Source organism: Gymnodraco acuticeps, unplaced genomic scaffold, assembly GCF_902827175.1.
Source record: "Gymnodraco acuticeps unplaced genomic scaffold, fGymAcu1.1, whole genome shotgun sequence".
Classification (NCBI taxonomy): Eukaryota; Metazoa; Chordata; class Actinopteri; order Perciformes; family Bathydraconidae; genus Gymnodraco; species Gymnodraco acuticeps.
In genome coordinates this window covers 2107855-2179943 of record NW_022990940.1, presented here as the reverse complement: position 1 = coordinate 2179943, position 72089 = coordinate 2107855, and the positions used below count along the sequence as shown (strand labels likewise).

General features: G+C 41.5%; 1 protein-coding gene across 1 annotated transcript; it reads left to right on the top strand.

Moving 5' to 3' along the window:
* Positions 1-11540: 11540 nt before the first annotated feature.
* cdh2 (cadherin 2, type 1, N-cadherin (neuronal)) lies at positions 11541-71691 on the top strand. The gene is made up of 16 exons (XM_034234499.1): positions 11541-11845; positions 13428-13536; positions 49179-49399; positions 52595-52762; positions 53590-53745; positions 55105-55249; positions 55589-55761; positions 58176-58313; positions 58790-58975; positions 59581-59834; positions 60529-60671; positions 61729-61962; positions 62713-62946; positions 63175-63314; positions 67638-67802; positions 70367-71691. The coding sequence occupies exons 1-16, from the start codon at positions 11786-11788 to the stop codon at positions 70571-70573; spliced, it is 2733 nt and encodes a 910-aa protein (XP_034090390.1). The 5' UTR covers positions 11541-11785; the 3' UTR covers positions 70574-71691.
* Positions 71692-72089: the final 398 nt, after the last annotated feature.

Sequence of the window (72089 nt, the reverse complement as noted above, 5' to 3'; positions counted from 1 at the left end):
TTGTTTGTTACTGGAAAAGGGAAATCAGTCCTCATAGCTTCAGCCCAAATGCTCTACATCAATAACTCAAGACAACAAATTAGTTTTGATATGATTGAGGAGCTCCGTGCCAATACACAGGCAGCAAGATGTTTCCACTCTGTTGGCAGGATTAATGGTAATCATAAACACGAGTATGGCCCATGAAGGACAGGAGAAGCCTGTTTTTAACATGTCAGTATTCACATAAGAAATCTAATTAGCTATTATAAGATAACGCGTTTTCCCCCTACTTTGCATTCGGGGAGATGTCACATTGTCCTTTCAAATTGTAAAGTGGGAATACAAATTAAATTAACATCATAATATTGCAAGGACAATTTACAGCATCCTATTCATAGCATCGTTATTTTTACCCAGCAAGCTGAATGCATCTTAGATGTCTGATGCATTTGAAACGTCGAAGAGACACAGTATGTGGATTTTGTTGCGATTCATTTAGCAAATTTCCAGCCACAATTGTTTCCTTCTGAAAGGAAAACGTATCGGTTAATCAGGAAGACACAAGTTTCTTTCCCTGTTTGACTAAGATGCATGAACTCATCTATGCCAACAGTAAATCATAAAAATAGGGGATTAAGCATCAAAAATAACAGGCCTTTCAAATAAATCATTTAAATCCGATATTCAACTATACAGGTAGTATAAGGTGATTCACGAGACATGAAAGAGCACTTTGCAATCGAAAAGCAATAGAAAAGCATAAAAAACAAGCTAACATACATTTATATTAACTGCAGTTAATTACATTTGCTTTCACAAAGAAACCACGAGTCAAGGACTACAACAGTCAGGGATCCTACAAGAAAGACACAGAATGAGAGGATAAGAGAAGAAAGCAAGGTTACATACAAGTTGTCTTTTAAGGTTTTTAAAAGCTGGCACTGTATATAAGAAGGAATGAATATAAAAGCAAACTTTTAGCTATTTTCTAGCTCAAGAGTTGCTCAAATAACTTTTAAACTAAACTGCAGGTAATGGGAAGAGGTACATCTCAGCTGGGTTCCTCCTCTTTATAGCACCATTTTTTTGTGATTCCAACATGATGCCGTGGGGAGACTGAATTTGAGACTTGTTCCAAGTATACACTGTGGATGAGGTGGTTTGATAAGCACATGAGCTTTAAGCTTGTACGTTCCTCTTTATTTTAGACATAGAAGCGCTCTGAGTTGGTATAAAACCATTTTTTTTAGATTTAAAAATGGCACTTATATCTGTGTCTACTCCAAAAGGATGAAAAAAGAGCTAAAAATGGCACTGGGGAAAAGGGAAATCAGGCGGTTCACAGTCAGCAAAACGAAGCCCAAGCACTTAAAAATCGCTACACCGGCTCTTCCTCTCAGTTCTTGAAGAGCGTTCAGCAAGCTTGTCAGGAGTGAACAGTCTCATGTGCTGACTACCTCACTGCCACCTTGTTGAGCCGGATCCGCCAATCTCCAGCCAGCTAATGCAAGATGACACTTTGTCACCAGAATCCTAAACTCTCCGAACAATACAATTTGTCATCGCACTCAGGAGCCCATGACATTCATAAGAGCTTCTCTGTCAGTATCAATTTCAATCTTATTTTTAGGGGTCTGAGCCCTGGCACTCACACCAACAGATGCTCGATCAGCCTCCCCAAGGTTCAATGCCGTTGAGTAAGCCAAGAGTGCCCACGGCCCTGACTAACAGCTGGTTATACTTATATCCATAGCATAATATATACATTTCCTCTGCATCTTTAGGTCCTCCCTAATAGCCATTTAAACACACAAACTTGTTAAAATACCCTTGTGTGTTTCTTTTGCATTACATTAAAAGAGGTGCTTATGGGATGAGGATAATATATTCACATCAACGCATGCAAATGTAATTGTGCATTAATTTCTGCTCCATGTACTACTGACCTACAAAACTGAAACTATGTAACAGCAACGTCCAATTAAGGAGACGTCTATCTATCTGCTATGAGAACTCATTTCTAACCCTAGAGGAAACAAAGTAAATTAGGCACTGGGTCATTAACATTTCAGCTCTTGACCCAGACCCCGTTATACTAACATTGACATGACTGTATAGCATGAGAAATGTGAAGAAGGCTTTAATTGAAGGTTGATGTAACCTTTTCATGTATAAGGTTGGGCAATCAGTCTTGATTTAGTGTGTAATGCTCGGTTAACCTACTCAGGTTACATCACATCTAATATATCTAGTGTTTGCAATCTGGCTGCATTAGAAAAGCAAAGCAATGAAGGGAACAGGAAACCTAATTAAAAGTTGACTATGAATCTGTGCGCCAAAAGGTCAGCAGACTGTTGAACTGTACACTGGACCCCGCGATATTAACCCTGTCAAGTTAGATTAGGTTAGAAATACATGTGGCAAATACAGAAAGTAGAAACCTCACGTCTGTAAAATCAATGTGACTCAAAAGGTGAAGCCACAACCCGCTGTAAGTTAATGCTTCCCACAGTGAGGCCTGGCAAAGTGATTAATGTTTCTATTTTTAGATCAGTTTCCTATGTATTTATTTCTTTAATGTAGAGGGGAGACGACAGCTCTGCCAACAGTAATACTTTGTCAGCAACTTGATTGCATTTACATGGTAGACTGAAGCCAAAGCTGGAGCAAATTAGAGCTTTAAGCCATGGGCTCTGCTCTGCACTTTAAGAAATGCCATGTGAGGAGACACCTCAGGAATCTTATCTTTTTTCTTAACATGCCCTGAAATTATTTTTTGCCCACCATTTTGTTTTACAAGGCAACTCCTCACCAACTTTTCACTGAATCTTTTTTTTAATACAAAAGCCAATTTGTTTTCTAAAAATACTGCAACAGGAGAATATCAAAGGATAATGAGAATTGTACACAGCAGCACACATTCAGTATTGTCACCTATCTCTAAGGGGGAATTAGTCCATGTAAAAACTTTAATACAATAGATATTCATATGTTTAGGACAATAATTGTTTTATGGTGTAAGTTGGAGATACTGTAAATACAGGTTTAGAACGGCAACGAGTGAGGCTATGACAACGTCTTCACTTTCTGATTTGGAAGAGCAGAAGATAAAATGTTTAGCATTGATTTTTCTAATGAACAATTTTCCACTGTGATGCCTATCCATTATTTAAAAATCGCCTCATATTTTAAGAAGTTCCCCAGAATGAGATCAATTCACCACTAAGTAACAGGCTCAGAAATGCTTAACGCATTATACATTTTGCCACTTTAGGGCAGGACAATAAATGACGAACGTAACATTGACGAATATGTACCTTATAAAGTTGTAGTGGCTAACATGTTAGCAAACAGTTGCTTATTTACGCATTCAGCAGAGACCAATATTCACTCACCCTTTAGCTCAGTGTTGTCAGGGTAGTGAGGGTTGTCTAGCTCTTTAGCTGCTAAATGCTACATTATCTTCACCAGCCAGTCAGTAACGGTTTCTGTCACCATTCTACGATACAATACGCTCCGATATTACTTTATTTGTCAGATCAAGTCTGACATTTGACTGGCGTCACAGCAGCTCCATGTCCAACATCAACAGACAAATATCCTGTAGTTTCTTTAAAATATTCAACCCTTTTTCTGTTGAAAATAGACATGTCACTAAAACAGTAAAGCTGCGGGCCATAAAACCCAAACAATGAGCTAATAGATGCTTAAAGTCTCCAAGGGGAACTGTTGAGTAAGGTGATAATTGTCTGTGGGTTGAATCATTCCACATCACTCATAATCATAATGATTAATTATGAATACAAGAATATTGATTAGTGCTGCTCATATGCTTTATCATGTGAGGCATTCAATATTTCGTACCATATACTATAGTAGAGCTAACATTCACAAATGATTTCAGAAGTATAATATACAAATTTTTGGGTAGTGTTTAGGTTGCCTAAAGTTTTAGGCTGCCTTTGCAATGGGCTCCAGAAATGCAAATCTGGCCATCTTGTCCAATAAAATGTAACAATATCTCCAAAATTAAACAAATCCTCATTCACGAAACCACCAGTGGTCCATGAAAGACTAAATCAATCAATGAAAGTCCAATTTATATTGTGAGTTTGGATCATAGCACTATGAATACAACAGTTGTGTGAGGCTGATTCATGTAATATCCTCTTCTCTCTGGCTCCAGAGTCCCGCTGACACAGCAGCTGTGAGCAATACGTACGTGCGTGGGTGTGTGTGTGTTTGTGCGCACTCTTACTTGTGTGTGTCGCTATGTGTATGTGTGCCTGTGCAGGTGGTAAGAGGGAGGGACAGCAATGCCTGTGAGCTGAATAACAAATCTAGCATACTGCACACCTGAGGAGCTGTCACTGTCATAATCAGCCGTTTATAATCCATGGTAGAAGGGGGACATGAGTCTAGAGGAGGAAACGAGGACACAGTTGGTATCAAAGCCTTGTCTGTGTCTTATATCCTTTTCTTCTTAAGAAAGAAAGAAACACCTCTCTATTGGTGTTTGCAGAATTGAAAAAGGGAGTGTATTTCCTTTTTTGACATTTTCACTCTGACTGAAATCCTTTAAGTTATTGCTGCACTCTCTCTACCTAAGTGACAGATGTCCCATATGGAAAGCTGGATAGCTCTACTTCCTCCTTCTTTACACCCCGCCTGGCCCAGCAGGTCTGCGTCCGGACACCTCCTCCAGAGAGCTCAAGGTGACACATGGTTGTTCAGGCACAGATGAGTGGCTGTCCCTGGGCCGCCAGTTGGCCAACTGACTTTTGTTCCCCCTCTACAGCTGAACCAGAGTCCCAGAGCAGTTGGTTCAAACACCTCCCTTCGAGCCTTTTGTTGTTTCAGTGCGACGCAAATCTATGGTTCTGCTGCGAGGGCCACAGGAGCGGCAGGTTGACTCACTTCCAACTCACTGACACAATCATTCATTACTTGTAGTGGGGGTGCAGTGTGTGTGGTGTGTGTGTGTGTGTGTGTGTGTGTGTGTGTGTGTGTGTGTGTGTGTGTGTGTGTGTGTGTGTGTGTGTGTGTGTGTGTGTGTGTGTGTGTGTGTGTGTGTGTGTGTGTGTGTGTGTGTGTGTGTGTGTGTGTGTGTGTGTGTGTGTGTGTGTGCGTGCATGTGTGTGTAGCCGGAACAGCCCGGCTGATATTTTTCTGCAGGGTCAGCAGAGACTTGGCCAAGCCAGCATCATGGAGGAGTAAATCAATGAAACCCAATTAGACACCAAGAAAGGTGAGAGAGGACTTGAGCAGCAAGAAAAAGCACAGAATGAGACAAAAAGTGATCCTTGAGAATTGTTGTAAAAATACCTCTCAAAATCAAACATCTTTGTCATGCTGAAACATCCTTCTTGTGTTTAAGAGAGCGAAAGCTGATATTAAAAAGGAACAAATCTGAGAACAGCTTCACTCATGATTCGTGGAAGTTTCAAAAGAACTGTGTGGGACATGCTTTGTGTTTTGTGGGAATTGTGTGAGTCACACTGATGCATCATTGTGCTTCCCTTTAACCAAATAAAGCTCTGTTTTGACTATGAAGAGCTTTTGATCTTACAGTTTTCATGAACAAACATTGTGAGGCACCTGAAATACTTTGACTGGTTCACTTCAGACGTTTTGCTTCGTCCTACTGACCCTTTGATGTGTGTCTTGCTGAAGTCCCCAGCGGGTGAAGGGAGCAGTCATGTGTCTGTGGAGGGCGAGAGTAAAGGCAATATGTCTCATGATCACCTCCTGAGCGAGCCAAATGAGGCACCCTTCGCTCTGAGCAACCTGCCACTAACATCTGCTGCTTTGGCCGTAAATACCCTTCTAAGTTATATAAATCCTTCTGATTATTGGTGTGAGGCACCGTCTAAGCTATAATGACGAAAACCTTTAATCTATGCTACTTCCAAATAATGTATCTTCTCTTTAGTTGAGTTATTCATTTTATGGCTGGCAGGCCTTCTCTTTACTGAAAGTGAAAGCAAGTCAACAGTGGAATTGATATCACCGGGTGCCGAATGGACCTGTACAATTGTCAACAATGCACTTTAAAACGTTTTATTTTCGAGCAATTATCAGATTCAGATGAAAAAGGCAGCATTATTTTCTGAATGAATGAAAGAAAAACAGCATCTTAAGCATTTAATATCCTGCTGACTGCTAATGAGCTGTGAAAAGCATTATGCACCAGATAATAATCCTGTTCACATTGACAGGGGGAAAAAAGATACTTAATACCCACAGGCATGTGTGCTGGAATAGGTACCATGGCAATTATCGTGAATTACGATCATTTTTAATCTCATTAAAACACACTATATTGTTTCAAATGAGCGATAATATCTCCTGTAAAAGAAGAAAAACCATTATGTTCGAAATTTATTTTCTGTTTATTAATATTTGTTTCATCTGCAATGTTTAACTGTGACACATGTTAATGATAATATATGCCAATATGAAAAGGGAAACTGCAATAACCATAACAATGCATCATCATATTCCCTGGTTCATTTATTATATTGTCATATTAACTATCTTGCCTTTTATCATACTTTTCATCATGATTTTTACTCTTTTAATGAACACACTATACCTCTTTATTCAATCTGTCAAATTCAGGGAGCAAGCTAGCCCTTTGCCACCTTCTTGCGCCCACGGTAATTATTAATGCATTTTTCTAATCGGGCTTCTGTGCCTTTTTCAGGAAGGAAATCTAATACATGTGAAAACTAAACTCTCCCAGGTGAACACATTAGGGTAACCAAAAGACATCAAGCATTTATTGAAGTAACCTATAATCTCATTACCTCTGTGATTGCAAAATAACAGTGGCATTCCTCGACTGCCTCCAAAATTAGGCTCTCGATAAGAAAACCCAGTGTGAGACAGAAGAATGTAGAGGGGGGGGGGATCGGCGGCAGAATCAGCCTTCATATAAATCCATCCCGCCTCCTGCCTCAGACAGGCTGTTGGTCCAGCCCTAAATCAGGCAGGCCAGGCTGTCTGGACCAGAGACCTTGTCTTCTCACAGATCAATAGTGATAAGGGGGAATACATTTCGAGCTGCAAATACTGAAAACACCAAAGATGCACTGAGGCTGCAAGAAGACATGTGTACTGCATTTTGGAAGTTGATGTTGGGAATGTTGCACACTGGGAGCTGAGATGATGGTTTGGTCGATTTTGCTCTTGTGGATAACAGCACACATTATGTTTCTGTGTTCAGTTGATACATTGACGTACATGGCTCTGCACAAAAAATGTGTTTACTTGTAGGCATTGTCAGTTCATGAGTGTGAGTGTGTGTGTGTGTGTGTGTGTGTGTGTGAGCACTTAACAGACTCACCACGGCATTTCATGTATGGATGATGAAACTATTTAATAAAGCGTCTCGGAGCAACTCAACCAGCGTTAATACAGACATATTTTCACGTTGTAATACATAATGTAATTGACTTTGTAGACTGCCATATTATTTCTGTATTCTCACATGTACAATACATACTTCAAATCTGAATAAAACATACTGTTCTGTTTCTGTTCTTAATGTTTCAGTTTAATATTCTTTTGTACAGGTCTGAATTGAAGTGATTAGCACATAACCCCAAAAATAATTTACATGTGAAATGTTGTATATGGGTTACACTTGAATTGGAAGGAAAAGAAGATAACAAGTGAACAATGAATAATTGAGACAACTGCCTTTTTGCCGACATGTGCCATTAAAAATCAATAGCCACACTGTTATTGCATCACTAACCAAAGAAGCTCGATTCTCTCCTTGGGTTGCTCTGAAGTTCAATACAATTTGCCTTAATCAGGCAATCAATCACTATTAGATATGCGTGCCACACAAGCACACAGCAGGCACATGTGGCCCCTAGCAAAAAACTGCAATCTCTAAATTGGGGGAGACACAGACTTGTATGAGCCTTTATTTGTCGACAAGAGGGTGGCACCAAGCTGCTTTACTGACATGTCTTTTCACAAGAAATTACAGAGAGAACACTCAGCGGAAATGTTCTTGCGTGTGTCTGTCACTGTTTGTCACTTTGCATACAATACAAAATAATGAGATCCTTTTTATCGTTACGATTTTTTTCCTAGATAATTACCTAATATTCTTGTCTAAAACATGTCATGCATTACATTTGTGGTCGATCACATGCTGGGACTTTGCAATAAAATACTTGCGAAAGCCAGAGACAACTCAAAGTAGCCAGATTCACATTCACACACATATATGTGCACCCGAATACATGCATGGCTCTGTTTGGCTCCATTGTTCGAGTGGCATAAAAGATTGAATGAGCCGATTTTGCAGAAGAGAGGAATAATTAGAGCATTACTGTGCTCCTTGGAGATCTTTTATTGAATGCATAACAATGAAGCTTGATTGGAATTGATAATAGCTTTGAGGACTAGGTTTCTCCTTCCCAGTGTCTAATTTGTTACAGCAACCTTTGACATGCTTCGAATTGCCAATGACCAGATAATAAGCCAAAAGTTGAGAGTGGTCCAAATATGTGTGTTTATGCCAAGAGAATACATTCTTGCCCACTGATCGAATACTGAGTGTCATTTGAAATACTGGATCTGTTCCTCTGTACATTTGCATAAGCAGCGCATGAATTCAAAGGAAAGAGGCTATGTGCATGTGTGTCACTGAATATTGTCATCTATATTTGGCTTTCAGCAGAAAGGACTGAATTCTGAATTACAGTATGTGTGAGCGGAGTGTGAACTGTGTGATATTCCTGTATCAACACAAAGTCAGCATGAAGAAGTGCAGCGGATGTGAAAGTGCTGCTGACCTCGTCCATATTTCTTCCAGTGCCATCAAGGCCACCAGGCTGCAGTGCTTCACGCTGCATCCAATTGTGCAGAGTAAAAGGTGTGGAATCAAAGGCACCCCCAGGCCACTAGCCCCCGGACACCTGCGCTTATGAGAGTCAACAGCAGTGTCAGCAGCAACACCAACATGCATCATATAGAGCTGTCTCACACATGCCTGCAAAACAAGGTTATCTGTCTACAAACAGCACTAACAGAGAATGTATGACTGCACAGCGACGTAAATGTTACATGTATCCTTTTATTGCACATTTAAGACCATGCCAAATGCAGGTAGATGGACACAGAGTTCTCGCAGAGTCTCAGATTGGTTTTATGAATCATGCAACATGATAGTGTTTGATTGAATGCACCAAGTCCAAATTGGATTCCCACTAACACCTCCTCCCCTCCCTGCCCAGACAAGTGCTGATTAAAGATAACCGCCTCTGCATTAATCAAAGAGATGAAGCATTTTGATCCTACTTTCAATTAGATTAGATTACATACATGTGTACAAAACGCGATATCAATTATCAACAGGTTATTCAGCTTGATCTTTTGCCCAATTCTGCCAAAGTGCACATTGAATCTGACTGCCTTCGAAACATGATTTTGTAATGTTTCTTATCAGCTGTGAGGAAAACTGGCTGTTGGAAACCCTGACGACAACAATCTCTCTATAATCTTATCTTAATGTTGTTGCACTTTCTTTCTTCTTTTGATTGCATTCATTTACAGCAATGAGACAGTGTAATTATTTAAAAACATGGATGATCAGGCATGCTAATCAATGACAAGACTGTGAAGTGACCTGTGTCTCATTATGACACGCAAGCACTTTTAAAAACTATTCAGCACTCTCTTGCTGTGTGTATGTTTGTGTGTGTGTATGTGTGTACTGACTATAAGTGGGAAATGTTAGTGCTTACTGTTTGTTTAGGATTACAAGACACTCTCAGGAGCAAATGGTTTGATATGTGGGAGGAGGGGAGCAGCATCGCTCCCATCACAAACTCGATGCAGCACAAAACGCCAATAACTTGGAAAACAACAAATTGCCCAGAAGGAGGTGAATGAAAAGTCAGCCCTTGTTTATTATTTGGAGAGAGACTAAGTATTTTCTCGCCAACCATACTAAAATATTTCTGTGTCACAGATTAAATATATTCCATAGAGCCCTGTCTTGATAGTTAATTAGATGTCAGCAGCACAACCAAGGTAATTTAACCTTCATCAGCCTGTATCACATGACAAGATAATGTGAGGGAATTATTCATTGCATATTTTAGTGGAACATGAAAAAAGCTTTACTTACTGATTCTAGGCTTAAGTGAAGATGAATTGATAGAATGCAACATTCAGAATTCCACAGTGATAGTAATTTGTGAAAAAGCAAGCTTATTTGGCAGCAATGAGGCAGACTGTATAGAAAACTCTCACACACACACACACACACACACACACACACACACACACACACACACACACACACACACACACACACACACACACACACACACACATAGATCCCTAAAACATTGACAAGTAATAATCCTTAAGATCAAACGTGCAGTAAACAGCAATTACCTATGGGCTTTGTGATCAAAATCTCCCACCTTGTGCTCAATAGAGTATGGCCTAGGCTACTCTTTATGCAGACTGAAAGACAACGGATTGAATTCTGCATTACTGATGAGCATGACATTTAAAAAGCATTCATCTCAAAGTAGTCTGTAGCTAAAAACAATAGAACTCTAATGAAAACAACATACAAACCAGTGCATTATGATAGCAAATAACACAACACCATTTGTTAACTTCCAACTTGACTTCAAAATGAAACACTGGAAACAAAGACAACCATTAGTACACATGATAAGATCATTCACATACAGCAACGTCCTTTCTGATTTGTCTTTCTTTGCATTTCTATCTCAGTCTCATTTAAATATAATGTGCAAGAGTAGTGAATGAGATAATAGGTAAATAAATACTGACCTAAAACTAACCTTTAAATGTTGAAAACTATTGATGTTGTAATCTGAAATAGAGAGACGTGGTCTTTCCATTTAATTTGGACTGGAAGGGCAAGAGCCGTATTTTTGTTTGGTTGGTTATGATTGTATGCAGTTTAAGTAAGGATATTAAAGCTTTATCAGCAGTTTAGCATAAATCTACCAATTTAGGCCAACAGTAATACATTAAATACCTATAACATACCCTATAAACATTAAAAAAAATACTCATAGACATTACCTGATTACCTTAAAAAACTACATTACAAATACAAAATGCCAGGCTGGAAAATAAATATAAAAAACATAGAAAAACATAGAAGATTATCATAATGTAAGATAAGACCACCATGAAACTTGAACATGCTCATATACAATACTTTATTACCTAGATTGACTACTTTACAAATCCAAAATAATAGGCTAGAAAATAAATAATAAAAGAAAAAACGAAATGCATAAATGATATACGCCGTAATGTAAGATAAGACCACCATACACTCGAAACTCTACCACACACATGAATGAACATAACTATTTTGTGCAAACGTTTTATAATACTCTGTCATTTGGGATGATGGACCTTAACATAGGGGACCCGGCTCAGTCCCAGCAGTGAAATTGGCTGTGTGACCGGTAGGGAGAGACAGTGAGATGGGCGGTGTGTAGTCTAGTGGCTGGGGCTCTTTTTGTGTTTGTGTCGGACTGGATGGGAGGGAGCAGCAGCCTCAGTACCAGGCACCGCTCTCCCTCAGTGCTGACTGGATAGATAGAGGAGGAGGCTGCTACATGCTGCCGCCACCGCTCCTGCCTTTGTCGTAGAGGGACCTTTTTTTCAACGCGGCTACACTTGATCCAGACGGATATTCCTTTATTTTTCCCTTATTTCTTTTGTATTTGTGGCCACACGGATTTCCGAAGGGGGAGATTAAACAGTCGCGGACGCACCAATGTACTCACTACACGAGGGCAGCGGTCTGTTTCTGCTCGCGGTCTTGGCAGGACTGCAGGTAATATAATTACAGAGCGGAGTTACACCGGACAGTTTAGCTGCTTCTTGTTCGGTGCCCATGCTATTTGTTGAGTTACGAGTTCAGTCGAGCTGCTAGCTTTCCAACATGCACTTTACATGGCGTGCAGTTATAAAACATTGCATTAATGTACCATAACATTCACGATAAAGTAGGTCTAGCACGTGCCCCGTAATCTCTGGTTATTTATTCGCTCGCGATATGCTGTGCTATCTGCCTAGCTAGTACGCATATTTGAATTAATTCTTCTAGCTAAAATAGTTCAAATTTGCAATGACGTAGCCTCATATGAGAGTTCACAATAGCTCAACCGTTTATTGTCTGAAAGTTGGGCGATACAGACGCAGACTAACCGAGCTCTTACTCGGTTAAATTTAGTTTAGAATATTTATGTAGATTGCTGCAGCGTGTCTCTGTCCCCCGGAGAGTTAATTGCCTCTCTGTTAAAATACGTTATAAGCAATTATGAAAAGTAGCCTCCTGTCAAGAAGAAAGGTGGTTATAGCTTATCTACATACTAGTGATTGTTGTTGAACCTCAAATGAAACCTGACAGTGCAATGTAGTGTTTTTGCGGATATAATTGTATTTCTTGACAATGTGGCTACTTTGTTAAAATGTATCCCGTGAGCAAAGGAAAAGGAGCAGCCTCAGAATTAAGTAATGCACTTTGGCAGCTGAAATAGTTGTTTTATAAGGGATTGGCGTCTGTATTCATATCCAGAAATGTACATCCCGGAGCCGTTGGTGTAACGTGCTAGAATTCCAGCTCTGCTCCCCCTCCCCTCTCTTCAAGCATTTCCCATTTCAATTCCTCTGATTTAAAATGGCAAGTGGCACGGATACCCACAATGCTCTTTTTCAGCAGGACTCCTCTTTTTTACATACTTTTGAGTGCATGCAAAGAAATAGAGCCATGCCTTCGTTCCTAGGACCTGAATCAATGCTGAGGTTGTCTGATGGAGTATATTTGGACATTTGTGCTAAAATCATGTTTTACCGAAACACCATCCCCAGTGATTCACTGACTGCTTTTGCTTTACAACATCCCCATTACTCCCTGAATATTTTGTGTTGACAACCTAAAAAGAGTTTTCCGCTTCAAAATGAGGCAAGCAAAAAGCAGTGATTGCCTTGCAGTTTCTTTAAACATCAGCAGTTGGTATTTCTTGTGTGTTCAGACTTTGACATACATGTTTATTCCCATAACAGTGGGTCGTTAGCATTTACCTTTGTATTGCTTTGTTCCTGTACTTCAAAGTGGAGTGTTTGTCCAGAGCAGTGTGTTGATCACCGGGACAGAGTTGGTCATAACCCTACCCTGTGCCTGGGCCCCTCCAGGGGTACAAATGGAGCCTGTTCTTGCCTGGCCATGCTTTTCGGCTAATGCTTAACCCTTTTGGCCTCATTATCCTAATTGCAGTCTCTGCTATAAAAACAACAGATGCTTTTGTACAACTGTGGGGACTTCAGAACGTGACCAAGAGGTTTTATAGGCAACAGAGTGCATTTCTTAAGGTTGGTTTATGACTCATTGTTAACCCCCCCCCCCTCCATTACAGATAGCAGCAGAGGGCAGGGTCACCCCACCATGCAGACCAGGCTTTTCTGAAGATGTATACAAGGTTGTGATGCCAGATATCGTGGAGAAAGGACATCCCCTTTTTAACGGTAAGTGATCAAATATTCCCAGGATGCGTGTTGTGTCTACGTTTGTTTGAGTGTGTGTGCGCTTGCCTCCATGTTTTACATATCAGGGAGGATCAGAACAAGCCTGACATATTTAAACAATTAGCCTCTGTGTTGCTGTGCTGTATTGCAAGTCGTGTAGTTTGCCTTGTAAACCAGCACAAATGTGGTTGAACTTAACTATATAGCTCCTGTCAATTCAGCCACCATGCTGTTTTAGCTTTCTAAAGCAGACATACACATGAGCGTATTGTTACTTTAATACTTGATCATACAGGCAGGCTAAACTGCTGGCTTTGTGATTTTAAGTACGGAAACTTCTTTGATTGCACTGACTAGAAAGTCAATTACACACGGATTTGAGTATTTGCAACACTTTAATCAAGCAAATAACCTAGCTATTAAACATTCCATGCCTTGTGCTGATGCATTCAATCACTACCTTCACCACATGCCTTTCTTTTGCATTTGTCTTCTCTTTTATTTATCATTTCTTCAGTACGGATTCAAACCATATGCAGGAAGTATTTCTCTGTTACCTTAAACACTTTTATGCCTAAGAATACACGCTTGAATCACATCGTTATGTATACGTTTGCAGTGTTGCACCGGTAAGCCCAGTAATAACAGCAATTTAAATAACTTTCAAAATGTTTGTTACAGCGATAGTCTTTCTGTGTGGAAATGTAATAGGTGTATACATAACATCCAAACAACAAAGTGAAAAATAATGATTTTCTTAGCCCATTAAATTGCAGCAAGCATGACCAATACTGCCTCTTTGGCGTTTAATATTGACAACATGAGTACGCAGCTACCATGAAAGAGTATGCAGGCCCACAGACGATAATAAAAACTGGAATATATCACCAGTGTGCTATCAGAGAGGTTAGAGCCTTGAGGTCATTTGGACCAGAAAACATTCTCACTTGTGTTGGATTTCACAGTGTGTGCCTAAAACTTGCACGCTGCCGTCGTAGTGAGTCAGATAGGTGGTGGGGGAGGTAGCAGTGACGAGAGAAGAAAGGAGAGAGGGAAGAGAGTGTTTAGATGGGTGGGTACAGCTTTCACTGAGCTTTACCTTGTGCACAAGTTTCCGTTTGATCCTGCAGGTGATGGATTTCCCTGTGTTGGCTTGTGGATGAGCCGTGACCAGGGGTAATCAGGTTCCCTTTTGTTTGCCCCCCCTCACGCAACCCCCTCTTTTCTTTTCTCTCCCCTCCCCTCCCCCAGCGAGTTGTTGCTCTGTGGAGGTTTCCTTGACAGAGAGGGGCACTCCTGTGTCATTGTAATGAAGCAGGGCTCAGCAGCGTGGGATGATGTTAATGAAACTGCATTCTCTAATGAAAAGCTCCTGTGGCATGTTTTGAAAGACAAAGCCCCCACAGTGGGGAGAGTATGCCCAAAGTTTTTCAACTTTCTTTCACCATGCTGGGTGAGGAAATTGTTTTGGACCAGGAGCTGAGGGTTTTTTCATTCTGTAGCTACATGTAGAGGGCTTAATCTTTAAGTTTCCTCGCATTTCATTAACTTTGTCAATTAAGCCCTGAAAGGATTACATAATGAATACAAACGCATAAATTAAACTTGTTATTTTCTTAAACAATACTTGAAAGTCTCAACACGTTCCAACAGAATGCATAGGGTTTGTCATGTGATAAATAACCCAGTCAGCTAATTCCAGTATGCAACAACTCCTTGTGTTATTGGTTTGTAGTTTAGCTCAGTTGAAATAAGACCTGCTTATCCGTGTAATAGTATCCGTACATTGTGTTAGGTGTCAGTGATATGAGTCCTTTGTTCGTATTGTATTGCTTTTGACCCTGGTGTACTGTATGCATGAGACACAGCAAGAGTGAGCTGTTAGATATCTTTGTCCCATCTAATTGCAGTCTCCCCTATTGTTATTGATCAAGAGAATACACATCCTGCGGTCTGTAACACCTGGAAATGGGGGGCAGTTCACATGTAAACGGCTGACATTCTATGTGCTAAATTAAAAACATCCTGTGGATATGATGATATCTATTATGGCCAACCATTTATAATAGTTATTAGATTTTACGATTTAATCACATTAGCAGCGGCATAAAGTACACTTTAACTGTTAGTTGGCCAAGTGAAGCCCCATTGATTTTCAATAGATTTGTTCAAATGTGTTTCTTTAAAGTTCCTTGGCAGAGCAGCAAAGAGAAAAGCCAGGAAGGACAATTATTCTTCTACGAGAACTCATCTCCAATGATCCATTAAAGGGAGGTTACACTCATTGTTGCAGATCACAAAACCAACTCAGTATTAGGGGGTTACCCACTGTTTACCCTCTGGGGACGATTTGACCTTGCTTTTAACATTTGAATATTTTCTCTGGCCTGATACTGAGAGGAGAGAAACGGCCAAACATAGTTATTTATTATCAGACCATCATACGGAAGAAAGGAGCCTTTAAACGTGCGTTTAGTGTTTTCGCTTATCTTGTTTAGTCACTTAATAAAGTGACTTGTTTTACAAAATTGCATTTAATTTCAGGGAGCCTGCAGCTGCGGGGGGGTTTGCCGCTGGGTGTCTAATGGAATTCTGGTGGCTTTGGAGAGCTGACACACATTGTTCTGTTTTTTTTAACGATGAGGCCTTTTATAGTAGTGTTGCAAAGTGAGTCCGTCAGAGCATTATTCAGCAGAGGTTTCCCTCCCTAAAAACTGGGTTAATGAAAAGCCCAAAAGTCTAATTGGGCCTAATACAGTCTCTCATTCTGCTGTTCTGCCACCCCTACCCCCAACATGTATCCTGCTTTCATATTTCCTCCCTCCACCTCACACCTCTGTTTCTTCTGTTTCCTCACAATTAAGGGGAGTACGTCTTTACTCTGCTTTAGCCTTGGTTCAAGTGCTTTAAATGTGAGCATGCCAAGAGAGTCAGGGGAGAAGGCTCCACCAGAGGGGGGGGGGGGGGGTTACAGTTGACCAGTTTAATAATGTGATTGGAACAATTAGTGTCAACGTCGGCAATGAGAACATGAACTGGAAAGCGTGTTGGGGTTATATATATATATATCTCTGAGTTTTCAGTTAATCTATCATTAGCTGTAATTACCTCTCTTTGCCGTGTTTGTTCAAGGCGAACCTTTTAAACAAACCAAATTTCACCCTTTTGACAAGAAAAACATGGTATTCATGAAATCCTGAGTTTTATGTTGTTCTGGTTCTCTGCGCTCTGTTGAGATCCTGATGGCCCTGGGTACAGCTGGGGCCACTCAGATGTGTTTAAGGGGCCCCGGTGTTTGGCCAGACATGACCCTGCTCGACCCTCTCCTGTAAACTGGGCCAAGTGCTCAGCAACGTACTCAACCCTTTCCCCTGCTCTCAGACTGGTGATGAGGCTGGTGGGGGTTTCCTGGTGGAGTGTAGATGAATGAAAGACCAGCCCAAGGGGTCCTGACCCGTCACTAGGGGGGCTACCTTACCTCATGTTGTTCTGACCTAGCAAGTTGGTCATCCATCACTCGGAGAAACGGAAAAGGAACATTTGAAAAGTCCAGGTTTTCAGGTTTGTATAGCAAGTTGGATAGTATCACATGCCCCTTGTCCTATGTGCCAGAAACGATATGGGACTGTTTGTGGAACATTGCCTACTTGAAATGCTATATAGCGCTGTTGTTTATTTAAACATTCATTATAAGTTACAGAATAGCCTGGAATAGGGTATCTGCTGAAGCCTCGTGTCATAAAAAGACTATCTGCCATCAATATTCCTGTGTTTGAGCTGTGTGAGGTCTGCATTGATGTCTGTGCTAATGCTGAATAATTCAGTAGTCAAACACGACTTTCTTAATATTCAGATCCCTGTTCAAGATGACTTCCATGAGCACAGAGGAGCCATCACACAGCAGATGAGAAAAATCAAGAGCATCATGAGACACTGTGAAGCTTTTTAATTGTATAGCAGCTGCGGCATGTTTCACATATTCTCTTTGTCATAGTGCGACATCAATAGCAACCCCACCATCCTTCTCTTTTTAGTGGGGTTCAAACTCCAGCTCTCTTTTATTTGTACTAGCAGCAGCTTCAGCGCAAGTGTGTTAGTAAGAGCAGACCGTTGATCCCCACCCCCCTCCTTTTTTTCAGGAAGTCAATCAATGAATCCAGGGTCTTTGTTTTCAGTGATCGATATGTTGTAATGAAGGCCACGCTTCAATTCCCAGCTGAAGCATCACTGGCGAGTTAGAGTTGAATTTGCTTTATTCTTCATCGTTGTCAGCCTGCATACATTTCTTTTCATCCCGTCACTGTCTTATTTTTCTTCCTGGGAGCGCCATGGCCTAGATAACCACCACATATTGTGACAACAGATTGAATTTTGGCACTGCATGGTTTTGGAAAGTTAACTCTGGCGCAGTTGGCCTCCGGTCTTACAAGAAAAAGTAGAGCTGGTTGAGTGCTAGCGTCAGAGCTACCACAACTCTTTGTCAGAGGATCACAGTTGTACTCCTTAGGCCATATCGTAAAAAAATAATGAATAGTGTTAGCATATTAAAACAAGTGCACCCATCTGTGGCTAATTTGTGTGTGTGCTTTCTGAGCCTGCTGGGTGGCATGACAGAATATCGCATATTTTATTTATGTCTGACCTTTTTAGGCTCTATCTTCTTAACTAAACCAAACGGTTGTCGGAAAATAACCCCTCCATATTAGGAGGCAGACGGATTCTTGAGAAACGCCTTGATGCAGTTAAAGTATTTTGTAGGACTGACATTATCCTGATGGCTTTTCATCACCTCCCTTCATATCGCTGTTATCAGCCACAGGCCCTGCCCTCTGCCATTGGCGCCTAACAGTGTGTGGCTCTGACATTGGACAGGAGTTAAGGTGTCCCTCTCGTGCCTGTGTGAATGTGCGGGGGGGGGGGGTTGTCCTTGGCATATAATTAGCTCGTTCAACTCAGACAGACGGCTTTCGGTGGTGGTGTTGAAGGGCAGCTCCTGGTAACAGAGAATTCTATAACTAGCTGTTGGTAAAGGTTAATTCACCTAGACTGCATTTAACAACAACATTTGACTGAAAACCCGCAGCCAGACAATGCTCTAAAATCGAACTGCGACTCGTTAAATGCAAACTGTCATTTATTTTTCACAAGGTTTCATGTAACTAGGTTTGCCAAATCAAAGTGTCAGTGCCTATCATGATCTACAGACACTGGACACAGATGTGGAAAGCACACCTCTCACTGCATTGCTGCCTCACAGTCATGTGAAGGTTAGAGGGATTTGATAGGTTATTTGGTTTTAGATCCCACCTGCGCCCCTCCATCCTTAATGCTGTATTGCTAAGGTTTTAAAAATGGATCTGTGAGCTCCCATCTAATAGACTGTCAAAAGAGGACATTTATTTATTCTTCTAAAACAATCCCTTCCTGTTTGCAGTTGGTCCTGACATGAGAGGGAGCTGCAATCATTCTTAGTGATTGTGGTGTCACACTGATTCTGATGTGTTTTATTTAACGTGAAGAACACCCAGGAAAGTGCATAAGATGACCCCACTATGTAATGAGGCCGTGTATAAATAGCCGTATTGACCTGCATATATGCCTTCTTATAACTAGGCTAGCAGTTATTTTTCACAAGGGAAATGCCAGAACAAGTGTGGAACAGAAAATGCCAGCTTGCATAAGGAAGACAATACATCAGCACTATGGAGTGAATTGTTGACTTTTCCCGGGACTGATTTGTGGATTTCAGTGCCATTTTTCTTCTGAAGGACAATCTTTTTTGGCTGGTTGAGCATACAGCTCCATATCTCTTTCTCAGATCCTGTCTCTACAAAGAGGGTTCTGTTTGCAGTGTTGCCCCAGCTGTTTATTGTGCAATACCCCCACTTGATTTGTCCAGTTTATCGTCCTCTCCTGTTTGTTTTTTCGGATTATGTTTAGACAGATTCGAGTAAAGAGCCTTGGCTTCACATTTGAAATCGGCAGACCTATCCACAACTTTCTGTTTCTAGTGAAATCTTTTGTTCTAAAGGCAAAACGTTAAGCTTCAGCTCTGTTTCTTTTAGACAGGAATGCATTCACTTGCTGCCCAGATATAAATCAAACAGCATTGACTGACAACAGGCATACACAACGTCTTTGTGTGCAGGGTCAAACCGGGAAGCTTATACTCAAATGAATATATTAATGAGAGTTGGAGCAAATGAAAAAAATAGACAGAGCCTTGTGTTTAGCCTTTTTTTGTATGCAAGTGACACACATAGCTCACATTTTCAAACCTCATGCTGTGTTCAAGAGACTACATGAATTGGCACGCTATTATTCCTCTGCCAACAAAAGAGACATTTGAAGCAGGGACACGTTAATTGACCCAGATACTGTAGCCATGTTCACAAAAGCCAATATCCTGCTTGGGAAGAGACGTCTACCTCCTGCGGGTCACGCCAACTATTGTGTTCCGGCGGGGGCTTCAATTTCAACGCACCAGCGCCTCTTTTGGACACTAGCCTCTGATGAGCCGCTAGGTCATATAAAAGGGACATCCTCCATGCATCCTCCTTTTATCTCGCTTTCTATCACCTCCACCACTCCCTTCCCTTCCCTCCGCTCCCCCCTACCTCACGTGAGGCTTAAGATGGAGGACTCCCCTGGCTCTTTACAATGATTGATGTGACTTAATTGAGTAATGCAAGGACAGTTCTGCTGCATTTAGTCCCTTATTCTATAACTGAGTTTGCTTCTGGAAGTGACCTTGGTTGCTTCGTGGCTCCAGTCATGAGTGTGATGTGCGATTTTAGTGCTGTTGGTAATATTTTTTGATAGATGGCTATCTTGAGGTTTTGTGGAGCTTGTGCTTTTTTGATAGTTCCTTTTGCTGTGTGTGTGCATCTGTCGAGGCAGGATTTAAAGTCTCATTGTGTATGAATCAAATAGGTCTGGGAGCAGTTTTTGCTTGCCCTCCGCCCCCAAACTGTGTGCTCATCAGATAAGCATATGTAGCACGCCATATTACTTGTCTCAAGTGATCTACTGTTACCAAGCCTTGCTGACACCAGTGTCTGCCACCGCCACACGGGTATTATGATTGACCTGCAGCAATTTTTAGTCTCCATTGAGTGCACACTATGGCAGTAAGCAACATATCGCTCTGCGGCCTGCGATGTCTGAGTTTATATTATCTCTGCCTCTGTCGATATTTACTGAGGCATTAAAGAGCGTGCAGCATGTCGCCACTTTATTTCCTGTAGCATTGCCTGCTCAGCAGGACAGAGGCTAGGGGGGTACATTCTTACTGAGGGGTATAAGTGCTGCTACAAGATGAAGGTCTGCTAATTTCTCCGAACACGTTGAGTCTGACTGAGTCTGCACAAACCATGTGGATAAGACAAAGGCATATGGCGTAACAGTTTGATTGTGGTTTTGATTTGATTTCCTTTTGTTGTAAATTACTTCCTGCCTCAAGTTGTGAGCACGAAGAACAGAATTGTGGAGACAATGGTTGCATTACCACTTGCTAGAGTTGGCAGTGTTCATTCATTAAGTTGCTCTAAATCAAGAGATTTCCTAACAGCAAGACTCCATAAGAAACGTCACAACAATTTCCATTTCTTCACTAGTTTCTTGCTTTCTTTGGCCCTCTGCCACTTCAGTCATTGCAGGTTGATGTGCTTGTGTGAGGTTTAGAGGCGAGAGAAGCTGTCCATTAGAGCTGCATGATTAATTGTAATGAAATCAATAACAACATTCATAACTCTGAAATCTCATTCGTACATGACAATGATTTAGCAGCGTTTGGATAAGCAGGAGATCAGTGCATTAAGCCAAACTCTCCTAATTGCTCCCTAGATTGCTAACAGAGATCAGAAGGATTCAGACAAAGGAAAACACGATGGTGAGGAAGAGGAACAAAATGTATCCAATCCTAATTTGACACAAACATGTATTTTAAAATAAGGGTATCACTTTCGATGATATGATGATGCCATGACCAGAGCACATTGCTAGGTTGCTCATGTACTAAGGCTGTGCAATTAATCGTATTTTAATCGCAATCACGATTTTGCCCTGCGTCAATTACGAAAACAACATAATAGAAAAAAACGATTATTTTGCTTTGCTAGGTTGTGACAGTGCACTGCAATATGTTTGATCTCATTTATTTTAGTCTAATTTATTTTTATTTATCATATTTGTATATGTTTAGTAGCTTGTTGAAGTGCGCTCCAAAATATTTGTTGATCTTGTTTATTGGTATTTATTATTTTGATATTATTTATTTAAATGTAAATATAAATGTATCGTTTATTTTAGTATTGGTTTTTCAGTTGAATTATACGTTCAGGGTAATCAACAGTTAAAAAGATGCTGTTCAAATTATTATTTGTATTTATTTTAAAGTTCAATTAATGGATGTTTTCAAAGTCAATGAATAATCGTATTTAATAATCGTGATATCAATTATTGACCCAAATAATCGTGATTATGATTTTTGCCATAATTGAGCAGCCCTATAATGTACCAAGGCAGAGTCCTTCCTGCATCGGGTCTGAACCTAGGGCTGTGCGATTATGGCAAAAATCATAATCACGATTATTTGGTCAATAATTGATATCACGATTATTTTGACGATTATTCATTGACCATTTATTGAACTTTAAAACAAATAATATTTTACCAATAAACAAGATCAATAAATATGTTGGAGCGCACTTCCAAAACCATACTAAACATATATTAATATGATAAATAAAAATAAATAAAAATAAATTAAATGAAATCAAATATGTTGCAGTGCACTGTCACAACCTACTGAAAACTCCTTAACATATAGCCAACATTTTGGTAAAACATATTCAACATATTCCACTTAGTTAAACGTTGAAGGCTGGCCAACCGTCATGGTCCAGAAGTAACAGGAAATAAATGTTGAACTACAATTTAAGACCAAATAAAAATGTTTAGGCCACCATGGCAAATGCTGGTAGGGCTGCTCGTGTCATCTCTTAAAGATGTTTTGCAAGAAATACCAGCCTGTTTACATGGTCTGGTTTCAGAGATGAGCGCAGGCAGGGGACGATATTGCCACCTGTACTGAAGACCCTCTCTGAAGAGGAACTTGTGGCAGTGCTGCCACATATGACACAGGAAAAAAAGAAAAGACTCTGAAGAACCCTTTCTTTGCCATTATATAAAAATAGTGTTGCTACAAAAGTATAAATTAGGCTTACTAATAAGACAACTCAGATCTGAAGCTACACAGTAATCTGCTGCAGCAACAGTGCAATAAAAAAGACAACATTATAGAATCAAACCCATTTTTTGTTGCATTTTATTAGAGTATAAAAAGAAATGCCTTTAAAATAGGATGCAAGCAACACTAGTTTCTGAACTGATAATAGACTATAATCAATTTAAACAGAACAGATCTTAATGTTTGCATTCTTATACCATTTTGTACAATAATTATCATGAATAAATTCAAACAAACTAAAACTTACAGCAGATTAATAACAGTATCTAAATTGAGTTTTTATTATATCAAAAACCTGTTGAAATGCTGCTGTTATTTTTACTGTCCCACAAAAGCGCGTCGCAGCCTCCAGGAAAGCTTCTTTCATAACTTCGCCGTCTTCGAAAGACTTCATGTGTTTCTCAAGAACGTGACTGACACGATACGATGCTCTGGTAGCAGCCTTGCTCTTGTTGTTGGGCCTGGTGAAAATGGATTGCTGTGCATTTAGCTGTGCTCTCAGGCCCCTCCCCTTTTGGAGCGTAGGGCAGAATTAGGAGGGAATTCCGTCTCGTAGCGTTTGTGCACTGTTTTGAAATGCCGCTCCTAAATTACCCTTCTCCGATAAAGTCACGCTCGCATTGCAGATGAGACAGATGGACTTTGAATTGGAATAGATACAAAAATAATGATCCTCCCACTTGGAGTGAAACTTATATATTTTGGGCTTTTTTGCTTCTGCCATAATTGCGGTCTTGTGTGTGTGCGGACTGTCACTCCTGTTGACCATCCATGCTGTTGACACGGACAACGTCAGCGAACTAGTGCACTGCTCACCAGCCACGCCCGGACACATGGGGTGAGGCCGGCCAATCACAAAGCTTTGATGCGTTCAAGTGCATTATTCTGGCACGGGAACATTATGTTACAGGACATTAACGATAAAACAGAATATTGTTGTTCTATTTTTAGACACATCTCACGATCGACTGGGAATCTCCCCGCGACCCTTCTTTTTAACTAGTTGCTGCTCTTGTTCTGACATCTTCGCTTGCGCTGAACACTCACAACACATGTCACTCCCACGTGGCCGAGTGGGCTTTTAGGGAGGGGCGAAAGCGCACCCAGCAAAATAATCGTATTTTGTCAATTATGCTGTTTTCCTAATCGTCGCAAACCATAATCGTAATCGCGATTAAAATACGATTAATTGCACAGCCCTATCTGAACCCTTTACTGTAATTCTTCCTCGCTCTATCTCCCTTCCCTTCCCGTCTTCAGCTGTACTGAATGCTACAGCCCCAAAAAAAAGTATACAAACAAAGCACAGTGCAAGCAAATCTTAGTTGCATCATTTGAAGCTAACACCGCACCAATTTGTTCAATGTGATGAAGCGATCAGGACCATGAAAAGTAGCAGAAAATCTGCTGCCTGGACGATCTAATCTCTTGGTGTTTGGTGGATAATAGCAGTCTCAACAAAAACTTTGTGTTGCTACCTTCAATTCGGATACATTTGAATGTGTCTTTTAACCATAAGAAATAGTATAGTGTCGTTTTTCCCCATTCCATTATCACATCAGAACAGTGCTTGCTTTAATGGCTTTTTTGTTTTATGCCCTAACACAATGCACACGGAATGCTTAGCAACAGTAACAAAGGTTTTCAAATGTTTACCAGCATCCCACCTACCTTCTATCTGATTCGACCCAATTGCGAGACGCTCAATCGTATACAGGTCCAGTGTCAGCCCTTCACTCTCACACTAAGTGTTCTAAGCACTGTGACCTTTGTAGAAGATAAGCTTCCCTCGGCTGACTTGAAGAGTTTGGAATAACGGCCTCAACCATTAATTTATGGCATTGCTAACCATATGAGGGCTATGAGCCAAGGTTATTGACCTTTCACGCCTGTCACTAGTGATAGAGGGAGCCAGGCCCAGGAGGAAAATGAATTGAGCTTATTAAGAAGCTTGGCTTGGAATCAAACTGAGGGGCAACTTAATTCTCCAGGGTTCTATTTCATTCAAACCGTTTTTTTTTTACACTATTTGACCAATTGTCTTCTGCCGAAGTAGAAATGAAGAGCGCATACAGCGGCAGTTACACTGAATCATAATGCTGCCGTGAATACGTCTTACAGAGATCAGGGGGCATTGTGTGAAATGCCTGAAGGATTCATACTTAGAGCACAAAACACATTACAGCAGTACATCTTCAAATGAGGTCATCATTATCAGATGAAGGATTTTGTAGACTCAAGAGTCACTCGCGATTTGTACTTAGCCAACTTTGCTGTTTTTATTTTAATCCCAAATCTTTTAGTCTCCGTGGGTCTTCGCTTCTACATTTCTAGCTGTGAGACAAAAGAAGGCAGCTGAATGGGTAGAAACCTATATGAATCAAATGTAGCATGTAAAGAATGCTGTGTGGACTGCAGGGAAGCACGGAGAGAGAAGATTGAGCGCATGTTATTTCAGCCCTGTCCTCCCTCAGAGCTCCTAGTCTGTACAAACCTGGTGGGAGGAAAGGGAGGCATGCATTTATATTGGATCAACATGGTATGATGTTATTTTTCCAGCTCCACTACTTGTGTTTATAATCATACCCGGTCCCTTATGGGGTTCAACCAAAAGCATTTGTATTGACTCTGGAGAAGCTTATCTCCGTCTGATACATTGTTTGTACATAGGACCACAATCCCATCCCAGTGGAAATAAGCAATAGAGAGAAACAGCAAACCACTACTATAAATGCGTTTTTGTTATTAGAAGACGACCCTGGTGAGGTCCAACTTACAGGACATTTTTAATATCATACATTTGTTCCATTCATACATATACCACATATATTTAAAGCGGGCTTATAACCTCATTTAGAGGAACAAGAACACAGGCAGGATCACTGATGCTGCCTCAGCCATTCTCTGTAGTATTCATTTAGAGGAGCCGGTTGAATCTTTCAAGTGTTTGTTTATTTGCAGCAAGATAGCCAGAGGACGAGGTAAAAGGACTAATGCATGAGAATTGTGTGCGCTTGAGAGTAGGGACTGATTTGCATGCTGGGGTGGACGACTTATTCAAATGTACTGTATAAAATGGAAACAAGTATTATCTTTGCCTGTCAGTACCAGGGGTATGTAAGAGTGGGAGGGCTATTTTGGACCTGAAAATCTCCATATCGCAAAAGCTTATACCTCGAGCGAGGACTGTGGGTGCCAGATGATGGGGGGGGGGACATGCACCCAGCATATGATTGCACTGCAGCCAAATATGGCTGTCACTCTAAAGCTGAAATTCAAACACAGTTCAATCACTAAAGAGTATGACCAACAAATACTGAACAAGCAAAAATAATAGTTTACTTTCGAACTTGACTTTACTTGTCAAACTCTGCCTTATGTTCTGAAAACACATCAGCCAACTAGAAGTCAGCCACATCGCAGTCATAGTCAGCCTTTTGTACACTATACCCCTTCCTCTTTGAGGTGTGAGTGGCTTTTTTCCGTGCCAGATGCCAGTTACTCATAGAGATGAGACGTTACATCCTCATATTTACTCCAGACGATTCCTCTCCACAGCTTTTGCTCCCATTGCTCTCCACTTTATGGTCTTGGACCAAATGTTGCACTTCACACTGTGCGCTTTTCTTAAAGGTAGTACATTTGTCAGGAGGAAAAGCACATAAAGTAACTGTTGGTTTATCACAAGCTGATGGAGAAATTTACACCTTTGCTGGTTTCAGCAATCAAGCCATGCTGGGAAAAACAAGTCTGATAGCTAGTGTAGGCACCATTTTACAGTCGGAACAGATGTTGCTGTAGTTACAGGTGTTAGTTATGGTACAATATTACAATTTTCTCGTTTACTCATCGTGCCCTGCTGAAGTAAGTCATTTAAATTGCCTGTACGTTTTAAATAGAGCTGTCAATCACAAACTACCACTGAGTCATTAGGAATTCACTCGACCTAAGACATTTGTAGTCACTTATCTGTTCTTTTTTTGCTAAATCTAGTGATATATTAACTTCTTACTATTGAATTTAGAACAGTTCTTACCAAAGTTTGCTGTGGATGACTTGCTAAGAACATATGGTTGACATGGAGTGACTACTTTTACACTACAGTTTGTCGTGTTTGCTTAAAGCAGCACCCACCAAGTGTCAACACACACACATATTTTCTTTTAAAGGGTATCTTATTGGACAAATAGTAGAAAACACAACTATGGTGAACCCATTTAGATGTTTCAACCCTGTCCTCCGAAGAATGTGTTGTCTAGGAGAGCTTTGGTTTCAAGTCACAAACAAGGCTTTGTTCTGCATTTGCCCGGCTTATACTGCACCGGACGTCTGTCGTGGACAACAGAGGCACACATTGTTTTTTTATACACATGTTGAAAGATTGGTTAGTTGATCGAAAGGGAATAATTATTCATGAGTTACAAGGCTGTATATTAATTATATTTTTTCTTTTCCACTGACAAGATAGTCACAAAAGATTGTTTTCCAAATTGGATTAAGAGGAAGTTTTTGAGGTTTTTCATGGACATAAAAACAATCCAAACTGGAATTATTCATGGCCCACAGCAGCTACATTTGACTGTGTGGAAGATATCTGTGGGTTTTCCGTAATAGATTGATAAAAAAAGATGGAGTACCATACAATCCACAATTCAAATTTTAAATATGAACAATTATTCATTGTGATGAATCAGGCAAATTCTAAATAACTGTGTAAAGGAATATCCTACCAAGTAACGCGTCCCTAAATTCAGCCCTTTTACAAGATAATTGTTCCACATCTGTATGGCACTTAGAATAATCATTAGTACAATCTCACAGGGAAACAGTGTGGCCGTTGTTGCTTTTATAGGTAGACAACAACCAGAGGCCTCTCACGTTAAGCATCTTCTGAAAAGGACTGTTGCAGGCATTAGTGTGTGTGTGTGTGTGTGTGTGTGTGTGTGTGTGTGTGTGTGTGTGTGTGTGTGTGTGTGTGTGTGTGTGTGTGTGTGTGTGTGTGTGTGTGTGTGTGTGTGTGTGTGTGTGTGTGTGTGTGTGTGTGTGTGTGTGTGTGTGTGTGTGTGTGGCAGTAGGTGTTGGAGCCTGCTGACAGCTGGAACAGCATTCTATGAAACTTGGCCACAGCCAATGCAGTGTCTAGCCTCGCTATCCTCTGATCCCCGGCCTTCATTTATGGGTCCGTCTGCAGTGCGCCTGGAAAATGCAATTGCACCAGCATTGATTTGTGCCTGTTTAAAATAAGGCAGCTCAGACACTGGGCACATGCATAAGTGGGAGAATTTTATTTTTTACCCTTTTCTCTCTCATTCTATCTCCATTTCCATCCCTATCTCTCTTTCTCCTCCACTTCCTGCAAATCCATTCTCAGTGTGCCACACAAACGAAGCGATGGTTCCTCAGCCGCTTATCGTGCCTTCCACCAGACGGCCGAGGGGTCTAAGCATGTGTACACAGGCAGCTGTGCACCACTGTTAAACTCCTTTCTGTGTGGGATAAGTGGGGATTGGCATGTACTCTGCCCGTCAGGGGCGGTTTCATCTGCTCAAAAATGCGACAGCTGGGCAGAGCCTTTTCACTCCTGCTCTATGTGAGAGACAGACAGACATGAGACACAGAGAGACAGAATGAGAGGTGGGACATGGGGAGTGTGGTTGCTAGAGCTTCCCGGCTGTGGCTTGGGGCAAAGCAAATGTTGATACATGTGTTATGAGTTAGCGCTGACATAACTGTTTTTAAGAGTGGTCTAACATATTAAAGCCGTGCGGCCGGCTCCTTTACTTTCTTCCTTTACACTTCACGCTGTAAACACTGAGCAGTAATGGGAGGAAGGGCATAAGAAGAGTAATTTATGTGCGGAGGAGAAGCCTGAGATGAGTCCTCCCTCCGGGATTAATGGGAGTCTCTGTTCACAGGAAATATGAAAGGCCCTTTGTTGGTAAAGGGCTTGCTGCTGCCAACAAATAACTACCCCCGTCATATCGAAAGTCCCCCAACCTCTGAATTCATTGCCTCCTCTGCCGCTCATCCTTCACCCCTTTTTTTTCTCCAAGCCTATGTGTTTTCTGTCAAAGTCGCTCATTTATGATTCTAGGCTGTGCCTGCTGTACAGAAGCCCAAGAGACACTAGCTCACATTGTTAGTATTCACTGTCACTTCTAGAGTTCCGGCCATTGGGCGAGCCGAAGGAAATAGTGCCGTACAGGTGGTGATTCATACTTCCTGGTTCCATCTCTGCCCTCTCCTGTTTCCTGTCTGATGTGTTTGATTCCGAGCCTCACTATCATATCAGTTTGCTGTGGTTAATGTGTGACCAGGGGGCCGTGCTGGTGGTAACAGTTTATTGTTAGTGTTTTCGCCGGTGTCTGTTGGTCTGGGGGGTAGCTAAGCACACCGCCTTAGGCTACGCTAAATAAAGAATAGCCTATCAGTGAGGGGAAATGACTGTTTGGCACTACACTGGCAGTGTGTCTTTCATCAGGTCGCACGTTGGTCGTCTCACACCTGCGGCGCAGGACAGGGGGGTGAAAGGCTGTTGGCAGGTGTTAATTGCTAAAAAATACAGTGGAGACCCCGGCATGGACATAATATCATTTCGCACCATCTTCTTGTTCTCTCCTGAGCTGATGTTTCACACAACTAAGAATGAATTCCCAACACTCGTTTTATTTTTGCATCCAATTCTAAATGGGAGGAATGAAGTATTACACAATCAATTGTTCTGATTTTCATTTTCATTTAATTCAAATTTCATCTTTGCTCAAGCACTTCAATAAAGTACAGAGATGAATGTGTTTGTAAATCCTCTTTTCATTGGCTCTGAGCACAGAAGAGTTTCATATCTTTCTCTCACATGTCCAGCTTTTCATTTCAGCAGGGGGGCTTTCACATTTCTTATTTACTTGAACATTGCAAGGAAGATAAACAGTTTATTGGAACATCACTGTCACTTCTGAATACATCTGAACAGTTTTTGATATGTTTTCAGAAAATACCAGCTCCTCCCTAAAAATACAGTATATTCTTGCATTGGATGAAAAACAATTGTTACGGTTGTTTTTTTGAACTGTCTGCGATAGTTTCAGCGTTTGCCTCCGCTGCCTCAGGAGCTCCACACTGAAAGCAGAGAATCTATTCGCTCCATATTGACTTCCTCGGGCTGTCTCCAATGGATTTGACATGGATTACGTGGTAGTGTTTGTAACGAAAGGGGGGAGGGGGCTTAACAAAAGCAGGAGACCCCCACTTGAAGAAAAGAGGGAGGAAGAGTGAAATAAAGAAGAGGGAAACTTAAATGAAGAGGGCTCAACTTGGCAAAAGCCATGGGTTGTCAGGGGCAACTGAAACAGCTCTCCCCCCGCCCCCTCCCTCAGATGTAGGAATATAGTGCGACTGAATACGAGCCTGACATTGAAAGGGTGAAACAGAAATACACACATTGGATGTCTGTAATTGAGTTTTCCTGGGCTCTGCTCGGAGTATAGGAGTCTGGCTTTAATGAGCTCCATAGTTTCATGTTATTCTATGCTTTAATTGTAATACCACGGACTCCATTCATTTGTTTAATTGACTAGACTGGGAGCCGATGACTGGGCTGGCGTGGTAGGGGGGAGTTTAATGGCCATCCTCTGGAAAGGATAAGGCTTATTATTAGGTCTGATGGGCCTCCTGTCTCATATAACCTAATGTGGCCATGATAGACAGAGGATTCTGGGTTTGGATACATTGGAACTATAAATCGAAGCATATTCCCAGGCCCTGGACTTTGTAATTGCCCATTAAGGGCCATGTTTGTAGATGGAAGGGCCAGATGTCCCTGATGTGGCTGAGGGTCCAACCTGGGCTTTAAGGAAGCATGCCGTTAAAAGAGAGGAGGAGCACAGGCTGGACATTGCCCCTCATTAAAGTGACCTGCTCTCTGCTGGGAGACCCATAAAAAAACCCTTTAATGTTCTTAGCAGAGAAGCTCCACAATTTGCCCACAATTCCACAGCCGTAAAAAATGGAATTGAATTCCATATGAATTCTCTGCTGTCATAGCTCATGGCACCAGCTGTCTGTCCGTGTTAAAATCTAACCCTTGGGCGCCACTCCTTCTCAGTTTGGTGTGTTCCATATGTTACATTGATCTTAAAAGCTCTGCTCCCCCTCGTGTACTTGAGGAGAAGACCTTAGACTGATTGAGTGGGACATATGCAAGGGCAACATCAAACATTTCACTATTTGGTGTAAGATCACATGACCCTGGTGATGTTATCCCGATTGATTTATGATGCAAATGGACTTTCTCATGTTACCACTCGCCTCATTTCTCACTCTTATCCTCTCTCTTTGTTAATATACAGAAATGTGTACTTGGTTCCATGAAATGGTAATTGAATTGAATCCAGGCCTACTGTCTGGGATAGAGTGTCAGTGTGATACTGTACATGCTTGGCAGCAGTGGCACCCATCCCGTTTCTGAACACTTTATCTCTTGTTTGTGTTTGGGCTGTGAACTCTCGTGCACAGCTGCCACCAGGGCACGTCTGGGGCTTTCTGTAATGCCGATGACCTCTTAATGTGGATTCCAGCGAGGCAGAAAGGCAAATGTTTGTGCTTCCAGGTCTTCCCGGCATCCTGGGTCGCTCCAGCTGTCATGTTATCCGCTTTCCAACCCAACCGTCCTCCCAAATCAGGATGCAACACAATATCTGCTAGTGTCCCTCCTGCAGACGCTCTAAGATATATGCTGTTATTTTGACGGATGCGTGCATACTTAATCACCAGGCTTCCGGCACAAAAGCCATCTTTGAGGCTCGAGTCCCAACCGGAAAACAACAACTGTAGGAATCGGATTTAAAGCCCTCATAATGCCTTGCTCTCTTAAATGCTGAATGAACTTAACATGAACTACAGATTTTTAGATATTGTACCCTCTGAGTGTTATCCAGGGTAAAAGCTAGTAAACTCTCTCCTTAGCTACGCTTGGTGTGTGTGCACATATCCGCCCTCCCACTAGCTCTTTAATTTCATTGTTTTCTTTTCTAAGGAATGTAGCGGCCTTGTTTGTATGCTGGTCATAATGAGCGCCAATGGAAAACGTATTTACACTAGATGGGTTTAGGGGTGTTGGCCAGCACAGTGGAAAGTGTCCCCTCTTTGGCATTCTGCGGAGACCACACTGAGCTCTGTTTCTGACGGATGGGTCTTTTAATGTGACAACTGAAAGAAGCCCCACAGTTTCTGCCATGGACCAGGGTACAATAAAACTAGTAGAGCTCTGCTTTTAACCCCCCCCTCTTTCCCTTTGTTTCACAAGTTTTTTTTTTTCTACCTTATATTATTTCCTCTCCTCTGCAGCTCTCCTTACTTTCGGTGGAAAACTGATATGCAATAGACCGCTTCAGGTTACAGTGCAGTTCTTTTCAAATGGTAAACTCGGTGAATAACTGGATGTAGTGGAGGTGTGGGGATAGGGATGGAGGATCGCAGTACCAAGGGAGGAGCCACTCTCCCCTTTCCTGCTAGCCTTAAAGCATTCAGCTCCTGCCCATTGTACGTCCTCACTCAAAGGGTTTGTGATGGGGCTGATCTTTGACCCCTCTACGCCCACATTATGTTAATGAATGTACAAAAAGGAGGGATGATACAAATATTTGCCTACACACACACTCTATGTTAGTGTGTGTCTGTGAGTTTGCACACGGTGACGCAATTGAAGCCAGACATTGGCTTTAGTCCTACATCATGTCCACGTTAACATATGAGGTTTCAGTCTATAATAGGCTACTGCCGAGATTTAGATTTGACTGCACTGAACCATCTGTGTCCTGAGGCACGTAGACGGCCTGAACAGAAACACAGGAAGATGGACCTGTTGTCATGTAAGTGAGCTTCCTCCATATGTTGTTATGGCAGTGGTTGTGAAGGTAACCAGATCCCCCCCCCCATCAGCCCTTCAACAGCCCCCACCCCACCAAACGCTGTTATTGTCCCTGTGCACAAAGCATGGGGGGATGTGTAACACAAGATGGAGCAGCACGCTGAGGTTCATGGGCAACGCCCTTTCCCAGACTCTATCTCAGAGTATCAACTGGCCATTGCATGCCACAGAAACCCCAGACATTATGTTTTTTGTAAAAAAGTATGAGTGTGTTCAACATGATTTTTGTGACCCGATTACTTGTCTGGGTTCTGCCTGCTTTGGTATGATCAGGTGAACCATGGTTATCATGCAAATATAGCATTGCAACAAGGCTATTGTAAGCCTCTAGTTAGCATACACTTGCTGCAGTCCAAAATGGTGACAATTTATATGCATGTCAGCCACAAACGTAATAAAAGGCAAATATAGATTATCTTCCAACCTACACGGTATTAACTGATGTGGAGATGTGACAAACCAGCACATAATAGGACGTTGTATAGGTGTGTTATGGTTCAGGTGGTGTGAGCTGACCTAGCACTAACATGACTGATATTGATTGCATGAGTTCAGTATCTGCTTCATATTCACGCTTTGAGTGTACAAGGGACAGTGGTCTGCAATCAGTGACTCATTCCTTTTTTTAACATGCTCTTTGGAAAGAAACATGTATTTGCCAGTTTCCTGTGTTTGCTTTAAAAGTGACTGAAGGCCAGTCTGCCCCTGCCTTTTGTGTGCAGGGTTTATGAATACAACAGCACCCGTCAAAAAGAAAGCTTTCGTTTTGCGAACAGTAGCTGTTGGTTAATGTGTGTCTTCATCTGAACATGTGTAAGAGGCAAGAGAAGGTTTTTTAAACTATTAAAAGCTTGTAGTCTAACACTGTAAGTTCTAATAAATGCAACCATTTCCTGTGCTGAAAGATATTGACTGTGATAGCTGTATTCAATTTAAACCATTTTGATGTCTTGATTATTTCCCACCTGAACAGTGTTTTTGGAAAAATGTGTCCAGATATTTCAGCACCACATTATAAAGTCAAATCCTTGATTTTAATGAACAGAATGATGCTGTTAGCGTTAACCTCACTGTCAAAAGCAGTTTCGATTTTTAATTTAAAGCAGTTGCTGGATTAAACCAAACCAGTTGGCCAAGTATTTTTTCCCTCCTTTTGAATTGTGCTTTTGAATGATGTGGTCCCATAAGTACAGTCAGCATTTCTACATGTCAAGATGCATTTAATGATGTGTATTTCAGTGTTTTAATTAATCCAGCATTTGCAAATACACGGCAGTCTTGCTTGTTTTTAAAACTCAGTATGACTCTTGATGTGCTTGACTCAAACCATATGTTGAAGGGGCTTGAAAGGGTTCAACGGCATCAACAGACACAGCTGGCCGGCGCTCTGTGATCTCATAGCATGCCATGTTTGCCATATTTTGCTGAACCCGTCAGCCTTGCCAAAACCCTACCTCTGCAAACTAATTATTTGCCCTCGGATGCCAAATCACATACTGATGAATAACTTTCCAAAGTAATCAGTGTCAGGCTTTCGTGAGAAAACAAGATGGTGAATAACACAATGCAGTGAGTCTTATTTTTCTAAGTTAAATGCTGACGTCACAGAACTGGTAAGCATATACAAATGCTGTTATTTATAGGTGCTGTGGAGGAACATCTCTTCAATGTTCACAGTTAGCATGAGAGCTACAGTCTACATTGGCAGTGAGGTGGCTGTGGACAGTGAGTTAGAGTCTCACTGCCCTTAGCACTGATCATTAACAGTTCTAACACACTGGGATATTAAAGTTTGTTTTACTGCTTTCATCAGCAACCATGCAGGGCTATAGACACGTGTTATTGAATTCATGTCATGTGAGTTATTAGGCCGTACATCTTGAGTGTCCATGTATATTGCCGGATGTGTCTGGTGTGGTCCTAGAGGAAATAGAGTAGCCGAGGAGATCATATTGGTTATTAAGCAGCTGCGCTATACCCTGACCACAGGATATATGAAAAAAACAAACAGGTTTATATTATTAATATCACCTCCTAACATGTCTGAATCCAAGCGTCTTTCTGACTTTGCTCACATAGACTTTGTTCAAAATAATAAGCTTATTCTTTGCGCATGGTTTTGTCAGCCAATGAAATAAATGGGATTTAGCTTGTTAAAAAATTTGTTTTAATTCCTGTACCTTCACCAATAAATCAGACGCGTGTGAACCAGTGTGAACAACAGCCTTAGATGAAAAGCAGGGTAAGTGAGAAAAGCAGCCACAAACCAAGTGATGCAGCACACATCATTTCTGTTGGTCTGTTCATGAGCTTTGAAAAAAAAGGATCAATTCCAGTCTTTGGAATTGCTATTTTTATACCTGCAGGGGAGTTTTAAAGAAAATAGGACCCTACTTGGAACATCTAATTCTCCCTTTCCAACAAATAAATAGTGCCTCTCCCTCCCTTTGTCAGCCACTAACTTTAAATCTCCCCGAGTTGAAAAAAAAAATTGCATTTCATCATTAAGTCACATGAAGCTTTTTTTTGTCAGTGAGTAAACTGTAACAAAGGAACATCTTCCCCACTCTTTAACAAAGCCACTTTTCAAACACAACATCTTATTGGCGGATTAATCCTAAGTAGTGTTCACAACCAGCTTGTCTCTTCTTATGTATATGTGAAGTAGAAAGCAAGACAAACAGGGAGGCAAATCAGGAATTGGGTGGTGGATTAGGGTGCAACAGTGTGGTTTGATGTTTAAACACTTCTTATGTGTAAGATGTTCTGAGGGGGATAGAAAGGCTTTTCAGTAAGCTCTAATGGTAGTGGGATGTCTTTCTGGTATATCTTGCCTCGGTTGGCATAACCTGCTGTGAATCTGCATTTTATGTTTTGCTGAGAGGTTCCAGTGAAGCAGAATGATAGGACAGCACTGACCAAACATAGCACCTCAATTCTCTTTCGCTCTGCCTCGGTTAGGATGACTCATGTGGAGGCGTCATGATAGGTTGCATTTCTTTAGGTTATAAAAGTCCCACTTCACAACTGTGTAGATGCACTGCCAAGCCTGACCTGAAAGCCTTTACCAGTCCGTCTGTTTTCCAAAGTGGAAACAGCAGGAACACTTGTCATATGTCATTCACCATAAGACTAAGGGTCACAATAAATACATAACTGATTGCTTCCTCGAGTCACCGACAACAAGACCACAAGCTACAACCAGAAGCTGTCCACAGCGATTCACATGTTTGTGCAACCTGCTTGTTTGTGCCACCACCGCCGATGTGAGTGTGACCCTGATGAACACTGCTATCACTGTGAGGCGACAGACTATTCCCACGAGCCCTCGCGCTAAAAACCCAAGGTCTGGAAACATTTCCGCAGGCGGCCTTTCCAAGCAGAGACAGATTTGTACATGGCCCTGCTTGTGGTTTGGTGTTATAGCTGCAGACAAAATGAGGACAGATGTGTTTTGAGTCCTTTTCACCCCTCCTTCCCCCCACCGTGATCCTCTATCCCCTCCCTCCTTCCTCCCAGTTCCCCTAATCTGGGACTCATTGTGTCTGTAATAAAGCACAGCTGCACAGATCCTTCTCTGAACCCACTCAGTTCAGATGATTACATGGGAGTAAGAGGGCTCTCCTCTCACAGTCCAGTCGCACAGCCATGCTCCCCACATGGCAACGCTATACTGTTCCCTGAACACAGATGATGCATGCGAGAGGAGACACTTCCTTGTGCTGGACTCATGCCATGACTAATTGTTTACACCTGATGTTGCATTTGATCTGGGCAACTGTTACATCGGATAAACTGTGATATCCATTTCTATTAGTAATGCAGATTGTGCTCACATAAGGACAACCATGTTCAGTCTTTATCTATATACATTGTTTAGAATACATCTTTTACCTTGCCAGATGTATTTCTCAGTCTAGGCGTGACAGGAAACCTTTTGAATGATCAAATAGTTGGAGTAGTTAAAATAGTGCATTGTGTGGAGGCGAGACTCCTATGCAGTATGCCAATTTGCTGGGTTGGATTGTGTTAAATTGCTTCTGCTCAGAAATAAAAAAAGAAGTCATGCATAAGAAAGTGAGCAGCACTAATAGAAAGCTGTGTCTCTTTTACAAATTGATGCCGCATTGAGCGTCAGAGGCTTCTCATTAAAGACAAAATAAAAACAGTAACAGTGATCGATACCAGCTCTGGATTGCATGAGATGTCTATATCTCACAGCATACCGACTTTCCACCTCCAATCAACAACTCGATATTCTACAAACTGTCCAAATCTGGGAAAAAAAGCAGTACACTAGATGTATTTGTTAACTCAAGTAGAGTAGGAGTTTTGCTATCAATTTGAAAATATGACTCATTCAGCCTTGAGATCATTTATTATTTGCTCTGCAGAGAAGGATTTCATACCCCCCCCCCCAAATCCATACAATAACCTGCCTCCTCACCCTTTTTCCATTCCACCCCGTGGATCTCTTTTGAGCACAAACTATGTGTGGGGGAGGGTCATGCAGGTCAGAGTAGGTTAGTAACGAGATGCATTCGACATCTCAGTTGTAGCTTGATGTCTCCAGGAACCAACGCAATGCAAAGGGATACGCTCGGTTGACACGTTAAGACAGCGTTTGTAAATTCATACAAATGCATAGTTTCCTCTCTGTTTGCTTTCTTCTGCTGGAGCAGCACACAACAAGCTGTCATGCATATGAAAAGCTGTGTATGTGTTGAATGTGAAAGCTTTTAAGTGGAACATGGGGCTTGTCTTTAATCTTGCTTCTGTGTATTTTCCGTCTTCTCTTTACGCACGGGCTAATTGTGTTTCAAGCAGAATTTGACACATATTGATTCAAACGCGAAATGACAAATGTGCACACCGGATGTATTGGCAGATGCCCTAATAATCTCTCTCTTTGAAGAAGCTTATTTTTCCTTGCTGTCATTGTTTTCTGAATGGATTCATGTACTTTCTCCCCAGCCTTTCAGAGGAGGCAAGTCAGAGCTTTGTTTTTTCTCCATATCTCAGTTTGTTTTGGTCTTATAAACAGTTCTAAATTGGTTTGAATCCTACTTAAAGGACAGAAACAACTTTGTTTCTATAGGTAAATACACATCTGAGTTGACAACTATGACATGTGGGGTTCCTCAAGGCTCCATCCTGGGGCCTCTTCTCTTTAACATCTACATGCTACCACTGGCTCAGATAATGAAGAACAACAAAATAAGTTACCATAGCTATGCAGATGACACACAAATTTACGTAACAATTTCACCAGGAGACTATGCTCCAATTCAAACACTGAGTAAGTGCATTGAACAAATCAATGACTGGATGTGTCAGAACTTTCTCCAATTAAACAAAGATAAAACTGAGGTAATGGTTTTTGGAGCCAAGTCAGAACGTATAAAAGTTAGCGCTGAGCTTCAGTGTGCAATGTTCAAAACAACAGATAGAGCCAGAAATCTAGGTGTAGTCATGGACTCTGACCTGAGTTTCAACAGTCACATTAAAACTGTTACTAAATCAGCCTACTATCACCTAAAGAACATATCTAGGATTAAAAGACTAATGTCACAGCAGGATTTGGAAAAACTTGTCCATGCTTTTATCTTCAGTAGACTCGACTACTGTAATGGTGTCTTCACAGGTCTCACTAAAAAATCTATTAGGAAGCTTCAGCTGATTCAGAACGCCGCTGCTCGAGTCCTCACTAACACTAAGAAAGTGGATCACATCACTCCTGTTCTGAAGTCTTTACACTGGCTTCCTGTGTGTCAAAGAATAGATTTCAAAATACTGCTGCTGGTTTATAAAACTTTGAATGGTTTAGGCCCAAAATACATTTCTGACCTCCTGCTAAATTATGAACCATCCAGATCTCTCAGGTCTTCAGGGACTGGTCAGCTTTCTGTCCCCAGAGTCAGAACTAAACATGGAGAAGCAGCGTTCAGTTATTATGCTCCAAATATCTGGAACAAACTCCCAGAAACCTGCAGGTCCGCTGCAACTCTGACTACTTTTAAATCCAGGCTGAAGACTTTTCTTTTTGTCGCTGCTTTTAATTGAACTATTCATATCTTAGACTGCACTGTAACTTTTATCCATGTACTTTTTCTTTTAATGTTTAATTTATTAGCTTTTCTTTTTAATGACTGATTTTAAATGCCATTTTCTTAATGTCTTTCATTTTTTGTAAAGCACTTTGAATTGCCTTGTGTTGAAAAGTGCTATATAAATAAACTTGCCTTGCCTTGCCTTATAATGGGGTTTAGAGAGGGAGATTTTTAAGTGTTTTGTGATGTGTGGCATAAGGGGGAAGTGCGTCAAATGAGGATAATGGTTGGTATTTATGACTGTAATGGTCTGCCCACCAGAGTGACTCATTTGCTTTGTTTAGCTTTAAAAAAAACATTTACATATCCTTATGACCTCTCCGGCAATATATATATCTTTTTTCTTTTTAAAATCTATGAATAATAGCACATTAATGTACATTGTATATATTCTTTTTTTTTCTTTCTTTGTGCGCAATTTCATCATTTTCTTCTACGGGAGACGCAGAAACAAGCCCCATCTTAAGGTATAATAGTGTTCTCCAGAGGCTGTCAGCCTCATCTCCCTTTGTCTGCTGCTTTGTTTCCTCTGCAAAGAGGATTCACGTGCCCTCTCCTTGTTTCTCCCCGTGCCCGACTTCACAAAAAGAAAAAAGCAGAGAAGCAGGAATTCCATTAACCATGTTCTCAAAAAAACGCATGAACTTGTGACTGTGATACACATGACATAATGGCCCCATATCCCCATGCATTTTTCTACAGCTTTATTTCACATCTTATGCTGTAGGTGAGTGCATCACATCTCCAATGTTTTATTCCTTTTAGACACACTCTGGTTTGTATGCAATCCCTTGCTTTGTGAATGTGGCTCAAATGGCTGCACTCTTCTGTTTGAGCACATAAAGGGGAACGGTATGTTATTGTGTGTGTGGGCACACACATCCATGTGTGCATGTTAAAAAGAAATTGTTGAAAGTGAACAGGAATCCCATGTTTGTGTGTGTGGTTAGGTTTGTAATTGGATTCAGTGGACCATATCAGTCTTTACCTGAGCTAGTCATTTGCATGGGTTTGATTGACAACAGCGCGATGCAAAGCAGGCGCAAATATAATTCCCTATGAAGACAGAGAGGATGTGCAAACCATGCCTTTTTTAATAGCTATCACTTTCATGTTAATTAGTATGGAGTCATTTTTGCTAAGGAAATTGTTGAAATTGCATATGCATAAAGGCATATCAAGTCTATCCAGCCATGCTCCATCTACTGGAGTGTGTTTCAGTAGATTAGACCTTGCCTTAAGTTAAACACAGTGGGAGGTTTCTATACATTTGCTTAAGTCATCAAACTTAACATACTGAGAAGAATCATCAACGTCCATTTTAACAAGTGAAGCAAAGCCTAAAAAGAGAAACATCAAGGAGTACAATCAAGGACATGGAAAAGGAACATTTTGGGGGGAAAACCACCCCAAAAAACATTGTGGTGGGTACAGAGCTTTTACTGTAAATAAGAAATTAAATGGGCATACTATTATGCGTTGTACTTTCATTCTGAATATATTTCTTATACTGATGTTTTTTTACACCGATATTATTAAGCAGCCATGACTTCTATTCACTCACAAAGGTGTGAATATGACTCACGCAACAGATAGAAGGGACTCATTCATATGAATTAGATGTTATTATTCATATCACTCTTTTGCATGGCCTTGAATGTCATGTTATGTTCTTGCCATTGTGTTTGTCCTGGCTGGTTATTCACATGGCACCGTGTAATGAAAGATTTAATGTGCTTAAATATAGTGAGACAATCAATATGGTTACATTTATTACTAGACAGAATGCACTTAAAGACTTTAGGATTAGCAACAACCATCTGCTGCTGTATAACTATGCATAGGGCGCGTTACATTTAAAGAGAGAGCGTCAAGCCCTGTCACGCATGATAGTTATTATTTACGGTGGCTTGATCCGCTTCCTTTAAGCATTAAATGAACTCCATGTCAAGTAATGACACAGGTGGTAAGACAATGTGTTGGAATGAATCACACTCAACGACGTACATTTGTTTTTCATTTGAATCCAAATTGATAATGTACAAATAGCTTCCTTGATGGTCAATCTCCCGGGAGATGTCTTCTTGAACATTCATTTGCACGACCGTTGTCGAGGGCAAATTAAAGTTTTAATGGACCGGTTTTTTCTCCTATTAAAGGTCCGGTCTGTCTTCTTACTGTCTTGAAACGTATTCAATGTGGAAATTGATATAAACATAGATACGTGTATGTAGGACTCTATTTCAGAATCACATTATTTTTATGAACTACATTAACATGTATCTTTCTATAAACAAATCAGCTTTTCATGGATATTTATCAAAAATAACATATTCTGTCTCACAAAAAGCTAATTGGTAAATCAACAACAACTATTCAAAAACTGTTGAAACTTCTCAAACCACGCCTTTTACATAATTAATTCCTCAGCTGTCTATCCATATGCCAAACTGTGGCTCAATACACAGCTTCCGTTTTTATAGTCGCTCAGCATGAATGACAAATATGCGAGTGGTTGTGTTATGATTGATACAATATGTTTCCACCCTTCACTGAAACATGCGATGTTTGCACACACACTGGCGCTGGAGCATTTATGTCTGGCACCAGCCATCTTCAACCGAAGAAACACCAATTGCGTTTTCTGCAGTGATAACAGTTCTTACTTCTAAAATAAGTGATTGTTGATATCATTTCCATAAACATGCACTTCTGACTCACTCACAATGATACTGTGCCAGTGCTCAGCCAAAGCATTGGCCGAGTGTTTGACATATGATTTACTACAGCTGGAGACAGTGGAGCTGCAGCCTGTAGCCTAACCATGCAGGATTTTAACACCATTAGTTTTATACTTGGTGAAAGCAGAAGGAGACATTGACATCATTGCATAAGTCACCTATTCCATTTCCCACCAAAAGCCCTGGATAATGATTGTCCCTATGGAACAATGATTGGTACAGCTCTGGGCAGGGAGATATATTTCGGTCTTTTCTCTCGGAAACAAATCTGAGACAGGACACACTGCTGCTGAGATTAAAAAGTCTTACAAGGCCCAGTGAGCATGCGAGCCGAGGTTACCTCATCATCGGGTCACTGCCTCCTGCTTTGTCTCTTTGATATTTATGATGGTATTTTGACAAAATGATCAAGGGAAAGAACTAAATAGCTTTGAGTCTGTGCTTTTGAGATCAAACGGACCTAATAATGTTACATTACAGGTTGCACTGAGGCAGTTTTAGTGCCAGGCCCTCGTGATCAGCCTCTTCAGAAAACATCAGCTCAGCTTGGAACCAAAGGCATGGGGGCTCACAGCGTTCATGTGATGAAGCCTTTGGCTGCTGCCCTTTCATATTGCTCTTTTCTCTCAGACTCCTTTGAGTCATTAATCACCAAATATAGTTAAGAAAAAATACATATACCATGAATTATTTCATCTATTTGAAGCATATTCTTAAATATGTTCATAAAATACATAATTTCGAGGGGGGTGGGTTACTTTATTTAGCTCTAGTGGTACCCATGTGTTCACCACAGTAGAGGCATAATAAATGAAAGGAGATACAGTATCTGATGTATAGCATTAATGGTTATTTCTCAGCCAACGAGAGCACCAGACATGAGTGAACTTCCTGTCCAGCAGAAAATCGCCTAGGTGCAGCCGAGATGGATGCTCGGTGCAGTAGAGGATTTCCTAATATGTGTATTACTGCGGTGTGCGGTCACCAAAGAATGACCTCTGTGATACAGGAACAATACAAAATGATGCATGTGGCCACCTTAAATGGCTTATTATTCACAGTCTGATTTCTTAAAGGAATCTCAGTGTCTCATACTGCCACTGGCCTCCAACCTTGTGCAGATTGCTTTACTTTACTCCTACCTGCTTTTGTTCTCCATCTCTTTCTCCTTCCCTCCGATAATCATTAAAGCTTTGGTGGATGTAACAAAGTGACCAATGTCAGCAAATTATAAGGTGAAATAGGGTATAGTGAGCAATTAAAAACCTGCAACCTTTTTATGTGAGGACAGAAGGAGGTCAAAGAATGGCTGTTATGGTCATGAAGGTCAACACCTCATTTCCAATAACTGTGATTTACATCTCAGAGGTTCTGCCAACAGGGCGTGGTAGACAGTAAGGCTTCAAAGATTTAGAGACTACGTTTGTGTTTTACGGTCACATTTACCTAACACTTGGCCCAATCACAGTCTACAGTAATTATAAGTCCCATTCTTCACAAAGTATCAATGACTGTCCTTTGAACTCAAAGAATAAATGACAGTGAATCATACTTGAAGGCTGATTTTCTGTCATTTTAGTAGTTTGATTGAACCAGCATATAAACGTGATGACTTTCATAAGGTTTTTCTCGTGCAAGCGTTCCCAGGGGTCACAGAGCCTTTCAGAAAGACATCATAAAGAGTAAGAGTGTTTGACATCCTGGTAATGTGGTCAGTTTAATACCCCACTAAAGCCTACGTATCACGCCGCGCGTCTCAATAACTCGCAGAGCAAAATCCCAGTAGCTATGCGCTGATAACTGCAGAAGGATGTAGCTTAGGCTTATCAGCTCTTGGCTCCAGTGACACAGTAATCCACACAATGCTCCGCTGTCATTGTACTGGGAAACACAATCATTTCATTTACCCAACAAAGGCGCAAGAATAATTGTGATTTCCCCTGTGCTTCCCCTTCACGACGAACCCATGGAGGTTGATCATTTTCAAAGGCCAAATATTACTTATTCGAAAGAGCCGAACTGTCATCGTGTATTTTTTTTCTTCACAGAGACACATGTTTTGCCACAGTTATAAGAGGCTCTTACTGAATGTCAGTTTAGGGAGATCACAGCAGCCAGATATCTTGTAGCTTTTTTGCTCAATCAGAACCCAGCAGGTATCTAATAAGCATGGCGCTGATGTGTAGGCATGGGCCAGTCAGCGGAGAGGGTCGGGGTAGTTTCATTAAAAGTCAATCATTGCTGAGACACAACAAAGAACATTCCTAGCCAACAGGAAGAGGGAAAGGTTTTGACACTCTGAAGGAAACGGAGGTGACTCTTACCTGGTGGGGAGCCTGCTTATAGTAATTGTCCTTAAAATACAATGGTTGTCAAAAATGGTTGCTGTACTCTGAGTGAGTGCAAATGACCATGTGCTAATGTGATATAAATGCAAGTGAAAAGAAAGAACACATCAAACCAAATTCTTATAGTTTCCATCTCCTCAGGGCCAGTTTTGTAGATCAAGGGAGCTAAAACATCTCTGTTTGAGATTGAACAAGCTCGTATCGCTGTAGCCGCTCCAACATTCATGCTTCTTACATTTCTCAGTGTGCATCCCAATGTGGGCGTGTGTGATAAGGGTATCAGTACGCTTTCTGAGGGCCTCTTCATCATTCTGTAATTGAAGCAGCAGTTTTGGGAAGGGAAAAATAGCTCCAACAATATGCATAAACTACACAAACCAAAGTGTTGGGGGAATGGTCACTACAATCAAGCTAGGGAAATAAGCCAGCTGCTTGTTAATGTGTTTATGCTGTGATGCAATTCCTCTTTAGTTTTCTTAATTGCTAGAGACATTGAACAGAGTACACACACTGCATGTTTTTTTCATGCAAATCCCTTGCATATTTTAGGCCTGGCTATAAATGCATGGAATGCTCTGCGCGTTTGAAGTGAAGTGCATTAGTAAAACGCCTGCAAGGGCTTAGTCTGGCAAAAGGCAGTATCATCATTCCCAGATCCAAGCTTCAGCTATAAACAGTTTACTTTCTCTGAAGAATACCCTATTATCGCAAACCTAAAATACATCTTTGTCTCAGCTCTGAATCTCACTCTCTTTGAATACATTTGAACAAAAGCTCCTATAACGTTGCTGTTTAAAAAAGAAAGAAAAACAATTGATGATGCTTTTATAACCCCACATTTGTTGACTTAATTCTAGACACAATTGATTCTAGTTTTCTTTTTAATATCAGTTCAAAGGTGCATAGTTAGGATCAGAGAGCAGAAACAAAATGCACATTTTCCATTGGAAAATAGTCTTACATTTTAAGCATCTACATAAAAATTCCATAATTGTGAAGAGTACGATGTAATAAGGTACCCAATGGTGTTCGTTGACTCACCAGCCTTGAAGCTGTAGAATATGCATTCAAAATAAAAGCATCAGGGAAAAAAAGTAGAGTTGGAGAAAATAACATGCATGCACAATTAAGCAAAGCGAGGAGCCACCCTATTTTAAAAACATTAGTGTATTGTGCTTTTAGCATTTTGTACAATAATTGTGGCAATTACAGAATATGCTGTGAAGGATGTTTTTGTGCTTGGGCACAAAGTCTGTACGCTGCACAAGAATGCTGACATTAATTTGGCTTGTTCTCCCCAATGTTGGACTGGATTAGGATTTCATATCACAGCAGTTTGAATTCAGGTACAAGAGTGGGGGCTCCACTGGGGCTTAAACGGATCTTATAAACAGTGGTGCTGGCATGGATGTGTCACACAGCAAATTCAGTTGCAGCCTCTGCTTCATATGTACTGGCCACTGTACTAACCCTGCTCACATTCATTGTGAATAATGCATTTCGTCAGGGGTGTTGTACCATTAGCCAGGGTTGAGGGGAGGGAAGGGGGGGGGGTGGTTGCCACTGGGGTATTTGCCTGGGTCTGCATTTATCCACAGCTACTGATGAAACACCTATGCTGAGTATGTCTCAACTGTCAGTGACCTCACTTCCCCGAAATGAATGATGGTATATTGGGATGATCTCACATGAGAGGTTTCAGTCTTGAACGGCACATTAGAGAGACTTTCAGCCGGCTCACTCGCAGCCAGTGTATTCGGCAAGCTAGAATAAAAGCTGAGATTGTGGAACATTTAATTTGCCTCTGTGCAGTCACACAGTCCACATCCCATGTTCCAAATGTAATGCATCTCTCCGCCTCTCCCAATCTCTCTCTAACTATTTGTGTCTGTCTGAGTTAGAGCTATCACGTGACGGAGCAGACAATAGAGAGGCACTCTGGCACTACGAAGAGGTTAGCTGGGTTTTTGTGTTGCTTGTCCGTGAGGGGGGGGGGGGGCATCTAAACTGTGAATAGAATCATTGAGTCGGAGGTAATTTTGGGCCCCGGTGCAGGGCATTAGTTGGACAGACCTTTCTGCTGACATGCCTGTTTCTCCCTCTATTCCCCCCCCCTCTGTTTTTTAACCCCCAGTCCCCCTCTGCTGCATCGGCATTTCTGTCCAACCAAAGGCCTTTATCGTTGTGCCCATGACGGCATGCCTGATAGGGCGTGGCAGCCAAATTCTCATTTAGCCCTGAACCTTGGGGAGCCAATATATCTAGATATAGTTAAGTTGCAGCAGCCAGGGTCTAACCGGGGCCTCGCTACACATTTCTGTGGTTTATAAGCCACTAGAGGGTGTCTGATAAATGAATAGACACATGCTGGACATTCTCATTCATTATCATTGGGAATGGCCATGCCTGCTGGGAGTTTGTGCAGCGATTGCCGTGGGGGCTGAGTCGCTGACTGTTGAAGGGCCTCTCAGAGGTGTCCTGATGGCCACATTTCAGACAATGTTAAAGAGCAGGAGCTAAGCTCAACAAGAGGCTGGGCTTAGATAACTCACAGGGGAACGCTGCTGTCAAGTGGACTACACTGCTGCACACAAAAATGTATAGTCAAAATTGCTGGGTGGACAGAAAACGGAAGCACATGGGCTGCAGCTTTTCTGGTTCCAAAATGTTCAGAGTCAATGAAATGCTTTTAGTATGGGTTGTACTGTTACATAGTGAGCTAGTAGAACACATTTTAGATCATCTGCAGTATATACTATCTTTTTAAGATCAGGCAAGCCATAGTTCCATGACATCCTGTTGCTACTAAATGACACAAATATGATTGGAATTCTCCATGAATATAATAATGTTAAAGTGAATTAGCAAGTGCTGCCCAGACTCATACCTGCGGACATCTGAGTTACCTGCAGTCATCTAATTAAATCACAGGCAACCAATTTATATAAGCCATAATGATTATTTCCATTATAAATAAACCTGCAATCCTTAAGAGTCAAATGTTATATTGTTAAATTCTTTGTTTTGTCCGACTAACAGTCCATACATATTCAAATAAACATGATACAAACCAACTGAAATCAGAAAATGCTGATATTTGAGAAGCTGGAATAATCCAGTTTTCATTTATCAGACTCCTTCCAGCTGTACTTACACTTGCCGAGTAACATTATATAGCATTGGCACATCAGTCAGAATAGTGGAGTGAGGAATTGTAAAATCTATGGAGTGTCTTCTGCTGCATTGTGAGTTCTTTTGACAGTCTCTTACTCTGTATTCTCCCTCTGTCTGAGTATCTGCTGACTTTGGCTGGCTGGTGATTGCCTGAAGACTTTGAGTTTACAGACGGCTGGCTTTAAGGCAAAAAACCTTCAGAAGGAGAAGGTCATCTATCTGATGTCAGCTTTGCCCGGTTCCAAGAGAAAAAAAGCTAATTGGTCAAGGGTAATTGAACAGAAGCTGCTAGGAAGGAGAGAGTCAATATCAAGTATATTCCAGGAAAGAAGAAAGATCTTGTCATCTTCTATCTTTATTATTAGAACCACCAACTCTCCTTGCAATTTCACCTTGTGTGTCATTTAGAAATATTCAGATGAATTGTAACTCTTCTGGTAAAAAAAGTGCATTTGCAGTGTTGTTTACCCATTTTATCAGTGTTCAATCTTTTAGCAGCAGCTGTTATAAAATGCAGCTCATGGTCCTCAAGCAGAAGATTTGTTCTCCCCGTTTTGGTTTTGATAAAGTATAGCAAGATTGCATTTTCATCCATAAGGACACGATGAATACATTGTGACTACACTGCATGACAAACTTCCCTTGTGCAACTTCCTATTTTGATTAATTCTCTCTCCTTCTCTCTGACATGCATTCTAGTTCTCACATTCAGAAACATAATACTTTGTATTGGACACTACTTTTTTATTTAGCCACATTTCCTTTTCAATAATAGGTTGTCTATTTGTGTTTCCATTTCCCACTGCCATTTAGCTTTCAGCCTGCATTTAGTTTCTCACTAAGAAAACAGATACAGCTGGGACCAAGGGTATCTACCTGAAAACATCTGCCATGACTGCTGTTACAAGCACCAAGAAGATGGCTAAATTCACTACTGTCATCCCCGAGAGATTTATTAATAGTAGGGTGTGGTACACTTTAGGACAATTGAGTGCATGCGTCGAGTGTTTCTATTAAATTAGGCCTAGGGGCAAAACTAAGGACTTCCTTTGGCCCCAGTGCCGATCTACTGCATCCTCTTGAAGTCAGAGGAACTTGATACGCTCCGAATGCAGATGATACTCTGGAGACATCTGTGGGTCCCCAAGGTAACGGCACAAAGGAAGATTAGGCACCCTCCTTCAAGGCTTTTGTTAAGTAATTCCACATCTCCTTTAATAATTCAATGCGGCACCAGCAGAGCCTCCACACAAATGATATATAGGAACATTCTGATCTGTGTGTTTGGTGTGCTATACACATGAAGGGAGCCTGCCAGGGACCCATATCCACACAAAGGGATCACACAATGAAGCTCAATGAAGGGGCTTCTGTGTGTATCTGGTGTTTGTGTGTACATGTAGGAGCTACATAGGCTGTGCTGTACTGTCACTCACTTGTAACATTAACCGGTGTTGTACCACTGCCACCGGTGGGACTCAAACCCCCATGAGCCACCTGTCTGCAGTGTCTGTATGCGTGCGTGAGTTTCAGTGTTTTTTTTGTGTGAACAATGCTGATGAAATAAACATCCGTTACTTCAGCACAGCACTTACTTCTGTCTCTCGAGGAGCGGTAGTCATCCGCAGAAGGCATCCCTGTATGTCATGAGGGACAAAGTTAGCATGCAATGGATGGCCTTAGCTGCGAATAAAATAAGACTTATCTAGCTGAATTCTAGATTCAGGTTTACACATGCGGTGTATATATTCTCAATTGCAGTGGAGAATTTAGACAGTGTAATTAACACATCAGACTTTACATGTAATGTTTTGGGGTTTTTATTTAATAGACCTTAAGGGGCACACTCTCCTTTTTTCTTTAGTTTTTCTCTCCCGCTAACTCTCCTCCACTGCACCTGTTTTGAGAAATACCTTTGGGGCACAGCTTGAAGTGAATAATGTATGAGATAGAAGGAGAATCAGAAAACCTTTGTGGACCCTCAGTGTCTGTCCTCCCCCCTCTTTGTCTCTATCACTTTTTCTTTTCCTTATTGGTTTCTCTCTCACTCTTAGGCCAGTTTGTTAATCCTCCATTTTCTTCCGTCTCTTACAGTGAGGTTTGTCGACTGTGGCCGAGGTGGTCTGGTGCGATTTGAATGCAGTAACCCATCGGACTTCCGGATAGAAGTTGACGGAGTAGTTTATGCTGCCAGGGGCATTGAGCTCTCTACGCTGCCTGCGTCACCGCTGCTGATCAAGGCCAGTGACACCACTACTCAGCAGCAATGGGTGACCCAGGTCAAGCTGACACCGTCTACAGACTACAACCAGCAGGTGAATATACCTTCACCATCACCTCCCTAATACTTCTGCCTTGTTTGTTAATTGTCTGACTGATGTTAGTGCTGAAGAAAGGTGGACTGATCCCCTTCATCGAATAACTTCCAGCTGTTAAGCACACTGCACATTCACAGATGACTAGTTGCCTAAATTGTAGCAGGTGTTCCGAGAGACTGGATGGATGCGTGCTAATTCAAACTTAATTTGTCAATTTACTACGAGGCACAAACATATACTCCACATGGTCAGTGGGTAGCGAGAGATGCAAAAAGGCACCTCATAAAGTGTATTTCAGTGAGCATGCACAGTGATTGTGAGGTTATTGCCTTGTCATCCAAAAGGGGACGCACCTCTTTCAATGCTTTGGAAGACGGGAAGCATCTGTCTGAGTGCCGTCTAACCGTTCCGCTGGACGTGTTGTGCACTCATCTACAATTTGTTAGAATGACCGTGTGCTCATATGTCAACATTGTGGTTGGCGGGGGTTCAGAGGAAGTGCACAAAACAAGCACTGTCCTTCCTGTCTGCTTTGCAACCAGGAAATGAAAAGAAGCTCCAAAGACTGTGTTATTGTAGGGGTTTTAACTTCAGTGTAAGTGGATTATATGATCCTGCTCAATTAGAACATATCTGTCGCTGTAAACCTACAGGAGTAATACTTCACAGACACACACATGCTATTTTAGTATGCTACTTTGTATCCTGACCCACCCCAGTTTAGGGTTTATAAGTGAGTCTTTATGGGCATATGTTAATAATCATTGCTGTTAGATATTAGATCATTAGCCTTCTGGCATCTTAATGAACAACCCCAAATGCAATAATCGTGTTTGCTTTACAAAGACCAATGTGTGTGTCTTGTTTTATCCCTGTAATACACTTAAGCAAATGGTCACAAGTGGCCATTTCTAAATGAGCAGCACGGCAGATAATCTCAGGGAAGGCGGGTGGATTTTGTGTGGGCGCAGATTAGAAGTTAATACTGACAGTTCTTTGTAGTTACTATAAGTGCTGCGGGCACGGGGGTCTGCTGAACGGAAATTAAGAATGTAATGATTTCATGGCTTCTCAAAACACCATCGTTAGCTGCTGACACTCTTTTACAATAGGGACTCCTGCAGGTATGTGTTTTGAATGGTACCATTAGTCACTGTTGTCTGTTGGGCAAATACATACTTGTCTCAAACAGGTAAATATAGATTCTCATCAGTTCTTTTATAAGACTCATCCCCCCCAATGGCTGTATGAGTTCATAGAAATTATCAATTTATCTTCAGCAGCCGTTCTCTGATCTGTATCTGCGGAGAGCTGTTGGGTTCGCCCTGATTTGTCCGTAATGAAATCAGGGATTGACTTTCCTGTATCTCGCCCATTTAAGAGGTCATCAGCGGTTATCTCCCCCCCAGCACAATTATTGTCATGAATCATCACACATCTCTTAATCACATCAGCGATTACATTTTTGTATTAGTCTATGAATGCGGCAGCCGTGGGGAAACATTTTAATCAATGACAACCAAACAATATCCTCATTAACATGAGTGTCCTCTGTCCCAATCTCCACCTCTATTAGAGCCTCAGCTGCTCCACATTCCTGAGGAGAAAATGTTTCTGAAAGGGAGAATTTTGTCTAAAAGGGCAAACGCACACACGTGCCTAATCCTTCCCACAGACACACAGGCCATCACTCAGCCTAACACCCTCCAGGACTCCAGACTCCTAGTTAGGAGATAGAGGGGGTTCTGAGAGTGTAGATAGGCACGGGACCTCCAGCATACCAGAGATAGATGCGTGTTGGGCTCAACAAACCCACCATGCCATTCATCATTCCAGACGCAGGTTGCAAATAATTACTGCTCTCACTCGTGCCCATTTTAATAGGGTAATAGATATTTCTGAAGCATGCTGCACCGCTATCTGTCCGCTTGCCTCTCTGCATTTCCAATGTGTGAAAGCAGTATAATCGGATTTCAAACATGATTAGTGGAAGCTCTGCGACAGCTTCCAGATGTTAGAAGGGTGGGTGGAAGTGTGGCATATGGGTCACGCTATAAGGTGACAAAGTGTTAATTAATTTATGTGTTTGCACACGGCACTTTGTACTATTTTCTAGGACACAAGACTACCCAGAAAACAATCCACATTCAAATAATTACAGGCAACAGAAAGGAAGATACTTCAAGGGACCTGACAGCTCCGTTGAAATCCTAGCTATAATTCATTGACATTGACAGATTCTACATATTGTTTTTCTGTTTTCCTTCCTACTTTGTTTTGTTCAAGGTTATTTTAACTTTCTCTGGCACTCCTTCAGTCTCCCCCAGTCTCTGGAGCAGCATAGGCAATTTGAGCCATCTGTGTGTTTAGTGTCTGGCTTGCAGGTACCATCCTCCTTTGTTTCAAATCTCATTCATTACAGCCGAGGGAGGATGGCAGATCCATTATGGAAGCTGGTCTGTCTGTGTGGGTGCATTTTATCAGGACATGAGAAGGGGTTTGCCATTTAACGCAAACCAGTGCTGGCGCTGTGCGGCAGCTGCACTCGCCACACCAAAGCATTTCAGGGAATATCATCACATTTCGGACTGGAGATATTTGAAGCTACAAAGAAAGTTATAAAAAATGGATGGTTTGATTAAACACAAATGTTGAATACTTATTAAATGACATTTGGTAGAGCTTATTAGTTTCGCAGGAAATGGTATCCTGTTTCCTTTTATCACCACATCAATTTCCTTTAGTATAAGCGAAAGGTGAGGGTCATTAGTCAGCTTACAATACTATTCTGTGCAGTAAGGTGATGCTTTACTATCTGGGTTTGCAGATGCTGCGGTGGATTAAAGCTTAATGCTTACTAAAGAGGAATATGTCATTTAGAGTAAACATAATATAATAAGACAAAGGATGATTTCAGACCAGACCTATTTGATTCAGTTAAACAATCTCTTGCCCGCAAAGCCACAAATGTAAACCTTATGTCGGTGCTAGACGACATAGATGTCATGAATGTCTGTACAACCTTTCATGACAGTCCATCCAAAGGTTCTGGTCTGTTTTGGACCGGCAAAACAACGTATCCATCCACATAGTAGCAGTGCCAATCAGGTGGCTAAGAATAAATGTACTCTTTTTTTTAACAAAGATGTGATTTCTACCCAGCTCTTGAACTTAATAATTTCCTTTTCACAGGTCCAACAAGTTGCTGCCCCTCCAGCCATGTCAGAGGATTTGCAGGAAATAGTGTTTCCATTACGAAACACGGACAGCCAACTGAAGCGCATGAAGAGAGACTGGGTCATCCCCCCAATCAATGTCCCAGAGAACTCACGAGGCCCCTTCCCGCAAGAGCTTGTCCGGGTAACGCAGCTCACCCAAGCACATGCACAGATACACACACATGTACACACACCAATCTCACAACTTTAAAAAGAAAATGCCTTTTGCTCGATATGACAACCTTGTAGGTCCTGTAGCCCTAAGCTCCCACTCAGAGGGTCACAGACATGAGACTTGTGCCTTCAACAAAATGTTTCATATTTACAGCACTTTTCTAAAGGTCAGGGCTCTCTTTTCTGTTGTATTATTTATCTTTTGTTTCAGGGGGCAGTGAGAGTCAATGTAACCTAGCATTATTTAGAAGCAAAGAGAAATCTTAAGTGCCGACAAGCCCAATTGTACCTTGGTTGCCTTGTTGAGATATTTTTCTCCTATTTTTAACACAGCTCAAGGACACTCACAGCCAAGTTCATTTGCATCTTTTCTCAGTGGTGATAGCTAACAGACGACAAGCATATACAGGACAGCTTAGAAGCAGATCCTTTTTCAGCATATTGAGCTGACTTACTAAACAAGTCCTGTACAAGCTATTTGTATACTAAATTAAATCCAGACATATTAGAAGGGATGTTTGTGGGCTTACTGGATAATATCAGGATGAGGAAAACATGTTATCACAATGGATCCAGAGGGTCTCGGCTTACATGGCAAATAGGATAGGCAACCCAGTAAAGACAGAACTTCAGTACTACACACACACACACTCTTTAAACACACTTGTTTCCTGTTTCTTTCCATTTGTTATGTGTCAATGTAAAAAGAAGAAAATCAATTGATATGATGTTATCAGATGTGGTCTACTTTAAGTATGGGTAGAGCTTTTTATAAATAAATCTTTACATTTGCAGATCCGGTCAGACAACGACAAAAACCGGTTGCTGAGATACAGTGTGACGGGCCCAGGCGCTGACCAGCCACCCACCAGCGTCTTCATCATCGACCCAATCTCCGGAGAGCTTTCTGTCAAAAAGCCACTGGATCGAGAGCACATCTCAAACTTCCATGTATGTCAAAAAACTCTTTAATGATATTATAGTTAGCAAATGGTGTTTCATGCCTGCTTCATCAAGAGAAGGTTGTTCTTTCTGGCTTTGCCACACATTCCTGCCAATCTGCATGTGTGTAGCCTAAACAGTCTCCTCAGGATCATTACAGACTGGGGTGTCCCAGAAATCTGACTTATCCGTCTGAGAATGTAGAGGATTTAACGTGATTCTTCTGAGTGAACTGTGTGTGTGTGTGTTTGTGCGTGTGCATGAATGAGTGTGTGTGTGTTAGATACATTATGATAAGGTCCGGCTTCAGAGCTGCTTTATTCATTAGTGGTTCTCCCATTACATTGCAATGGCCTTTAAATGATATAGCCTGCGCTTAAACAATAACTGGTAGACCTTAGAGCAGGCTGTAGTTAAAATATAATGATAGACTGTACTATAGTCTACTTCCGTGTATTTGAAGGTCATAATAGAGAATCACAACAACATCCACACAGTAACACATTGGTTCATTTTAAGCTGTATGTGGACTGTTCACTGTCGAGCAATACGGGAGATCCGTTTTGTTTGAGTCGTCTCTGATGTGAGAGTGGGCCAATTTCCCCCTATTTCCCATAATTCCTACTATGACTTACTTTCACTGTATGCACTTGAAGCTGTACATTATAATTAATTGATCAATTTACACTCAAAATACTAAGCTGTTAGGCATTACATGTGAAGCCATATGATGTAAAGTATGCTACTTATAGCCTGTGGATTTTTCAATATATGTATTTATTCCAGAGAATGAATGGTTAGGATCACAATATGTAAATGTGTCACTGATTCAAAATCCTGTGTAAGGCACCAACTTACCACAGTGTGTATGCATGAAAGATGCACTTGAAGTGCAAAACAATGCAGCGCATCAGTTGTTTTTCATAAGAAAGAACTAAACCTGTGATGACCCAGTGTAGGCAACACTACTGAATACAATCAGATTGTATCCGTTTCAAGAGACAACCACAAACATGCGGATGAAATGCTTGTGTTGTTGTCGACTCTGTGGCAGGCATCTGACTGAATCTAATCATATCTTCCTCTTTTGCCTTGGCATGCCAGAGCTGGTTGAGGGAATCATTTATTATTCACAAAAACAGACTTTCTCTCATACCGGTCTGAATAAAGAGGATTTTCTGAACTCTTTGCTCTTCTGCATAAAGTAAACAGCTTTTAGTGATGGTTAGTGTGGTTAATTATCACAGCAGTTCCATTGGTGACATTGAGCGCAGAGTTCGTGGTTTGTCCCGATATAATGTTTGCACTGTTGAAAATCATTGTTGCTTGAACAGTTCCACAGCCCAGATGTGTTTGTGTTTCCTTCAGCTGAGAGCTCATGCAGTGGACCTCAACGGCAACCAGGTAGAAAACCCTATTGACATTGTGATCAATGTGATCGACATGAACGACAACAGACCCGAGTTCACTCATCAGATCTGGAACGGCTCTGTTCCAGAGGGTTCCAAGCCAGGTAATATACCACATAGAGCCGAGCGCAGTATCACACTGTATGAGCAGCTGATTGGCTGTAGTCTGAGCCTCTGGCTTCACACGCTGCTGCAGTATTAGCAGATCAAACAGCATTGATGGCATTCCTAGGGTGGCTACTTTGTTAACTTTGCCTCCACTGCTTTAAAGCGGCTGGGGGTATTTTCAGATCACACAAGGAACATTGGATTTCTGTCTTACAACACTATACATCTTGTCTTCAATATTGCACTATCCACTCAACTTATAATATATTTTGATTGCCAATAAAAAAGCAATAAATAGAGAGATGACGTGAAAATATTTGCATTTTGCCCTGCAGGAACATTTGTTATGACAGTGACATCTGTTGACAAAGACGACCCCAAAACAGCCAATGGGATGCTGCGCTACAAGATCCTGTCTCAGAATCCAGAGAGTCCAACCTCCAATATGTTCACCATCAACAATAAAACCGGAGGCATCATCACGGTGGCAGCAGGCCTGGACAGAGAGGTGCCTGACACATCTTTATTCTCTCCTTTATTCCTTCTCACTTTCAATTCTCATTCATAAGCTTTTGGCTCTTTTACTCTTGAACTGAATGTGAATGTAGACTTATAATTAAAAGATTGTATCTCAGTGAGACATTAGCAGGGCCACCATCAGGGGATCCATCTTGCACCTCCACCTATTGCAGATAAACATATACGTGTAAATGTTTTTGTGTTTACATAAATGGTCTGGACACTTTTCCTTTTAAATATAATGACAAAACACAGCTTGAGAATATTTGCTAATATTCCGACTGTCTGAGAACTAATGAGCCAAAGGGAATTTTGTCGATTACCAACTAAATGAGAAGTAAAAACGGACTTGGTTGTTTCACGGTTATTTACTCATACAAGGGGGCAGCGTGCATCACTGAGCAGCTAAACGCTTGCTTCCCTTCATTCTTGCCTTCCCTTCTCTATTTCCCCCTCTACTTCCTATGCTGTAAACCAACCTTTTATTTAATTGGATCGCAAAAAAAAACTAAAATAATATAAAAAGCTGGAGCCAGTTGGTGCAATTCTATCGAGAGCAATCTGGCTAGGTGGCCGCTCAATCACTCCCGCCCAGGGGCCGCTGTTTTATGTCCACCAGTTGCCACCATGAATGTAATTTCCCCGACTCTCATTACCTAGCAACTGGTCCGTCACCTGAGTGGCTTTTAATGTGAAAAGAGCCATTTGTTTGCTTCATGATGATGTACATAGCAGAGGTGCAAGCTCACACATCATGCATTTGCAAACTCCATAGAGAATAAATACCATTTATATAAAAAGCCACCATTTGTCATCGTAAATTAGAAGGAAGCCAGTTCAGATGTATTTTATTCGAGTTGAACACATTAATACTGATGTGTATTTAGTAGGGCCGGGACTTTAACGCGTTAATTAAGATTAATTAATTACACAAAAATTAACGCGTTAAAAAAATTAACGCATTTTAATCGCACTTATTTTTGCACCGCGGAACGTTTCTCACTGGATGAGTTTCAGGCGTACCGATTATACTGGAGCACCAACTAACGTTCATGACTTCAGACAACAACAAACCACAGTGAACAACAGTGGGAAATGTTGTTTTAAAAAACGGACGGATGGAAGCGTTGATAAGAGCAAGGTTGTGTGCAAATTATGCAAAAAGGAATTCGCATATCACCACAGCACATCAAGCCTCAAGTATCACCTCAATGCAAAACATATAGCAGCTAGCGTGGAAGCTAGCGTGGACGTTAGCCTCTTTTATCGCGTTCACACCATACAGTCTATGGTTCACACCAAAAAGAGCCGGTACTAAAATTAGTTCATGAGAACCTTTTTACCCCCACGAAAGTCCCTGCTAGAGAGCAGAGAGCTGCTAGAGAGCAGGGACTTTCGTACGGCTCTCTTGTGAGAAAAGAGCTATATTTCTGATTGGCTGGGCGGATTGCAAACCACGCCCCGTAAAACTCCCAAAAAGTTTGGTGAAGCCGCCATTTTATTATCCTCGCATTAGCATTATTAGCATTAGCATTAGCCCAGCGCAGAAACGCAGAGAGACTAACTTATGGCAACACAAAATAAAACATGGGAGCGGTGGAGATGAGGAGGTGTCGGCGTTCTGGCGATTTACTCGGAAGGCTTCAGTAGAAGCTGCTGGGACTCCCAGCAGCTTCTACTGAAGCCAGTCCCCAACTCCGGGGACTTCCGGCCGGGGACTTTGGGCGGCAGTATACGCCATGAAGTGGTTTGCGGCCTGCCAGTAAACCCAAAGCAGAAGAAGAAGAAGTGACGTCAGCGGCTTCATTTGTTCTCATGAACTAAGTTCTCATGAACCTTTGTGGGAAAAGTACTGCGGTGTGAATGCGCCTAATGGTATACTAAAATCCATGTGAAAAAAATTGCTTCTCACTGTTCTCAGGTCAAATATTTATATGCGATTAAAAATGCGATTAATTTCGATTAATTAATTACAAAGCCTCTAATTAATTAGATTAATTTTTTTAATCGAGTCCCGGCCCTAGTATTTAGATGTGTATATTTCACGTTAAGGCCATTTTGGAGGCAGCGCTGTATGTATCACTTTAGATTATATTGTATATCGTTTTTTTATATATAAATGTATCCTCATTAACATGCATGAGGTGGAATATTAACACATTTTAACATAATGCTTAAAGCAACACTAAGCACTTTCCTAAAAACAACCACAAAGTTAAAGATATGATGGATAAGGTTTACATGCGTATTGTTTTGGATTTCATTAAAACAAACAGGTCACCCTATAAACAGTAAGCATGTCAACAATCTCCAAACATTTCTACAAAACGTATTATATTGTTAAAAGTTCAGAGAATTATGTTTTTTTAATCCTGTTTTTGCTTCTCTCCCCTTTCCCTTTAGAAAGTGCCTCAGTACACGCTGATCATTCAGGCCACTGACATGGAGGGCAACCCCATGTACGGCCTCTCCAACACAGCCACTGCTGTCATCAGAGTCACAGACGTTAACGACAATGCACCAGAGTTTACTGCTGAGACGGTGAGACACAAACTCATACCTGAGACATCAGCACAGCAATCTTGGCGAAGTGAGAGCACCTCACGGACCCCCTATTTCACCCCATTATAAGCACTCAAGCGGCCGTTCTGCTCACTTACCTAGTTCTGCTTGACCAGCATTTCTGAAGCCATACAGATATACAAGTAGGAACCCATGCGTTGAGTGTTACATTCCCCTCCAAAATGTTGACACATGCAACTACTGGGATGTCTGCCCGAGTGAAAGAGGCACTTACTGTGCCCGGGAATCACTGACATTTGTAATGCTACTGTTGTGCTATCAGGGGAGGACAGGGAAGGAGATGACCATGATGACATGATAAGTTACCTTAGATGTCTATTTACCCGAGATTGGTCTGGCTGTGCTGTGTGAGGCCGCGCTCGCAGTATTTTCTGCTGCCTCAGCGGTATCACTAACAGCTCGCTGCTCTGTGTGTTTATGGTTTATTCATGCAGTTTTTCGGCGAGGTGCCTGAAAACCGTGTGAATGTTATCGTGGCCAACCTGACGGTGACTGACAAGGACCAGCCCAACACACCGGCCTGGAACGCCGTCTACAAAATCACCGGGGGCGACCCCACTGGCAGGTTTTCTGTGCCCACTGATCCGACCACTAACGAGGGCCTGGTAACGGTTGTCAAGGTAAGGCCTCCTCTTGAAACTCCACCCTTGTTATCCCTTAGAGATGCATATTAAATGTATATTGCAATGAGAGGTTTGGCAGTTGTTGTAATTCCATTAATATCTTGCAGTTTTTATGATGTTGCCCATGGTTACGAAGAGTTAATAATCAAATTTCCAGTTCACTTGTTTCAAGGATAGAAGAACAATCAAATGAAAAGGTCACTGCACCGTATTTGTCACACATATTAAATAAATGTTTCTGACCATGATGAGTATGTTGCTGCTAGCCAATTCTCATTTTGTATTTCATGTAAATTCTAATTTGAAATATATCTTCATTAAAACTTGAAACACGATTTAAAAATAAAGAAATGCTTGGTTGCACAACTCTTCCGCCAACTCTCTTACGGTGACATATCCTTCACAAAAGGATACATTCCCTTGATCGCATCCCATTGTCTATTGTGAGCACTCAGATGCAGAATTAGCTTTAGTTCTTTGTTTAGCTCTTATTCATTTCAAATGACCAAAACATGTTATGCGACTCACTTTTGTTAAATTCATCCCGTGTGATTCTTCTACCTAGTCGTGATTTCCATATACTCCCTCTTATTGTGTTCCAGCCCATTGACTATGAAACTAGTAGGACGTACGTGCTGACAGTGGAAGCGAAGAATGAGGTTTCCTTGGCCAGGGGCATCCACTCTCCTCGCCAGTCCACCGCCACTGTCTCCATCAGAGTGATAGATGTCAACGAGAGTCCTTACTTCGAGCCCAACCCCAAACTCATTAAACTGGAAGAGGGAATGATGCCTGAGTCAACACTGTCCACCTTCACTGCACAGGACCCCGATCGCTTCATGCAGCAAACCATCAGGTAGAGTTTTAAAGTCAAAAGGATACAGAAGGTGGTTTAGAACATATTTTCAAATGAATCAAGGCCAGTCCACATCTTAATATCCTGGAATGTGTGGGTTTTATCACCCGTAACGCAGAAATAATTGGCACCAACAGCATTGAAGATGATGGTGGTTTCAACAGTGACTATAGTCCTCTGTTTGTGAAACAGCATTGAAATTATAGGTTAAGATGAGGCCACATCCTTTCATCATCCCTGCTCAAGAAACAATATGCAGCCGGCATCTCATTTTTGTCAAACAAGCCCTATTTCTTCCCTGTTCATCATCAAACGCCTTGCCTCACAGCTGTTTGGCCCTGATAGAGTTTATCTGCCTGAAAACAGTCCATGAAATGAAATTAGCTAACTTTGGAATGTATCGGTTTGTCCTACAAATTAGTTTGAGCTACTGATAACCAATTTGGTCTCCTCGTGGGGCTGTTCTCAAAAGTTAGAACAATTATGTAAAATGCATGATGTCTGAAATATTTATTCTGTGTTAACAAATACAAATAAATCCGTTTTAGAAGAGGACTTTATTTAACAAAATTAACCCCTTTAAACTTTGTCACTACTTTAAAAAAAATAACTTGCAAATTGCTCCTAACTTAAACTCAGCTTACAATGAACACAGAAACATCAGTGTGTGAATCTCTTTGTTTTCTTTCCTCAGATACTCCAAACTCGCAGATCCAGCCAACTGGCTAAAGATTGACCCTAACACCGGCCGTATAACAACAATTGCCATTTTGGACCGAGAGTCGCCCTATGTGAAGAACAGTTTGTACAATGCAACATTCCTGGCCTCTGACAGCGGTGAGTTACCATTTCAATGGTACTGCATTTTTCCAAAAATACCTTATTGAGCTCCAGTGATGCACCGGTTACATGGTCTAGATGTTTTAGCCAGACTGTTACACAAGCACTCTATTCCCGGCCAGTATTGTTGGAGCAGTCAGTAGGAGGTAATGCTGCTTTTTCAATGGAAAGCCTAGCGGATGTCTAATGTAGCCTACCTCTCAAAGATCAATCTTCCACCCAGCATCACTTTGACTTCCACTGGGATGTTTTTCACCTGAAGCCAGTCCAAAAAAGCATCAGTTTAAAAACTCTATTTAAAGCCACAAAGACATCCTTAACGCTTGAAGGTCAACCTTGTATCAAGCACTTGGCATGTCTGAAACGCAGACTACCTTAGTTGAAGGTTAATGTGCTAGCAGTCCCAGAACCATGCAGCATGTGGATGTATTCACCTCTTCCCTGCCCTGGTGGGATTTACCTCTGTTCAGGTTTACCCTGTTCTGCCGAGCATAGCTTAGGCCAATAGGCTTAAAAACTCTACCAATAAAGAGGTTTCTCAGCATTAATGGGTCAGGATTGGATGACTAGCTCCTTTGAGCGTGGCCTGAATGGTAAAAAGCCTCTTAGCTGAGTGAATACATAGAGGAGCCTGAGAGGAGCGACAGTGGGCTCTGTTTGTCTGCTTTAGTATTCTCATCCCGTGTGCTTCGTCAGGAAGACGTTCTTCGGGCACACACATACACACACTCACACACTACCCAAATGTTCTGATATCTCTCTTTCTGCCTACCTCCTCACTAGAGATAAGATTCTCAGATCAGTATGCAGTTTGGATGAGTCTTTTCCCACTAGAGTAAATAGCTGTTTAGAGTGTCTTATTATAGCATGAGATCCAAGAAGAAAAACTCCATACTTTACTTTACGATTGCATAATGACTGCAAAGCAACTACAAAATGAGAGATTGCATTTCAAAAGTATATTTTCCCATACATATGTAAATGTAAAGAAAATCCCCTTTCCCCCCCATAAATATGTATGGGCTGAGCGTGTGTCATTTTATGGTCCGTGCAGGTATACCTCCCGCAAGTGGCACAGGTACCCTCCAGATCTTCCTGCTGGATATCAACGACAACGCTCCCGTGGTGTTCCCCCAGGAGACAGAGATATGTGAGAAGCCGGAGCCAAATGCCATCAACATCACGGCCCTCGATGGAGACCTGAATCCCAACGCCGGGCCCTTTGCCTTTGAGTTAGCCCACCGGCCCGCGGATGTCAGGAGAAACTGGACCATCACAAGAGTCAGCGGTAAAACACCGAATACTTACTCATTTTAATGTGGCGCTGATTCAGCTTTTTGAATGTGTTACTGAATATTAAAAGATGAGCAGATGACCCTTTCAGCAATTTTAATTAATCTTAAATGATGAATAAAAAAAAAAAATGCAATATCAATATATCATTCATCATTCATTAATTAAAGTTGTGATTCTTCTACATTACATTATAGCATACAGCAGAGGGGTCAGGTAGAGCAGGGGAAACTAAATAATATTGTATTAACATAACTATGCAGTCATTAATTGTTTATGCTAATTGGGGGGAAAAACATGAATTGTACGAACCCATCTGTTGCGTATTAAGTTATTAGAATAGTGTGAGTTATAAAGCAGTGAATATATCTTAATAGGATAATGGCATTTGGATTATTGCAGCTGGGAATTTGGCCTAAGCAGCATTATCAAAAGGTATTCAGTGGATTTATAAGCTCCAAATCTAAATCCCAACCATGTTGTGGATTAGATGTGCCGATGCAACTTCCAGGTAGGAAATTCTGCTGCATATTTGTAGTGACAGGAGTGTAATCGTACTGTACTATACAAACAATTCACAGTTTTGATTTAATCTCCTTTGAAAGACTCCTCTGTAAAATATATATTATTATATTGTTTTATACACAGAGTAACTCAATCTCTTGTCTCACTGATGTATTGGCTCTGACAAGGGGCCATCATGGACCACCCACTCACGCTGTCTTTTGTCCCCTTCATCCCCCAGGTGACTATGCTCAGGTGAGCCTGAAGATTGGCTTCCTTGAAAGCGGTATCTACGATATCCCCATCCTAATCACAGACTCAGGCAACCTGCCCATGACCAACACCTCCTATCTGCGGATTAAAGTGTGCCAGTGCGACTTCAACGGAGACTGCACTGACCAGCAACACATCATGGCTGCTGGTCTGGGCACCGGCGCCATCATCTCCATCCTCCTCTGCATCATCATCCTCCTCAGTGAGTGTCTCAATGCCCCTCTCAAACAGCACATCACACACACAGGGATTATAAAGACAGATAAACATTATCCGAGATACCGCTAGATTACTGTAGGATTACCAAAAAGATAGCCTTGATCAGGCTCCCATCCAAGCTCTAAAACATCAGATCCGATTACATTTGTCTGAAAACATGCACATTATTATGTTTTGTAATATGAGATCCCTCTCCCTGTCTGCCTTTTAGTTCTCGTGCTGATGTTTGTGGTGTGGATGAAGCGTCGCGATAAAGAGCGTCAGGCCAAGCAGCTCCTCATCGACCCCGAGGACGATGTGAGGGACAACATTCTCAAGTATGATGAGGAAGGTGGAGGAGAGGAAGATCAGGTAAGAATCATGAGCGGAGACTCCCCTTTTTGTCAATCTGCTTCTTGATATAAGTGAAGGTGTACATTGTTTTGCACTTTAACAGCAGACTGTCACATACCCCTTTAGAATCTGATAGTTACATTTTCACAATTCTTGAATAAAATAATAATAATAATAACCAATAATATTATCAGAACATATAATTGTTTCTGTTTTAGCAGAGGCATTTGGTGCTGGTATAGAACTATCTAATATTCCACAAAGCCGTATGTAGCATGGAGCTGTGCAATGTTTAAAAGAAAAGGTGCATACGGCGAGTGTGTACTGACAGTATTACATTACATCACTTGTTAGATGCTTTTATCCAAAGCGACTTACATACTCAATACTGTGGGCAATTTGGGGCGAAGTGTCTTGCCCAGGCACACGACGACATGCTGACTGCAGTGGAGTTTGAACCTGCACTCCCCTGATCCGAACACCAACGCACTGCGGCACACAGAGTTCCCGTTCCAATATTTTTTTGCCGGTCAAAATGTCCGTTAAAGTTTAAATCTTCCGGACAAAATTAGAAAAGTGCCGGTCAAAGGTCTTCTTTGTTATTTATTGAGCTTTAAAACAAATTGATATGATTCGATATTAAACAAACTAATTATAGTAGATTTACTATTCAAAAGTGTACAGTCATTTACAATAACACGGGAATAACGGAGCGCTCTCTCTCTCTCCTGACAGCCCGTCTCATGCAGCTCGCGGATCCAGTAATGAGTGACCCGACAATAAAACTAAACATATCTATAACTAGTTTAGGTAGTTTAAGAGGTAATTAAAATAGCTACGTGTGATATTACTCACGTTTATGTCCATATCGATCAAATCTAGCTAGTTCTAGCTAATGATAGGACTACCTGCTTATTAAAAGACACCTAAACAATAAGCGTCGCTATGCAACCGGGTGAGGCCACAAAGTATAGCGCAGCATTATGCATTTGTTTACATGCCCACTGGAACCCCGAGGCATTACCAACAGATCAACGCACAATCAACCCATACAGGACATCTCTTTCTCCACATTACGTGTTAGACATTAGAATTGACTCTTCTTGTCTGTCACATAAGTGGCGCAACTGATTGCGCTAAGGGGAAATTATTTTGACCGGACATTTTGACCGGAGAGATTTAGATTTGCAGGTCTTCAGCATATTTTACCGGTCATAGTCCTAACGGGAACTCTGGCGCCACACGCAAGCACAAGCAGTCTCTGTATAACTGGAGCAGTATAAGGACCCCAAAGAGTCACAAATAGGAATAAGACAATTATTCATGGTAAAATTGAAATAGTACTTTTCTTCAAAAAGGAGCTGGGAATTAAAAATCTGCAATCAATAACACAAACACATTCTGGTCTAATCGGTTCTGGAAATATTGGAAATGTTCCCCCAACTGGAACCGGTTCCAGCTTCACACAGACACAATAGAAATGCAGTGCCACAGGCATCAATAAAGTCCCATCTCTTTATCCCCCTGCACTGATCAGGCACACAGACACAAACTCAATTGTCCTAATGACCCCTTGTTAACAGAACGGAATCATTTTATAAAAAAGGCGCTAATATACCAAATGGGCTATTTTCTTGCTGCTGGATGAAGTGCTCCGGTGGCTTAGGTATAGCAGATATAAGCTGGAGACCTCGGTCTGACCCAGCACAGTGCCAAATTAGCCTCGGAGACTAGTAATTGGTAAGCTGATGTCATTTGGAGATAGACATCTGCTGGGGCACAATAATGAAGCTCTGTCTAAGGTAACAATATGACTGGGTAGCCATTACACATCAGCTGGTGATTAGGCAGAAGGGAGCACACACACTTGTGTATTCACATCTTTGTTTTCACAGACAGAATGGTGAAACTTGTGGAGCAGAACATGTTGAAAAGGAAACTGTTGCATGATATAATATCCCTAAAAGGTAACGAGCGGATGCAGCAATTTATTGAGGGAAAACATGCTTCCATTTTGAGTGGCGCAGAGGAGGGCAGGGCGCTGGGAGGAAATGGTCTTGTCTACAGTATCAAGAGTCAGTGTTACGTATAAAATGGCCCTCACTTTCCCAGCTATGTGGTCTTTATAATGCCCACCTCTGTTCTCCCTATCTCCCACTTGCAAGGAAATTGAAGTGTCACACCATTGGGGCGCTTTCAGAGTGTATGATTTGAGTTGCTGCTGCCATTGCCCTGCCTTGTATTGCTTTGTAAAGCACTCATTCTATCACAGGCAGACAGCTGATCAGGCCTCGCTCCCAGGACATGGGGAAAAAATGCAGAAATATAAGCAAATCAGGTGGTTGCGCACCAGTGTGCAGGTGAAGACATAACATATAAGGCGGGCGGAGTCTTCTTCTTCAAATGACCTTAGACTGATTTGATGCACATGAGACAGCGTGGCTTCACAGGCATGCTCTGAAAAATATTCTGTTTTTTTTTTCAATCTCATGCGGCAAGTGAAACAAAACGAATCAGACCTGTTTATGCAAATAGTATAAGTGCCGTTTTTGTCACTAGAGACAAGACAAGTTTAACACGTGCAGAAGATCTGATTCTAATATTATCTCAAGAAAAAGATGGTTTATCTGGGACTTTTTTGCAATCCTGGCCTGAATTATTATGATATCATACACAAGGAATTACTACTTGCTAAGATTTGCTATTACTGCCATTGAATTGATAGATACGAGAGTAATTCAAATCTTGTCTCAACAAGAAAGCTAATTTCGCAATATGTCAAATTATTGTTATAATCCATCAATGCATTAAAACCTGTGTGAACGTATAACTGGGCTACATATGATGGTCAGATGGGTATATGAAATGACTCCTATAAACTGTAGTGGATGCGTTTTTTATAATTTAACAGCCGCATTAGTAATTATTTTTAGTGTTGTTGCCGTTTTCCCAGATTGCAGAATAAAATAAGATTGTACGCTATTATTTATTATGGCAAAAACGTTGAAATCATTAACTCAGTTCAGTTTTTAAATTGCTCAGCGATGACTCACTACAGATCAAGTGTATAAGGCTTAGCATTGTTCAGTCTCCCATGTTTGAATGTGGGTCACAAGGGCCAGGGGCGGCCATTTCACCAGGCCAGTGTGTGTGAGGAGTCAATTCCCTGAAGGGGGGGCTGCTCTGTCATTAGACCTTCCTGCTGAGTTCAGCCATTATACGTCTCTGTTGCAATTCCTGCTACGGACTTCTGACCCCTCCGGTGTGCGACCTCAGCGAAGGTCAAACAGAAGTCAGACAGAAATGGTCCAAAGATGATGGATGGCGTTATCGCACAATGTGTGGTGGCCATTGTTCTTCTCCGGCTAGCCTCGGGAGTTGAGTGTCATTCCCCATGAAATCAAATTACACATGAATAATCAATGTGTTTGTTTTAGATTTGAGATATTACTTATTAGTGTGGAGTTGAGTAAGTGTTTGTGAAGTGGCCGCGTGCTTTCGTCTTGTTTGTTTATCCGGATTATTTGTGCATCATCACAGGCGTTTATATTTATTCTCACGATTATTTTTACATTGGAGGGTCTGCAGCCTTTTAATTTGTTTCTTTCCCGCGTGTGTGTGTGTGTGTGTAGGTACATGTGCAACTGAGCAAAGACAATTTTGAAGGGGGATATTAGAGATGGATGGATTACCGAAAATCTTCTAAAGAGGGACAATCCATCATGCACGCTTATTAGGCACACTCCCTGAATCTCGACTGGCATTTTCTCTATCATATCTGCTGTCACCGTGATACCATCCAGTCATTCGGTTGTGTTCCTCGCCACAGCCTCTGTCTCTCCTAACTCCTTTTCTCTCTTCCTCCGCCTCCTTCCCTGCCCATGACTTTGCACAAACTGCGAGCCATTCAGGTTGCCTTGGTAATGTTAATAGGATTAGAAATGGCTTATGCATATCCACCATCCCGTGTCTGGGCATTGATTAGAGCAAAACAGTCGACTGCACATCCTTCCTGCAGCACACCGCACAAGTACAAACACTGTGCAGCGTATGATGTGGTCCTCAGCTTGGACCTCCCCCCCCCCCCACTCAGTGCTGGTTCTTTAATGTGTCAAATTGTCCCTGGGCTTGTACTTCACAGACAAGTAGATTTAAAGTTTTCCCTTGTGTACTTTCAACTCTTCCTGCTACATGCAAACTTTGAAATCTTCCCCTCTACTCAGATGAACTTCTCCTCCTCTATATGGCACTGGATGTGTTTACCTATTTAGATAATCGCACTCTGTTCGGGGGTCTCATCACGCCACTTTGCTAACTCCCATCTGTCGACTTGTCCCACAGGATTACGACCTGAGTCAGCTCCAGCAGCCGGACACGATAGAGCCTGATGCCATCAAGCCGGTTGGAATCCGCCGTCTAGACGAGAGACCCCTCCACCCTGAGCCTCAGTACCCCATAAGGTCAGCAGCACCCCACCCTGGAGACATCGGAGACTTCATCAATGAGGTAATAACACCTTCGGGCATTCAGAGTTTCTGAAAACTGAGATTGTTTGGCTGTACGGTATGTTGAAGTCAAATCCCTGGAAAATAGCCGAAGTGAGAGGATCAGCGCTGTTTACAAAGCTTGAATTTCATTTTCAAGCTGAATAACTTCTTATTAATAACTTGTATTTAAACAAACAATTTGGTGTATATTAACTTGTAGTCATAGAAAGAAAAGGTCTTAAAATGTAATCAACTTTTATTAGAATTGTTTTCATATTTTCCCCGCAGAAATGAATCCCCAAAAAGTACACGATGCTAACTCACTTAAATATAATTGTTTTTCTCCTCACTTCTCCGCCAAAGTGGTTAGAGAGGTGTCAGCATAGAAATAGGAGACGAGAGAAGCAATACATCGGCTTTCTATTGGAGTGCCCTCGTATGCCTGCAGCCATCATTGACTCCAGCATGAAGAGAGAATGTAAAATGAAAAGAGCAGTCATGTATTTTTCAATAGCTCCAACAGACGAGAGTTTCACAGCATTATAAATGGAATTCACTCCTAGTTTTTGGATGGCGTCCATGTTTTTAGATTAGAACTCACTCTTTCAGCTGTGCTCTCCCGACCATCTATCTCTCGGATCCCTTTACCCAGGCACCACTCATTTTCCCCCTCGCCATGTGTCATGAATACATATAATACACTTGTCGTAACGGCACTATTGAGTTGAAATGCAATGCTTTGCACCGCTCAATAAGGAACGGTTTGAAAATGTACGAAACCCTTAATCAGACTTGTTATTGCAATGTTCTCACAAAACCTCTGAGACATTTCCCAGTCTGAGCATCCTGACCCAGAAAACGGCTCAGCGCAACCAGGCAGCGATCTGTTTTTAGTCGCAGATTTGACTGTCGCTAAAGCTCAGTCATGGTAACTCCAGCACTCACATGGAGCTGGAATCTGACCGAACTGATAAGGGCTAGCTGCCAGAGGAGCAGGGAGACAGAGAGGGGTTGGGGAGGAAAGGGGGAGGGGGGGTCTGATCTCCATCCTGCAATGGAGCTCAGCTTTTGGCTCTTAATTCAATTAGAGGGGAGAAAAAAATTAGGCTCGCAGACGGACACACAAAGGTCTATTAGTCAGCCTCTCACACAAAGGGGTCGGGTGGGAAGGGGTGTAAAATCAGACACATCAGCAGCATCACTTGGCATGACCTCTGTTCGACGCAGGTGGACACAACGCTGACGTGACTGCGTTCATTGTTTCTGCATAGAGCCGCGTGTCAGCCCCGGCAAGGTTGGGCTCTGAATAGAAATACCACTGGGTTTCATTACACAACTCTTTTGTTTTGTGGGACAGCGGACTCCTAAAGTAAGGACAGCGCAGCATTTCTCTCTGAGAGTCGTGATTGTCTCCTGCACAGTGGATGAGTCAGTTATTATGACGTTCTGTGATTGACTAACCTTATGAAACTGCCGTTGTAGTCGGAGGGGTCTATAACCAGCACAGCGATCACGGTTGTAATTGTAATGAAAGATCCATCTGTCATATTTCCCACCAAATGATCAGCATCACAGCCCTGAGCAAATACTTAACCAAAGCTAACAAGTGGAAAATAATCGCTTAGTGCCCAGGCACTTTTAATTCAATCCATCTTTTTATTTGAGAGCATTCCAGCACTATAACGGCAGCATGGAGGAAACTATAAATCTTTGACAAGTTCCCCATGAGCTGAGGTCTCGTTTTCTTTTTCTCTTTTTTTGGTGTTATGTTGCTCCACTTCTGTTAATTCATTTATTATTTGTGGGGTTAGCTCAGTGGTGGCGATAAGCGAGAGAAACCAGGCTCAGATCCAAAGTGTTTCATGGCCAAAGCACATCTCCACTCCTAGATTAGCAATCCATCAAGTCTCCACAGTCCAGTTAGGGAATGCGGCTGGAAATCAATAACAATCCATGTGGACTCCCCTCATGATGCTATGAGGATTTCTGGGAATGTCGAGCACTATCTTTAAAATAGATCCACCCCCCACCAACACTCCGAGCGTGGAGATAACACACCGAGACACTCCACCTCTGCGTCAGTTTAATTTAGAGCTTACCGCTGTGAAGACAGGCCTCGGATAAATATGATATATTAAAAGGTGTTGCCATCTATATTAAAAGACAAAGTATCAGCGCTGAAGTAACACTGAAGAGATAGAGAGATAAAGAGAGAGGAGGGCTTGCATGGGCCGGTGGGGGAGGGGAAGATGATTCGAGACATGGGAGGCTGCTGGACATCCTCATTCTTGCCTTTCGATCAAGCAGCAGATAATCCGACATCCCAGCAACATCAGGAGAGCCCCAACAAACGAACAAAGGAAACTCGCAGGAACACTAGAGCCTGATTAATGTGATTTCCTGCCCAAGTTAAGGTGGAACCGCTGACTGCTTTTAGGACAGATTAGTCTGTTAGTGTGCAGCAGGAGGGGGGGGGGGGGGGGGGGTGCGTGATGCGGCTCACTCCTCGGAGCAGACAGTGTTGCTGAGCAGACGTGGCTTAATCTTCTCATCTAACGGCAGTTTTTCTTTCCTTCTGTGCAGGGACTTAAGGCGGCAGACAACGACCCCACGGCCCCCCCCTACGACTCCCTGCTAGTGTTCGACTACGAGGGCAGCGGCTCCACAGCTGGCTCCCTCAGCTCCCTCAACTCCTCCAGCAGTGGGGGCGACCAGGACTACGACTACCTCAACGACTGGGGCCCTCGCTTTAGAAAACTGGCAGACATGTACGGTGGAAACGATGACTAAGCTCTCTCCGTGAAAAGAATGAAGAGATGAAAAAAAAAGTTAAAATTAAAGAAAAAAGGAAAGATTTCCTGTTGATGGACATGGACAGCTTCTGATATTCCCCCGAGAGAGTGATGGAACTGTGACAGAAAACTAAAAAATAAACATTGATTCAGAAATTTTTTCAAAAACCAACCTAGGCTTATTGTTGTAGTCTACGCATACATATGCTTGTTGAAAGCTTTGGCATAGGCTGTGGTCCAGTTATGGAGAATGTGGGAGGGAACACTGGTGGACTGTCGCCACTTGGATTGTTGGTATTGAATGCGCTCAGTTACACTTGAATTTCACAGTACAGAAGCACTGGGATATAATGTGCCTTTTTGTACATTCTTTTGGATCTAAATGATTAGTTTTATGTTCAAGGCTTTAATGGTACTGACTTTTGGAGTGATTTCAAACTAAGTATGTTACACTCTGGTATGCTTACATGCTTTTCTCTTTGGTTACACTACGCTCCTGTTTGTTGAAGATTATTTAAATAAAACACAAAGACGCTAAATGAAGGATCATCTGTTAGCTTGGATGGAAAGAAAAACAATTAAGAACAGCACTGTACAGTACGCTAGACTTCTAGACTTTTTCACTAAAAAATTAAAATGATGCAGCTGGTTGCAAATAAAGGGAGTTATGAATCATACTTTTGTAGCAGATTTATTTTCTTTTGTTTCTGGAGTGATGTAGTATTTTACAAAAACAACAAAAAAACTGTTTTGGTCTAATCTATGTACACTTCATTTGCCTTAGTCATCATCTGATATTTTCAACTTTACTTCACTGTAAAAAGATGTGTGTACATAATGTTTTTTTTCCTTTATCTTTTTTCTTTTGATGTAGTGTATGAAAAAGTGCAAAAAGTTCCAAAACTTGTAAATGTATAATTTGGACTACAAATTCAAGTTTTTTGCATGTTTTTATCTTTTCATGACAACACAAGTGAAAAATGTTGTTTCCCAAATTTATTTACAAAGTGAAAAAAATTAATAAAAATCTGGGTGACATTAAATGTGTAGACGTTAAGAGAGTTTTTTGTATAAAACGTGGAAAAAAACACATTAATAAAAATGGAAAAGTAGTGATCTTGTCAGCAGAACTGTTGAATTTGTACCAAAAAGGGTGGGGGGTGGGGGCGGCGGTGGGTGGGTGGGGGGAGGGGGATGACATGCTAGGCACTAATTACTGAATCAGTTTTAAGACTGGAAAAGGTTTTGGACGTAAGCCTTGAGGATAACCATGTGTACTGGAAAACAAATTATACATCTCTGACCCCAACCATCCAAATAAAATGCAAATTTTGGAGCTAAAAACATAACTGCCTCTTTATTTATTAATTTTTACTCCAACTCAACATTGTAATAGATTGCGAATTGTGCAATATATCTCAAAGGACAAAAGCTTTGAATGAAAAAAATGTTTATTGGACAATATTTTACCAGAGGGGAGAATGAATCATTAATATGCGTATTTATTTGTTTGC

What these genes read in the sequence shown, in the direction of transcription:
- cdh2 (XM_034234499.1), top strand. Translation starts at nt 11,786, where the DNA reads ATGTACTCACTACACGAGGGCAGCGGTCTGTTTCTGCTCGCGGTCTTG. An exon ending in CAGCAGGCCTGGACAGAGAG is followed by an intron (nt 55,762 to 58,175) that starts GTGCCTGACACA and finishes CTTTCCCTTTAG; the next exon opens with AAAGTGCCTCAGTACACGCT. An exon ending in GACCATCACAAGAGTCAGCG is followed by an intron (nt 61,963 to 62,712) that starts GTAAAACACCGA and finishes TTCATCCCCCAG; the next exon opens with GTGACTATGCTCAGGTGAGC.